Here is a 72,089-nt window from a genome sequence, read left to right on the forward strand (position 1 = left end):
AATTAACTTTCTCTAAGTATCAGGGTGCAAATGCTTCCGAGTCTTGTGCTGTATAGTACATTAAACAACTATTTACTGAAATCCAGCTATAAATATGACATTACCAATAAGGAAAGTACAATAAAGAGATTCCTGGGTCTCAAAGATTTTATCATCTAACTAGGGAATTCACAAGTACACGTGTGAATAATTTTTTATATCTATGAGTACTTTTGCATATACTATTTCACAATAATCCTATGTTATAGTTGAAAAAACTTGAGTCCAGAGATTAAATGACTGGCTGAAAGTCTACAGTGAATGGTGAATAGTGGAACTAAGACTATAGTTGGAGTCCAGGATTCTTTACACTGTGGATCCAAACCACAGGATTTTCTCTAACATTGCAGATACCCAGGCCTCTCGCATAGATGTTCCACATTCCAGGCAGGAGCTCAGGAATCTGCATTTTAAAAAAACGCCAGGTGGACTTCCCTGGTGGCACAGTGGTTAAGAATCTGCCTGCCAATGCAGGGGACATGGGTTTGAGCCCTGGTCCGGGAAGATCCCACATGCAGCAGAGCAACTAAGCCCACGAGCCACAACTACTGAGCCTGCGTGCCACAACTACTGAAGCCCGCGCACCTAGAGCCCGTGCTCCACAACAAGAGAAGCCACCACAATAAGAAGCCCGCACACTGCAACAAATAATAGCCCCCCCGCCACTGCAACTAGAGAAAGCCTGTGCGCAGCAAAGAAGACACAATGCAGTCAAAAATAAATAAATTTATAAAAAAAAAACCAAAAACGCCAGGTGATTCTGTTGCAGATCATCTGCTTTGATAAGCATTGCATTCGATTATTAAATGTTCCCACGAAATAATGTGAGAGCAATTTCAAAATAACACACCAGCATGTTTGAAATGCTAGGGTAGTGAAATATGTCAGAGTTCAGGGAGTGTGGATGCAGCTGGGGAAGGGGTGAGATCTTGTTTGCAGGCTGTTGCTGGCTGGGCACACAGAGGGAACATTTAGTTTATCTAGGGTTCCTGCAATGACTTAGACAGTGTCTGCTCATCACTACGTTCAGCTCACGCAAGAAATCCCAGGAGCATTTGTCCTGGAATTTGTCTTATTCCTTTAAAAAAATAAATAAATAAAAACTGGACTCAAAATGTCTTAAATTAGGAAAGAATTCAGCATCAAATATTTCTTTTTGTCCTTATATAGAGTTTTCTGAAAGCTCTGTCTAAAATATCATGTTCTTTCTATGTCATATTCATTGTGAACACAGGCAACAGGATTCTGCCCTTGGATGGCTTTCAGGGGAAGAGACAGAACAAAACAACAAAACACTTTATGTTTCTTTTCAACGGCACAGATTTTTATCACGTTAGGGTCAGGGTTGAGTTCAAAATGTTGCTCATTTGGGAGTGAGGAATTTCTGTTTCTTAGATGGTATGAAAAATCATAGGGTCAACGAAGTATAGAAAAACACTCACGGCTACTTTGCAATGGTTGTGAATTGAAAATTGTACAGATTGCATTATGTTTGAGTGGACATTTAAGCATGAATACTTATCTTTAATTCATCTCTAAACCCCAAAGTAGAGGCCAGTGACTCTGGCAGGCAGGCATTTGTTCAGAAGCCTGGCTTTTAACATAGCCATCCCTGTGTACCAGAGCCAGCATGGGATTTCCCCTCAGGGATATGGAAAGTGGCAGGAAGTGACCTTTCAATCAGGCCATTGTCTAAGGAAATGTTCCAACCATCTTTCCCTCAGCCTAGTTGGAGTCACATAATCAACACATTTGTGCAGGGAGGCGGGAGCCCCAGTCAGGGCCCATTCTTCTCCAAACAGCATCTCTTCATTTGTTATTCCCTCTTGCCTAGCACTTGCCCAAGCTTGGGGAAATCTCTGTGATTCAGCACTTATGTGAATGGTTATTCCTGTCCCCCAAGTCATACTTTTATTCACCGGACTGGCAGCATATATAAGACTATTACTGGCTTGGTACAAGGCAGGAATATTTTCTATATAGGGTCTATGCCATCTCTTGCTGTATTCCTTAATTTTAATAAACGTGTTTTTTCTTCTAGGAAGGGTATATGGTTTTGGAGGCTATATGTCATTCCTATACTTTTGAAATTGTTTTTAATTCAGAGCTTCATATAGAGTGGTCCCTCAGTAAAATAACAAATAAATACATTTTTCAGTGTCAGTGATTGTAAACAGTATTCCTTCTTTCCCTCTGCCCTATCCTCCAGGAGGCTTTTAGAGACTTGTCCTTAAAATGAGATCTGGCTTTACTTCTGGCATAACTGCCATGATGTAACCTTGTACAAGTGCACACAAGATGGAGAGACAAAAGTGGGTGACTAAGGCAGGGCCAGAGCTGCTGGTCAAAATTATGAAGAAGGCAAGATTATGTTTAGTATCTTCCAACACCTCTGCCCAAGGTCATTGACTCCCTCTAGGTGGCCTCTGCTTCACCAGGAAAAAGCTTTTACCATATTTACCAAAATACTCACTGATGTTAGAAATACACCTCATCCAAATTTTTCCTTAGCTATTATTTGTCAGAATTCACCTGTACTATATTTCAAATACCCTCTTACTTTGCTGTCTGCTAGGTGACAATGCTTGGTAATGGATGAATGAAATAAACAAATCTTTGCTATTGGAAGAACTAGACAAAATGATACCCTTCTCAAGAATCAAAACGCCTTAACTCTGCTCCACATCATATGTCATCAGGGAAATGCAAATTAAAACAACAATGAGAAACCACTACATGCCTATTAGAATGGCCAAAATCCAGAATACTGACCACAAATGCTGGATAAGATGTGAAACAATAGGAACTTGCATTCATTACTGGTTGGAATGCAAAATGGTAGTCACTTCGGAAGATAAGTTGTCAGTTTCTTGCATAACTAAACATACTCTTACCATATAATCCAGCAATTGGGCTCCTTCATAATTTACCCCAAAGAGTTAAAAACTTATGTCCGCACAAAAAATTGCACATGGATGTTTATAGCAGCTTTATTCATAACTGCCAAAACTTGGAAGCAACCAAGGTGTCCTTTAGTAAATGGATAAATAAATTTTTGTACACCCAGACAATGGATATTATTCAGCACTAAAAAAGAAATGAGCTATCAAGCTCATTCTAATGGAGAAAAATTAAGTGCATATTACTAAGTGAAAGAAGCCGACCTGAAAATCTATGTACTATATGACTGAAACTATATGACATTCTGGAAAAGGTGAAAGTGTGGAGACAGTGAAAAGATCAATGGTTGCCAGGGGCTAGTGGGGAGGGAATAGGCAGAGCGCAGAGGAGTTTTAGGGCAGTGAAACTACACTGTATGATACTATAATGGTGGATACACGTCATTAAACATTTGTGCAAACGCATAGAATGTGTAGCTCCAAGAGTGAACCCTAATGTGCACTGTGGACTTTGGGTGACTGTGATGTGTCAGTGTAGGTTCATCAATGGTAACAAATGTGCCACTGTGGTAGGGGAATGTTGATAATGGGGAGGCTTATGCATGTGTTGGGGTCAAGAGGTGTGGGAAATCTCTGTACCTTCTGTTCCATATTACTGTGAGCCCAAAACGGCTCTAAAACATCAAGTCTGTTAAAAAATGCCCTCACTCAGTTTAAAGGCTCTGTAGAAGTCAGGCTAAGTATATCGATTTGTTCTTAAAGTCTCTTAAATGTATTCCTTCTTTTATGTTTGCACGGTTGCTGTCCTGGTTTTGGGAGAAGTTTCCAAAGTGGTTTCCTTACCTCCTCTCTTCTCTCAGCAGCCTGTCCTATGATCTGTTGCCAAGTTAATCTCTTTAAAACCTCTCTTTTATCATGTCACTCTTTGGCTAAAATCGCCCTCCTTGACCTCGATTGTTTACATTGCCTGGATGGCAGACATAAAGCATGTAGGCTACTTCTTTCTCCTTCCTCATGGCAGACATTAATAATCAGTCATGCTTTGTTTCCCTAAGAGCCAGTGGCCTCAGAATCTCCAACACAGAGTCCTAATGAACCATTGTCAATTGCTAGGAGATAGTTCTCCAGATGAAACTTCGTTGTTACACAGGGACCAAAACAGCAGATTCAAAGTGAAAGCCCACACCCTGTGAACCCAACGTAAGCTGATCCCGCTCTGTCTTCCATTAGGTGTAGGTATGAAATGTTCCTGCTCTGCTCTGGCAGAATTCAGAACCTAACTGTCTGCTGAATGTGCTCTAGTCTGTCCAGACTCTGGAGCCTCTGTTTCTGAAACTTCCCTGCTAGTTATGTTCACCTTACTTCTTTTATTTGGTCCCAATAGGCCCATGTTTCAAGGTTCAGCTTTAATTCTCCTCACTCCCTGCATCCTTCCTAGACCTTGTCAGGCAGGAGTTGTCTTAACTCTCAAAGAACTGTCTGTGCCACTCATTTAATCAATGACTAATATAGGTTTGTGAGATGGCTCTTGTGTGGCTGTTAGTTTCTTGTAGAGTGTGTGTGCTCTCCTCCAGCTGGATTTCAGAGGGCAGGAACTATGTTTCCTACCTCTTCCTAGCTTTCACAGTGCTGGTTGACAGCATGTCATGAAAAGTAGGCATTTACTGCATGAGGCAGGTCAGTAAAAGAGAAGTTTAAAGAAGACATGTACAAATATGTACGTATATACATATATATGTGTATATATATACACACACATACATATATGCATACCTTTCCATGTTCCTCATACTACAGAATAAAATGTTCCTGCAAATAGGGTGGTACAGTAGGATAATAATTCTCAAACTGCAATTGGGGACTGATGTAACCTTCAGTTAAAACAATGTTGTATGTTTTTGTTTTGTAGTTAACATTTATTAAGAATTTATTTTCCACCCGGCACTGTGCTAAGGGTTTACACACAGGATCTCGTTTAATCTCTACAACTACCCTGTGAAGTAGAGACAATTCTACCTTCAGTTTGCAGGTGGGTAAAAAGGAGGCACAGAGAGCTTATACAATGTGCCCAAGGACACCCAGGTGGTACACAGCAGAACTGAGATTTCTACCTGGCTGTCTGCTGCTGACTTTGGGGCCTTTATTCCTCATCACCACAAGCATAGCCTTCTGCCTGGAAATGCTTTTTTTCCCCCCAAGACTGATTTGGTGACTGCTTTTAGACTTTCAGTAAGTAACATGAAACTGAAGGAAAGTGATAAATGTCAGGATGCTTCAGAAGAAGAAATGTGATTGTTTGTTTGTCATAAGCGAGCAGATCATGCTCAGTGATTGGATCGGTATTTTATCAGCAGAAATATGAAGTAATAGCAACAGACTGAAGGGGTCCAGTGTAGAAAGGAAGAGAGAGTCTTGGAGGCTCCAGTGTGGTAGATCTGAGGAAAATAAGGGGAAGCGGCTCAAAGCCTTCTAGAATATGCTATCAGAGAGAAAAAAAAAGGAAGAAAGATAGAGTATATAGCCTGTTTTGAGTGAGAACATGCTAAAGAGAGCCCACGATGAGAAAATGGGTGATGTGAAGTGACCTCAGGTAGCTTACCTAAACAGAGTGTAGTTTATACCCCATGTCTCTTACACTAATAAAACTGCTATTCCCTAAACTGTGTTTGCTAAATGGCAATGACTAAGAAGCCAGAGAGAGTTGGGGGGAAAATTGGAAGCCATGAGCACTTTCTTTGTGGGAGAGAGCCTTTCAGTTTTAATTTTTAGGTGTTTGCACTTATGAGAGAAACTTGAGATGAACCAGCAGTTGTCAGATGAGTGAGAGCTGGGTTGAACTTCCAAGTTTTGTCTCATACCATAAGCCCTCAAAAGTCCTCCTATACAGGATTGGTCCTGGAAACAGATCTTACTGGGGAGGAAAAGGTGAGGACATGCCTCTTCTTCTCTGTGCCCCGTAGTTTTAATTGAGCCTCAAGTGAATTTCCTTAGAAGTCAATGGCGGCTCCGTGTCCCAGAAGGGACAGGGGAAGTGTGTGAAACAAGATGAGAGGTGGGACCATTATTCCCAGAACTCTTCTGAGTTCTTTTTAGACCCTGGTCAAGGATAGAGCTGTTTGTTGTAATAAAATATCCAGTAGCAGGAAGTTGAAATGGAGGTTATACTAAAAAAACCCCCAAAACAACAACAAAAATGCTAATTTTAGCTCCATTCAAAACCCAGGGAAAAAAAAATCAATGTTTACAAAATTAAGTTTAATAGGCTGCCAAAATTCAGCTCATTAGTTAGCAACACTACAAAGTAGTGATGAAGATTGTGCTGGTTGGACTTATAGGGAATTAAAACTATATAATTGGGAATGCCTGTCCCCTTGTATTTAGCTTAATGATTACAGACTTTTCCACTGAAAGAGCTAGTAGGCAAGGAGTGAGTCTAAAAATCCCTACCTAAGAATTTACCCACTTCACTTGACATAGAGGGTGGTCTTGTCGGAATATATTGAGTGCTGAAGATCATGGTTTTTATAGCTTAAAAGCTTTTACAGATATTGATCCAGACACCAGAGTGTTCCTCCTTGTGTAGATAAAATACTCCCAGAAACTTGAAGGAAGTGCACCTGGAAAAGGCAGACAAACACCAAGACTTTTGTTTTTGACAAATATGGAGCTCTTTTCCTCCCACTAGGAAGTAATGCATTGAGATTAGGGCTGTGGAAGTTCTCAGGGTGGATTTGGACTGGTCTGGTGTGCTTGTGTATAAAGGTCTTGCCTTATTCCACATCTCTGTGCAGGAGGTGGGCATATGGCAGGCCGGCCTGGGGGGATAATTGGAGAACAGAATGAGAGGACAGAGCGTGTTTATAATGCTCAGCTGAGATAACACATGCAGAAATCCCTAGCTCAGTGTCTGGCAGAAAATAAGGACTAAAATGTTCATTTGGTGTTTCTATTGTTGTAGTCATATTTATTCATTTTAGTTCAACTTTTAGAGCTGTTTTCTTGCTTTACCAGGAAATCTCAGTTTACCCTTCTGACTGGTGATCAATGTATCAGAAAAATGATATTTTGTTTCATGTAGGTCTTATAACCAGCATTGGCCTGCGGGCTCTCTGGATTTTAGAGAAGAGTGGTAAACATGTATCTTTAAAAATTCCCCTTAAGGTCCTGTGATATGTAAATCTGGGTTTCCTTGAGGCTGATTCCTCCACCTTATATCTGCACAGAAGCTAGCAGTTGGCCTTCAGAAGGGCAGGTGGGAGCACACATCACAGAACCTTTACAGATGGAAGGCTTAAGATTCTGGGGAGCAAAGTGCGAGTTCTGGCAATACTCTTCCCTTTCTTTGCCGATCTTCTGTCTGCCCTTGCTTCTGAGGATGCTAAATTCAGGATGTGAAAGAAAGATTATTCCCTCCATGTACCCCCTCTGTGTGTGTTGGCACACGTGTGGGGAGCAGAGGGAGTGATGCTGGTTTCATGAAATTCCTGTGTTTTAAGCAGAGATTGGAGGATTTAAATGGGAGAAAGGGAAGGATACATAAATGGAAGAATAAATAAGAACTAGAGCTAAAAATAACTTCGGGTTGTTAATCATTATAAAGCTGATTAATTTAAAAGAAGTTAAAAGAGTAGATAAGATCCTGAGTGGCTACACCATCACAGAATATTTGCGACCACAGTTTCTAGTCACTAGATGTTACCAGAAGAGTTAATTAGCCCAAACTGTGGCTTCTGGTTGCTTTAGCTGTCTTCCACTTGAAGTTTTTCTAAAATAAGTTTTAAAGCTAATTAGAAAGCACCTGGGATTCATGGCGAAAGCCAATAGAGTTTCCCCCAGGGGATTATTTTTTTATATATCAAAATTTTTAAAAAGGAAAAATGTCAGAGGAAAAACATAATCTTTAGATTCAGAGAGAAAAAAAAATAGCATAACCATTTCAACTCAGCAGACCACAGGCCAAACAAGCTTTGGCTAGAATTGAATGCTGTATGCTTCTGTTCAGAGAAGAGGACGCTTCCCAGATGTGTCTGGGGGACTACCTGCCTCACTCTTATTTATCATCAGCTCCAACACAGGATGTGGTGTCGCTGGCTGGTAATCTGGAAATGGCCTGTTTATTTTTACAGATCTGTAGAAGAGATTCAATAGTTGTAAAGGATGGAAAGGTGTAAAGCAGCTTGGAACTCACAATAAAGGAAACCAGGAGGGAAAAAATTAGATAAAATAACTTATGATCACGGGATCTTTTCCTTGTGTCTGTTGGACAAAGGTGGCAAATGGATTTTCTAGTTTCAAAGAAAAGCCAGTTCTTCCTCCCTACTCTGTAGCCTGTGGTCTTGGAACATCCAGAGGCCATTTTTTTTTTTTTTTTTTAGTTTAAAAAACCTTAGTATTCTTTCAGATCCTAGGACTGATTCCTTTGTGAGTTTCATAAAGAAAAGAAACTCCCCCCAGAGCTGCATAGGCTCGTGGTTCTCTGTTTCTCCCAGGCTTTTCCAGATAATGTCCCTCAGATTAAAGCCCCATAACAGGCTGGAGAAAGAGGATTCTCCAATGCACGGCAGGGATAATGTCACTGCTCAGTTCCTGATTCCCCTGAAAAGTCATCCCAAGTGTAAAAACCTTCTGTTCTCTCTCCACAGAAGAGATATGCCTGGGGTGAGCTTAGGTCCTCCCTGAAACCTCCTGTCTGCTCTCAGAAAGATGCGAAAGCTGATTTCCAGCTGAATTCTCTTGAGGACTGAAACTTGCTTGCTGCAAATCAGTGCTTTCCAGTAGAGTCAGGGGCTGAGGAAATTTGGGAGAAATATTTTATCTTTTTCCCATCGTCAGGAAACAAACTAATAAGCCCCAGTGCCCAATACCCGGAGGAGTATCAGATGTGGGCATAGAACGCTGGGAATCTGGGCTTGTGAATGATAGCTGGAGTCAGAACTTGGGCTTCTTTGCTTCCAGTTTTATGATCTTCCCACCAATGAGTGCCACGTGGCCTCCCGTGTCGCCGCACGGTAGTCAGGAAGCAACACCCCGGGAGTGCGGGACAGTGCTGTACTGTGGAAAAGCTTTGCCTTGTGTGAGCACAGTCGGCTTGTATATAGTTGACCTTCCCCAGGGGGGAGTTGGGGGGAAGGCAGAGTGTATTTATCAGCTCTGTCTTTTTCTCCCCTGCCTTCCCCACCCCAGAACGACGCATGTGGTTGCTCTGCAGCTCGGCTTGGGGAATGCTTGGGTTGGGGGGACCACCCAAGCTGCGCGGCCTGTGACCACTGCAGAGTCACCGCAGCGGCAGGCAGCGGCAGTGGCGGCAGCAAGGAGAAGGGGCTGGCTTTTAAGTTCAGGGATGGGAGGACCAGGGCTATTTTGGGTTTGGCCTGAGGTAACTCACACAGTGTGTAACCCCTCCCCCAGTATTTGCATACAGGAGACCTCATACTCCACTGACTACATTAAAAAAGAAATTAAAAAATCACTAATCACAAAAAATAATCCGCAGTGTGGGTGTGCAGCAGTCCTAATTTTTTCTTGCTGCTGATGGAGGTGCTGGTGGCAGAGGGAGGGGGTTAGTAATTGATTGCATGTTTGTGAACATTAGACCTCTGTACTAACTGAAGGTGAACAGTTTATTTCCCAGACTCCCCAGGAAATGCTGGCCAGTCTTCACATGATGCAGCAATGTGAGGCTTTCCAAATTTCCAGAAGTGGCAATCCTAATTTGTCAGGAAATTTGCCTCAAAGTATAGCGGAACAACAGCCTGTGAACCTGCAGCAGTTTGAATGTAACGGACGGAATCAAGGTCCCACCATTTGCGAACTCTGTGCACTTGGCAAAGTCTTAACCTCCCAGCCTCAATTCCCTTATCTGTTAAATGGGGCTAATGCTACCTACCTCAGCATCTTGTGAGGGTTAAGTGACACACTGTGGTAAGGCTCCGTGCACGGTGCCTGGCTCACAGGACTAATCGGGAAATGCTGATTCTTATTAGTTGTTGGGTAGGTGGCTTCATTATTATATTAAGCCTTTTGTGAGAGTGGGCTCTTAATATGTGGAAGTCATTGAAAGTCCAGCCAAGCTTAAGACCAACCAAAGGGATATGGTTTGGCTCCACTATCTATGCTCTGAGCCAAGCCGTCAAAAAGGATTGAACACATTTTAGGAGAAAAAATATATTAAGTGATGAGGTGGGTGTGACTGAGACCATAAAGAATCAATGCCACAATATTATTATTGGTTTGGCTCTTCCTCATTTATAAACATTGAGCCTGGTTTGAGTGGTTCAATTTCAGCTTCATTGACAGGTTCTTCATTTTACTTTTAAAATCTTGAGCATATTAGGGAAAAGATATACATGTTTTGTGCTCTAATTTTGTCACTCTGCACTATGCTCATACATACTCTGTATATCTTTGTCCTGTATTTTATGAATCATCTCCAGGTTTTTGATCTAATAAGCATTGTGTTTTTCAAATCAAATACAGCTTGAAATTGAATTAGACGACAAATAATGAAGTGGCTTTATCACCAAGTCTCGGGAACTCAGAGCATGGAAGCTTTGCCCTGTTCTTCTTTCTTTTCTCTAGATCTGCTCCCTGAGGTTTGTGGTGGCCACAAGCAAAGCCGTCCTCTGCACTCATTTGGGTTCCTTGAGAAAGCACAATATTCTGATGAAAGAAATCCCAAAACATTCCTTAGGGAAGAAGCATTGTGATTGTGTTATTCTAGGCTGTCTTCTTTGGGTCAATAGTTAGGAAGAAGAGAAGTAACAATGATCCTGACCTTGTAGGAAACTGAGGCAGTGTCTCTGACCAATGAAGCAATCTGACAAGGTGGAGAGCAGCAAGAAAGTGAAGACCCAGTATCACACTGAGAAATTTGAAAAAAATGTGTGAATGTTTCTCTAGAATATTTATTTTTCTTCTTAATGCCTATAGTTTTTCTAATTTTCTTTAGTTTTTAGTGCTTATCTGTTGCTATCCAGAGGGTTTATACCTTATATCTGTGAATAGAGTTTTGTGGGGGCGGTCTCTTTTTATATTTGTGTTTGTTTAGTGCCTATGGTCTGTGCCTGATATTTACTGAACTCTGTAATAAATTACTGGATAAGAGAAATTTTTGATTGATTACAGATAAATGCTCTCTGGATTATTGTGAGAGTTTGTCCCGACCCCTCGGTCCTTGAATTCTAAACACACTAGAACATCTTAGGTGTTCACAATTCTATATTTTAGTCTCCTCTACTCGTGCGTCTCAACACGCTTTAAAATTATTATTTTTTAACAGGCAAAGCGCTTGTCTAACCATCCTTCTCCTTTCGTAAGATTCACACCTTTCTTCAAATCTTTTGTTTTTATTTTTAGAGGTGATTTAACGTATCATATAACTTGTAAGTATCAGGCCAAATCATCCGTCTTCTTTCAGTTTAGAAAAATGTTAGCACCAAGCTCCCTTGCCACCAAAGCATAGATTTCGTGCTGTTCCATAGTTGTTCCTACCAAGGGGAGAATATGCGCTCAATTGCCAACACTCCACCGGGACTCTTGATAAAGGGATTTTATTGTGCCCACTTCCAGCTGGATGCAGTGAAACTCCTGCCATGAGCATGGCAGTGGCTACGGCTCATGCTCCAGAGTTGCTGTGTGGTCAGCTCAGGACTTCTTTCTTAATACTTGCTGGGTCAGACTTTCTTGTGGGTTTGTGTGTGGGAGGCAAGGCAGACACCGTGTGTCAAGGAGAGGCCCTCTGCCTCTTGTGTAGGGAAATTACTGCCACGTGAAGGTAGGGCAGGAAGCCAGGGGCTGTCCCCGGAGCCTTCACCATCAGATAACTTGCCCCCTCTCCTGTGTGCAAGTACGCTTGTGCTAGAGCAAGAGAATTGTGTTTCTGGAACACATGCTTCCGACTGCGCATTATATATTCACAAGTTCAAAGTCAGGCATCTTTGGATGCGGCATTAAGTCATGTATTGTAACCAGATTGCCTGAAGGAACCCAAACAGTGAAAAGACTGCTTAACTTACCTGTGTATTAAAGGTTATCAATTTAAGTTAGGAGTGAATGTTCCACCAAATCTACTCATCCTTTCGTGGGCATACAGAATCATTTTAGTAGGAATTTTAATTAATACTACTAATTCAGTGTGAATTGCATGTTCCTGTCAAAACGGAAAAGAACCCAGTGCTACTGTTTGTGTCCTTCGAGGGATGGTAAAAGTGCAAATTCATGACAGAAATACCCCATACATGTGGTGAAGACTGACCAGATCAGAGGTCTTTGATTCCAATTTCGAAGGGCTAGCCATGTTAAATATAGGCTTAATACTTGAAAGTAGATTAAATACGGAGATAATTATACATAATAATTATAGCTGAGGGTTACATTTTACAGAATAGCTAGTTAATAAACTAAGCAGTTTAATTGGATCAAACTCGCCAACTATTTATCTGTGAAAATAATTGCCCTCCTGGTTGGAAAATCAAAACTTTTAGTTTGGGAATTTATTTCTTCAGCAAAGAAATCAGACAATTCTCACTGTCCTGTGACCAGTGCTTCCATCCTTAGGTGATTTGATTTTAAAAAGATAGAGTACTAATAATCAGACAGACTCTGCTTCACTAGAAGAATCTTGAAATTAAGAGGGAGCTGTGTAGAGGATTTCTGCTGCTAGTAGAGAATAATTTCCTCTGCCTTTGCATTATTCATTTCATGTAAATTTTGATAAAGTTCATCACTGTGATTATTATTTCATTTACCACATTTTAGGTGTTTGTAGCACAATTTCCACAGTAGGATCTTTTTTTCTTTTCCATATTAACATAAGTGTATGTATTCTTGATGGAAAAAGGAGCCTTTTAAGAAGTAGGTTATTGACACACATCACCCTAGCTCACTGCCTTCAGGACTTATTGCCATATGAGCATCCTCTCCCATGATGTCTAGAAGTGGGCTTTTTAGGCCACAATATTTATGTACCATATAATTATGCACCTGCAGCAATTAACACCTACTACATACACCAGGCAGTATACAGATGATTTTCTATTCTCACAACTACACTTTGAGATGGGAATAATAATCCTCAGTTTTATGACTGAGATTCTTAGGTTCCTTGCCTTCCTCCAATGGACACAACTAGTATAATGGAAGAGTCAAGGTTCTCAATCAGGGAATCTCTGATTGTAGAACCCATGTTCTTTTTACAGTCACATTCACTGCAGGGAATTCATCCTCCTTGAAAGAAATCCTGGGCTTAGAAAAGACCAAAGCAAGGATACGCCTAGTTGGTATGTGTTGGGCTGCACCCCACAGACCTGCAAGCCCTGTGCTTGCCCAGCCTTGAGAGCAAAGAGCCCAGAGACAGTGACAGAGACGTCAATGGTTTACTGGATAGGGTATCTTACACATCTGAAACAATGGGTCCTGGAGCAACACCCCACCGTGCACGGCAGACAGCAGGCAGGACATGACAATAACCTTCGCCACTCAAGAAAGGAGGAGACTACCATTTATAGTGGGAATTGACATCAGGTTGGCTCATCAGTTACCAGGAAACCAGCAGCTGGGACACAGCCCATCAGATTAATGACCATCACGAGGGCAGATGTTTCCCTTTAATAAACTAGCAGGTGGAAGTGTTCTGGCCTAAGCATTAGAACAAGCACTAAGTGGGGCAGGTTGTAGGTGAAGCAGGTGCTGGTCGACCAGGGGATGACAATGAACAAGAGGACAGCCATCTTGAATGGCCTGACCGTATTGCCTGACTCTCACATTATCCTCCAACTGCCCCATGAGCACCTTTGGACCTCCCACAAGTGGTTTGGTTTTGTAGATTCATACAACTTCAGCACTGGAGAGAGGCTGAAAGGTCAGTACCCAAATTTCCAAGGGGCCATCTAGCCTGTGCCTGGATGCTGGCTAAATTCTGCTGAGGCAGTGAGTCTTCCTTTTTGGGACAGGGCAACTCATAGAAACTTCTATATATTCAGCCAGACTCTATCCCATGAGGCTTCCATACGGAATAAGCCTAATGCGCCTTCTGCATAGCAGAGATATTTGAAGGGGATTTCAAATTCCCTCTATTTTTTTTCTAAGCAGTCCCAGTGTTTTTAGCTGAGCTCTATAAGATATGGTTGTATTTCCCCTATGAAGCTATATTCTCTTCCCTGAATGCTGTGCTGTCTTACAAGGTAGCATTAAGTTCTAAGCACAATACATCCAGGACTGATTCAACAGTACAGACTAGAGCGGGACTGCCACCTAGGAATTGTGAAGACTGTACGTGTAAGATTACATTTGGCAGCCACGTGAAGCCTTGTGATTTAATTCTAGCTGAGCCCCCTTCACACTCTCCCTTCACCTCAACAAATGCTGGTCTCAGTTTCCAGCAAAACTTAAGAATTCTGAAATCTTGTCACAGTTTCAGGAAAGAACCCTCAGGGAAGAGAGTCAAAGTGCACATCTTTGTTTCCAGGAAAGCAGGCAAGGAGATGGGGCAATTTTTAGCATAGCAGGTGTTTGTCCTTCTTCCGGCACTCCATACTTGTGCCTGAGTCTTAGTGGGGATAAGGTGTAGAGTGACTGGTCAGAAGTAAATGAATAGAAGTCGTATTTCCCAAATGTCTGTGAGATATTAAGAGACAGAAGGCAGTGCTTCTTCTAACAGACTCAGATTCAAATGCGAGGGTCAGTGATTTTGCTCATCTGTTAGTTCTTGCAGTACCCTGGAACATCATTCACCATGGCCAGGATGAATTTGCTGTACACAGGAGTGATCCTTCTCACCTGCCATGTCCCTAGGTGTGTGAGGATCTACAATGGAGCCGAAAGAATTACATCTTCCTGGTTCATACTCAGAAGGTGGGGAATATATTGTGTCCTTTGGAACATATGTGTGGGCATTATTCGCATGACAGTGGATTTATTATTCCTCTTGTGAAAATGTAAGATGATAAAGAATAATTTTCAAAAGTGTAAACTGAATACACAAATAGTACGTTATGCTCCATTTCAATTAGCAGAGTAGGTATAAAATTTGTATGGAAATATAATCAGATATTTATTTGTTGTATTCATTTTAGATACTCATAACAGACAGCTGTAGGGTACGTAGTATTCTCTGGGTCACATCTGAATTCGTGACCTAGTTGCAAAACCCCTCGTTCTGTGTTCATCAAGCATATCATTGTATTTAAATTTCTAGTACATTCAAAGGTAAAACAAATCGTAATTTTATTTTTAAAAGATTGGTTTAATCTTTTATAACAGGATGCATCTTTCAACATTTTGAGAATAAATGGAAGAAAAAGACTTAAAAGTAAAGTACCTTAAAACATCTGAATTTAAGAGGTAAACGTTTTCATACCTATTTTAAAAATATGTATATTATATATATAAACTTTATCTCTTCCGAGCTGCATTTAGAGATGAGATAGGAAGGCATGTAAGCACCTGTTTTGCACTGACAAATTTCAACAGGCATTTTATGTGGGGGTAAAATAATTGGGCCCATTAAAAAATTTGTATGTTTCTAGCCTGAAAAGAGCCTGCAATGTTTCCATATCTGAACTTGCCCAAAATGCCCACATTTCCCACCTCCTCAACATGAATCAAACTCATACATTCTGTGCACAGGCACCCATACACAGAAAGATCCTGAAAGAGAAAATTTTTGAAACATGTAGAACAAAGAGGAGTCTCCTTTAAATGCAAGGCTGTAATTTATTAAGTGTCTTTAGAATTCATATAAGGGGCTTCTCTCCTTTTGTTCTTCTCTTGTAGGTCTCTAAGTCCACTGATGACAGGAAAATCTTTAGTGGTTCCAGAGGCAAGCTGCTGGAAATCCTGTACATTTATTTTCTAGAAGGAAGTGAGCTGATGAGGAGAGTGATCTCTTCTGAGAGATCCTCCCTTTAAAAATCTGTAAAGGACTCCAAATTAAGCCATATCCATTTCTGGGACCCTAAAATGGCTCACAAAAGGTAATGTCAGTTGCTCAATGTTAGGTGATTTCAAAAGCCTTAATAAGGAGAGAGCAAATGTGGGGAGAAGGATAGTGAATAAATTGTGAGAACCTACCAAGTAACGAGACATCTCTTTAATTCCAAGCATCATGTGTTATTTCACTTTGTATTTCAATTAAAAAAAAAAAAAGAAAAATGTGTCTTTTTAAAAAAGATATATTTTTGCTATTAATATTCAGTACTTAATATCTGAGTACAGATCCATCCTTCATTAGGTCTAGGGTAGATCACAACCTAATTTACAAATTCAGAATCATAAGTCAGATCAACTCAATTGCTCAAGGCCATGTATATGCAAGTTAGAGTATGCACTGAAAATTTCCTGTCCTTGAACTGGTGTACTGGGCAATGCTGTTTTTCTATAAGAATTTGATCGTATCTTAGATTTAATACAGTTTTGCTTATGAGTTGAAAAATGTTTAACCTACATCCACTCATGTAATATAAAGTGTAAATTTAAGCAGTGATCTAGAAAATTCAGGGCAAAGTAGTTTAAATCATTTGGATCTTCCTAGAGGTTCTGTTTTTGTTGTTTTTTTTTTAACCTGAAAAAATAGGTAATTACTCGATAGCCTTAGCGCTAAAATATATCTGACAGGTTATTTTTATTTGTCTGGTTTTCAGAAATCATATCCATGTTTTCTACTCTCTGTAGTCTTTAGCAAAGTGAATCAAAGCCACTCTGTACCCAAAGCTAACACCAGTGTTGTCTTTTTTTTTTTTTAACATCGCAAGGCTTTACCTCAAGTGCTATGCAGTAAATTTACAGGGAAAGGAAAATTTTATTAAATTATAACTGAGAGGAGATGATTTTTTTTACATAGCAAACAAAAAATTCCTTCATGAAAGGCTATAAAACCCATATTATTTACCAGAGAGACCGTTCCTGTCTCCCAGGTAAACACTTACAGTGTGTAGACTTGTGTAAATACATATTTAGGAGTGGCTAAATATGGCGAGGTATTTTTAAAGGCATATTTACAAAGCTGAATACATATATGGGCATTTTGGTATGTGTAAGCTGTGTCTGCTGCTCTGCTGTCTATTCAGAATCCTAGCAGGACACTGGTAGATACACCTCTGATATAGGGACCGAGTGTTAGAACATTCACCTTTAATCAAAATTACTAAGGACAGGTCCTTAAATCATTTGAAAAGGGTGAAATTTTTCAACTGATGGAGTTCAAGTCTTTCTCACCAGTTTGACTCGAGGAAAATTGTTTCAGAAATACAGGCATCATTCACAAAAGTAAATCTCCTTTCTGAACATCTTTGTGTATAATCTAATCATCATTTCACGTTCAGCTCAGAATATTGGAAAATATTCAAAGATACAGTCCATTCGATGAATGGATCAACTAGAAAATTTTAGTTAAGGCAGAAAATGCCATTAAGATATTTTAAAAAATACTTTAGAAACACATGTGAATGTAAGTGGTAAAATCTTTTGCTAATTCAATGGCCGGAAGCTTCCTATGATAATGTGGTGAAACTCCGTCTAGAGGATTACGATGTCTATGTGCTGCTCGGCTTCTTGGGAATGTGTTCTCTATGAGGAAAAGAATGAGATGGGAACAGAGAGGTTGTAGACGCATGAAAGAACACTAACTGTGCCTCCACTGTCTGCTGTCCCTCAGAGTGAATAAGGATCCCATTTGTGTAAAACCCCTTTTTAGGATGGAGAAGTTGAGAGTCTAAATAACTCCAGAGCTTGGGCTGTCTTGGGGGCCTTTTGCTAAGAAGTCTAAACAATGCTTCTATTTCATTTCTAATGCAATATGCAGCTATTTCTAAATACTCTCACCATCCTGCAGTGGGATTATTGAAAATCTTATTATGGCAAACCATATGGGGGACAAAGACTATTTATTCAGGAAAATCATTTCTCCAATGAAATTTGCACTGAGCTGAGTTTTTTTTTTTTTTTTTTTTTTTTTTTTTTTTTTTTTAATGAGGATCTTGAATCAGATGCGTATGTTTGATTGATTGATTGATTGATTGATTGATTTTGGCTGTGTTGGGTCTTCGTCTCTGTGCGAGGGCTTTCTCCAGTTGTGGCAAGCGGGGGCCACTCCTCATCGCGATGCGCGGGCCTCTCACCGCCGCGGCCTCTCTCGTTGCGGAGCACAGGCTCCAGACGCGCAGGCTCAGCAGTTGTGGCTCACGGGCCCAGCCGCTCTGCGGCATGTGGGATCTTCCCAGGCCAGGGCTCGAACCCGCGTCCCCTGCATCAGCAGGCAGACTCTCAACCACTGCGCCACCTGGGAAGCCCCGAGCTGAGTTTTTTAACTTTACAAAAATATACATCACATGTACATATTTTTTCCCAAGGTACAAACACCACAGAATTTTATTAAACATTCTGGGTTCTAAAACTTTAAATATCATTTTAACGTAAAATATTATCCCAGTGCTATGAGGCCTCTGCAGTGTAGAAGCTTTTAATATAAGAGCTGACACAATTTTAGCTTTAACTCTATTCATATTACTTATACCAGAATTTTAGACATGGAAAACAAGCTTTCCCGGCTAAAGACAATCCTCATTTAAATTTTTTTTAAAAGATACGAGCAGGCACAAACACCTTTGCATTACAATTTTTATTAGTTTTATCCCATCTTTAATTTTATTCTGTGGCTAAGTATCTCATTTCCATGTAAACTTCCATTAGGAACACAAATTGCTGACACCACATCTACTGACAGAAATGCCACAACATAAATTATACCCAGAAAATGCCGCTTTGGGTGGGGGGGCATGGCAGAGGGAACTAAGCTAGATAAAAAGCCACTGTGCTTCTGCCCAGCCTGCAGTCCTGTCCCGCTGACCACTGATAAAATTTATCACAGGGACACATACGGGAAGGCAGCTTAAAGAAGAGTCGTCTGTGGTAAAACGTGTAACAGCAAAACAGCTAATGGAGCATTATTACTTTATTGGAAAGCAATATCTCTGGATGCTTCACTTTTCTAGCTTTAGCAAGAGCATGAATTGTTCCTCCATACGCAGAAGAGCTGATATGAAAAAGAGGTTGACAGAACTCTGAATGTTGGCAACAGGCACCTCCTAGACTCTTCACTTCACCACTCTCTGCCCAGGACGCGTAACTAGCAGAGGGGCGAATGAGTTCCAACGAAGTTAAAACCAATCTGAATCTTCCTTCTTAAAAAAATGATGAGCTATAATGTTAACGGTCTCCTTGTAAAGACACAGTCTTGTAAATTCGGGCTAATTATTGTTGTCATAATTCAGTTCTGGCATTAGTAGAAGGTAGAAATACCCAACTTCCACCAATAAAGGGAATCTCATTTACCAAGAAATTTAAAAACTCTGTCATTGGATAGGGCTTATGTTGTAGGGGCTGAAAGGAAAGCAGCTGGGTAAAACTTGCACAAGCACTGGACAGCCACAGTCCATTGGATAGAATGGTTACAAGTAAAAATGACCAGGTGGTGTGGTGTCTTAAGTGCCAATGAAGACAGCATTTCAAACAAACGAAGGCGCTCGGTGGATCACCTGCAGCTGGGAGAGCCAGAGGGTGACGTCATCAAGATGGCGACGAGGTGGGTCCTGCCTTGGCGTTCTGTCGCCGTAAGAGCTAACTGTCCGTGAACAGGACATCGCTGAGAGGGTCCTAGAACACGGGGGTGAGGCCGAAGAACCCGCTGCACCACAGGCACCAAGACAGACTGCGTTAGAAGGTAAGAGAAACGGCTCCGCGTCGGCGGGTTGCCCCTCCCCTGAGCCTCTGGGGCCTTCAGTGGGAACAGTGGTTAGCATACGGAGGATTTGGCTGTTCTTATCATCTTTGCTATCCATAAGCCGCGTCTTAAAACATATATAATTGGACATACATGGTGCAGCTGTGTTCTGCCCCTGCTTCACCACATCATCCAGGTCTCTGAGCTCTGTCCCTTCCTACCTGTTCCTTAAAGAAGTCAGGGATTTTGAATCGGCGGCTTCTAGTTTATGGAAGAAAAACTGCATTGCTATCTAATGGAGTCACTTTAGGCTCAATCTGATAACTGCAAAGGACCTTATAAGAGGGTAAAGTTCTCATTTCTAACGCTCAGTCTCAGAAGCCAGCCATTTCTCATCAACCTTCTTTCCTATTTGTCCGAACCAATTGTTAATGCCATATTATATAACACCTTTACGAAGCTGCTTGTGTACCTAGTCTCTACTATTCCTTAGGTTAGTATTTCATGTTTATTACCTGCAGTTTAAAGCGGTACCTTATCTTGTTTTTCCTAAATATATCTCATTCAAGCTGTTGGGGAAATTTAAATATCTAACTCACCAGGATTTAATGAATAATAATAGCTACTGTTTATATATGCTAGGCTGATTTCTATATGTTAACTTATTTAGTCCTCAAAGAACTCTATGAAAACAGTTATGATTTTCTTCATTTTATGAAAACAGAGCTTGAGGTTTAAAGAATTTGGTACAATTTAATCCAGGTCAGGTAGCTGGTAGATTTGTTCACTGGAATATAATATTTTGGGTTTTATGTGTAGATGATGGATGTTTTTCAAGATTGGAAACTTATGGACAGTATGAAACAGGCCTTTTTACTTTGTCCTTCCTGGGCATAATGAACAGCATACAGGACCACGCATGAGAGTGCATGGAGGTGTGGACTATATAGTGCCTTTTATTAACAGACATATTCAGCAAGTCCCTTAACCTCTTTGAGCCTCAATTACCTCAAATACAAATGTGAAAAATAATCCTTTAACAGTGTGGAGACAGAGGGATGGATCAGTTGGTCTTTACGGATTCCTTCTAGGTTTTAAGATGCTGCTGATACAATAACAGAAGAAAAAAAAAGTCGTATCTGTGTCAGGATGCAGAGCCAACCCACCAGAAATCTACCTGTCTGGCATTGATCTTGGTACTGTAGTCAACAATATAATGTAATTGGTTGAAAAACAGCTGTTTGATATAAATTGACAAAGCAGCCTGGCAGGGGGCAGTGGGGGAAGAAACAGGTAATGAGCCTGAAAAGAACACCCATTAAGATAGAGTCACCATCAGCTGATTCTGGAGTCAGTGTGCTCACCAAGTATCTTTAAGAGTGTTTAAAAAATGGAAGAAGAAATTGTTGATGGAAGGTTTAGCTTCTGTGAGCCAAAATGGATTGTTAATTGTCTTTAATGAGTGAAAAATGTAGACATCGGGGTACCTCGTTTCTAGTTGCGTATATCGTTCTGGGAAAAAAGAAGAGTCTTCATGCCAACTTTTATTGCAAAAACTGAAGCTAATTTGGGACTCTGAAGAAAGGTTCTGATAGATAAGATTGATGGTTTTTACTGAGAAAGCAAAAAGGAGATAGCTCCTTCACTAACATAAAAAGAGGCAGATGAGACTAGAAGGCAAGAAAGCTAGATAGCAATTACTCATTCATCAGAAACTAACATGTACACATGTTTTTCCTTCTTTTTTCCCCATTCTCATATTCATTGTGTTCTTTTACATTCCTTGGCCTGAGACCCAGAACTTCAGTCTTTCTTTTATCAGCCACAAGAGAAAGAGAATGGGAGTAGAGTGGAAACATGTGTGTTCAGTGAGGATTCCTGATTGTAGAATGAAAATGATGTAGGAGGTAATTTTTCTCTAGTCCTAGTAATAACCCAGGAAGGGCAGTACAAGTAGATTCTCTGTGTGTCCTACATAGGTGAGTGGTAGGAGTAAGAGTTCAGATAAGGCAGATGTCCACTGGATCATTATGCTTGAATATAATGGTAATTGTTTGAATCAGAGTATTTATTACAGATATCACTGGATCATATAACCACAGTGGCAATTAGGAGTATTTTACATTTAAGAGGAGATAGATTAAGACAAATAGGAAGGCGGTTAAAAGCAACAAAAAAAGTACAGAAAAATACTTAGTAGTAGCAAAATAAAAAGAAATCACAGAGGTGTTTCCCAGTTGTTACATTCACACTTTTCTAATACTTCATGGCTTTATTTCTTTCTTTAGACCAGAATCTTGTGAGTATCCCAGTTATACCACATTCTGGAAATAGAAAGAAAGCAAGCCTCCCTCTCTCCCAGCCTCCCTCCCACACTTTCAATATTCTGTGAATTTGACCCATTTATCACCTGGAAGTATGGTTTCTTATTGAGAAACTTAAAGGATCTTATGTAAGCAAACTGCAGTCAGCACAGGGAAGCCCTCACATTATCTGTCTCATTCTACCTTTAATTTGGGAAAGGTAACCTTTGAAAATCAGGTGTCCACTGCTAAAATAAGACCTGCAGCCAAGCGCAGGGCTCCAGCCCCCAATGTGTCTCTTGTCAGTGGAGGAGGGCACCATAACCTGTCTCTTAGGGGAATAGCAGACCAGGTTTAGTAGAACGTGAGGTTTGGGGGGGTGACTCTCAGGAATATCAGGGTTGTCCTAGGGACAAAGTAACCTCATTTTGACATGGCCAATGTAACATTTCAGAATATTGGAAAAGAACTTATTTTCTTCCAAAATTTTGGCCCAACTAAGTATTATTATGCCTTTCTGTGGTTAAAAACAAGTCATTGTCTTTCCCAATTTCATGTTAGTTGTGTTTAGCATCCCTTAAATTCTTCATCTTGGGAGGGGAGAAGAGAGTGTTTTTGGCTAGTCAACCTGACAATAAAGTTCATGGGACTGTCATTGGGAAATTCAATTACGGAAAATAGGCAATTGTGGCCAAAGAAAAATCTTGAGGCAACTGAAAACGTTATTGGTATTCCTTTTTGGAAATGAAACTTTCTTTTTTCAAATGAAGAGACAGAAAACAGACTACCAAATTGAAAATTGGAATTATAAGTATAATTGAATAGATGGTTTCCTAAATTTTCAAAAAATCGATGATCTGTCATAATTTTAACAATTTTACCTAAGTATCCTTTTTCGTATTTTCTTTACAACAGAGATGACTTCGTGTTTCTAAATCTGTTTAAAAATAGATTTTCTAATTATAAACATACTCTCACTCATACCATTTAGAACTTACATACACTAGAGCAGTAAATCATGTAAATAGCAAATACTTTAGAATGGTTTCTTATCCAACAGTGGTTTATAATGAGGTACTAGTAGATGATGAGTGTGGTTACACAATAGTCTCAAAGTTTTTGGAAATGAAAAGAAAATTATTGAGGAATGTCTTCTTTTCTTCCTCACAAATCAGTGGTGTTCCACCCATACTAAAAAAACTCTCCTTGTTTGACAATTTATCAACTCATTTCTCACGGTGGAGCAGATTGGCCAGTCAGTTTAACATATCCTGGCTTCATAAAGATGTTTCTGGATGGACAGTGCTCTAAACAGACAATGCATACACATGGTAGATACTTCATAAAGACATACTAAGAATTGAAAACTCAGTGTTCAAGATTCTAGTTACTTTGGTGGATCCTTTTGGAGAACTTTGTTGGAATGATTCTTGAAGTAGCTTCAGGCAGGGTTACACTTAAATTTTTGGTTTAAGGAGCAACAATAGTGCATTGTTTTCATGGTACATTGGGAAAAAAATTCTGTGTTGTTACCACTGCCGTTTGAACACACTGGATTTTTAAAAGGATTTCTCCATTTGCTACCCTTTAAGAGTTAGTCTGCTGTTTGGGTAGTATTTACCAGATATGCAGACAGTCTTCCCAGGTGAAGCTGTATGAGAAAATCACAGTGATACTGCTGGAAAGAGTTATGTGCACTCCCAAATCTTTACTTCTTCCCCTCCCACTCAAGCCCTCAACCTATTTCAGTTTCTGGCTCTACCACTTACTGGCTGTGTGACCTTAGACAAATTGTCACTTCTTTGTGCCTCCATTTTCTCATCTTGAAAAGAGCATAATAATAGTACCTACCCTATAATGTTGTTATGATGATCGAATGAGTGTGTGTATGTATGTGAAGACACACATACCTACATATATATGTATATACACATATATGTATTTGTGTATACACTAATAACGATAGTCCATCTTCTGTATCACCCAGTGGCCTGTACAAGGAGAATGGACACCTCTTAGTCTTTGTATTGCTTGACTTCTCAGCCATAGTGGGCACTGTTGAGTCTCTTTCTGAAATTCTCCCTACTCTTATTTTCATCAGGTTTTCTCTGTCATCTCTTCCACAGTTCTTTTTGACTGCTCCTCTTCCTCTTATTCCTTAAATAGTAGACTTTACCAGAGCTCAGCCTTTGGCACTTTGCTCTTCTCACTCCATCCAGTCCCCTTGGCTAATCTCATTTAGTTTCAGAATTTGAATCACTGTTGTAAAATCTATAAGCTGATGACTTCCAGATTTCTATTTATAGCCTAGACCTCACTACTGAGCATCAGACCTCTGTATCTGCTGGTCTGCTAGGCATTCCCTATCTGATGGCCCAAATGTACTCATGCTCAACACATTCGAACTTGTCCGCTTCCCTGTCCCACACCCCCCACTCCCATTAAATGGTACCACCATTTACCTAGTTTCTCATCAAACTGAGGTTTATATTTGTTTCTTCCATTCCTCTCCCTGACTCACCCACATGCAGTATGAATCCTGTATATTCTTCATCTTAAATATTTCCTTAATCTCATTTTATCCTAACTGTCCCTACTCTAATCGCCTCTTGCCTGATCTATTACAACAACCTTATAGTTGGTCTCCCCACCTCTAGTCCTGTCTTCGATTCTCTACATAGAAGATAAAAGATGGTTCTACAAAGCAAATCTAATTATGTTCTTCCCTAGCTTAAAAATATTCAGTCTTCTTGACGCAGCATATAAGGCCCTGTGTGAACTGATCTTTGCTTATCTCTCCAATTTCCCCATCTGCACAGAATCCCTGCTTTCCTACCTCTGGCATTTTGCACATGCTGTTTCCTCTGGCTAAAACACTTCCCTGATTTCCCCACCCTTCTCTGGCTCAGTTGACAATTATACTTTAGGTCTCAGCTTAGACTTCACTTCCTCTAGGAAGTCTTCCCAGGCATTGATTCCTCCAAGTCATCTCTCTTGACATTTCTCATGACCCCTTTAGTTTTTCCTTCATAAAATGTGTTATGTCGCTTTGCAATTGTCCACTTACCTCTTTGTCCTTATTAGACTTAAATTCCAACAGAGAAAAGTTCATGTCTGTATTTTTCAAGGTTAGATCCTCTGCATCTAGCTTAATGTTGATCATTTAGAATGTACAGGATAAAAATATTTTATATGAGCACATATATTTTTTTTTATTTTTATTTTTATTATTATTTTTTTTTATTTAATTAATTAATTAATTAATTTATGGCTGTGTTGGGTCTTCGTTTCCGTGCGAGGGCTTTCTCCAGCTGCGGCAAGCAGGGGCCACTCTTCATCGCGGTGCGCGGGCCTCTCACTATCGCAGCCTCTCTTGCTGCAGAGCACAAGCTCCAGACGCGCAGGCTCAGCAATTGTGGCTCACGGGCCCAGCTGCTCCGCGGCACGTGGGATCTTCCCAGACCAGGGCTCGAACCCGTGTCCCCTGCATCGGCAGGCAGACTCTCAACCACTGCGCCACCAGGGGAAGCCCTGAGCACATATATTGCTTTGGCCAAAAAGTTTGTTCGGGTTTTTCCATACCATCTTATGGAAAAACCCGAACGAACCTTTTGGCCAACCCAATATATTAGGCTATGACTTTCAAACAAGAATAACTGAGAAATGGGCCAAAGCTCATAATTTGCTTTTTTTTTTTATCCAAGGAAATACAGAATTTTCTTAAAACATCAGTACAAATAAACTGAGGGTACTCTACTAGGAGTAAGATTTTAAAGCACAGAATTATGTGGCCTTGGGGTGATCTCCCATTTAATGACATACAACATAACTTAATCCTGGTGTCATTCTCAGCACAAATATCTAGGCATTGGGAAGCAACCCAAGTCTTGTCTGGCCACAGTTATGCATGTTGTGTTTTATTCAGCAAATTTATTTTAGTAAACATAGGTCTAAAGACTTCACATCATTATAGTTTGAAAAGGAGAGTTTTTCTCAGTTCTCTGTGCCTTTTTTCATATTAATTTTTTGGTACGTTATGGCTGAACTTTTTTCAGCCTGTATTTTAAAATACCTGTTCATCCTTTTTTTCTACTGCTTCATAAGGTGAACTCATTTATATGATAAACTCCCAATTCCATAATATTTCGTTTCCATTTAGAGCAAGAGTTCTCAGATGACATAGCTTTGAACTAGTGATACCATTGTTTTGTTTGGTTGGTTTACCATTTTAGTTGGTTTAATTCTCAGTACCCCCGTTTCTAACCACTAACTAATGTAGAACAGCATCTTCACTTGAGCATTTTAAAAGATACTTAATTCAGAGACCCCTCTACCTAGCTATTTGTTTTATCTTCCCCTTCTATCAAACTAAGTTATTAAAGGAGATGGACTATTTTTAACATGGTAAATATTTTGAAGCGAACTACTTAAAAACAGTTACAGGGTAAATTCACCCCCCCCCCCCACGTACTTTTATGGATTGTTTCACCTTCAAAGCTTTCTATTTAATCTTAAAAGCATTTTTTGGTCAAATTTTTGTCCAAATTTTTAAATGGGAAATATAGAATTTGGTCATTTTTTTGGTGGATATTTTCCACAATCTCAGAAGAAATTTTAAGGTTATGGACATAAAGTATGTATATAATCCCTGATTTCTTGGTTATATATATATGTATATATATATTTTGTTTAATTTATGCATATAATATATACACACATCTACATACACAGAAATACACTCTGTATTAATATTTTTGTCTGTACTATATTTATGGTATATATACTATGCATACATTATATAATGAATATTTGTACTGTATGTATCATATAAACTATAAATACTATGTTTATATGTGCATATATATAGTATAGTCCTAAATAATTGATAAATACTTGTTGATGTTTTAATATTCTGAATTAAAGAGTGTAGTTAGTTCCTTTAGGAAAATTGGCAATAAAAATAGTGTCTGAAAAAAGAATATTAATTATCATTTGAATTATGCTTTAGGAAAAAAACCAAGCCATTATGTTCAGTAAATAAACAGAAACAGTATAATATATATTAAAATTGCCTTCAGATAAGGGAAAACATGTACCTTGAAAAGACATTGAATTGTAAGTAGTCTCCATCCTTATCTTCTTATCATGCTGCCAAAATATGCTTCTTAAGTCACACAATACTACTTGATAGTTCTTGGACATAACACATTTTTGTAGCTCAATAGCTTTGTAAATGATGGTTTTGTTACCTGGTGAGATCCTGCTTCTATCCCAAGGTTTTCCTCAAATTTCCTTTGTTCTGTGAAGTGATAACCTTTGGCTCCCATAACACTTTGCACATATCTCTATTATTACCACACTGTGTCACTTTCCTAGTTTTCTATCTTCCCCGTTAGGCCCAATGTTCTTTTAGGCATTATTGGCAGAGAACTTGGGCAAAAGTATCTGAAACTCTGACAAATACATATTGGCTGTAAGTTATGAAAAAATACATCAGTATCAATGAATATTAAAATGCCTGTAAAATAATCACAAGCAAATGTAACTCAGCTCATATGCAGCTCTATTTAATGTGAGATGTGAGTGTATTTTAATGTTTTATATGACGTCAGGTGGATCTAGAAAACTGAGTGACTAGAGCCTGATAAGGTCTGTGACCCCACTACATTTGGAGAGCAAGAATTGTGTTTTACTCACTTTTATAGTTCCAAAGGTCAATGGCAGTGACTGGGATATAGCATGTATGTAAATATGGTGATGAAATTCCTGGAAGTTATAAATAATCTGTAAGTATTACCTAGCTGAATAAAAGTCTGTATTAAATAAATATAACCCAAGAGGCAGTATATCATAGTGGTTAAGAGTATGACTTTGAAGACCTGGATTTGAGATGCACTTCTGTCTCTTATTGGAGGGGTGACTCAGGGTGTCATGTATCTCCCTAAACATTAATTCTCTCCTCCATCAAAGGGTAATAGTAGTAACTATCTCTTAGGATTGTCATGAGGATTAAATGAGATAATACATGTTGAACACTTAGAATGGCATGGCATGAGGAAAGGTTCCAATAAAATTTGACTTATTGTTATTATTATTACTGTAAACTAGGCAGAGGTAGCTTTAACGTAAATGACTACATCTATAATATTTAAATCTTGAAATAGCTTTCAGTCTTAGCCAAATTTAAGGAGAGTAGAGATAAAAGAGGTCACAGTGTACAACTTTCTCTAAATTCTCAATTCTTAGAAGCAACAGATTGTAAAAAAAAAAAATGCTGGAATAAGTCAGATTTTGAGGCTCTATGTAAATTTTAAAAAAGTGATGGTGATAAAAGCTTTCTTATTCTCAAGATAACATGCATGAAAACAATTTGTGATTCAGGATAGCAATACGGATATGTCTTTAAGCCAACTAACTCTTTGTGACACATTGTCCTTGCTTTCTAAAGTAGGCCTCATCTCACTTTTAATGTGTGAAAGGAGAGATTATTCAACACAGTGGTAGACACATTTTTGTTCTCAAGAACACTGCGATATCATTAATCTTCTGGCACGCCTGCAAAGGCGGGTTATGTGAATGCTAGTCTTTTGCAAGGCTATAAATAAAGTTTAAAGACAGAAAGAGACAGAAAGAAAAGATGTTTTCCTGAAGCCTCTATTGCCACAGTACGGACCACATTAAGGGTGCAATAACTTACCAGTAATAACACTTTTAAAATTCTCTTTATGGGTTTTCAACATCTATCTAGAAAAATCCAGCCTAAAAATAGAATCTGATCTTGTAACACAGCCTTCTCAAATTGGGTTATCCTAAACACTGTCCTCACAGAATAGTCACATATCATTATGTTAGAGCCATATTTCTGGGTATATCAATGCTTTATCATGTATATCACATGCTTAGCCCTCCTGGGGGATACTGCTACACACATTCATGTAATAGGGTGTGTGTGTATGAATGAAATGTTTCCTCATAGATGGAAATGCTTCAGTAAAAATAATGGTTTTTGCCTCTTTGGCTTTTGAAATGTAAAGTAAAACAAAGAAAAATTTCCCTCATTTTTAATGTTAGGAATTTTATTCTACTTGATAGTCTAAATAGACCCAAGTTTCATAATTATCCATGTTTAAAAGTTGAGTCACATTTGTTTTTATTTGAAAGTACTCTCAGTAATAATGTTTGCATGCTAAATGATGATAGAGCATCATGGATTATTATTACACATAATGTGAACTTAATTTTCCCATCAAATTGGAATAGGTAGCAGCATTTTTTGGTTCTAGCAAAGGCCTCTTTCTGATGGTTCTTAAAACTCCTACTGGCTTCATGAGAACATCAGGTAGAAATCAATTAACATGCCAAAGATTGTTGTTTAGAGCTGTTTTTATTCTAACCTGTAGAGCTAAAAAGAAAAAAACCTAATAAAAAACCCCAATTTGCTTGTACCCTAATTATCTCTTGCCATACACACTTGGAAGATTTTTTTTTTCATAATGTTTTGGAACTTGGGCCTTCCAAACAGTTTGTATGTGACAAACTAAAGACACACAGTAACAACCTCTTTGCTATTCAGTTTTCAAGAGATATGTGTTGCTAATTAAGAATCCACATCTCTGGCAGTTTTTCAGGTTGAGTAAACCTTTAGATTCAGGGCAGCCAGCTGACTCTGCACACTCATAACTGGGCTTCTTGTGGCTCTTTGCTCAGCCCTCTGAATTTTAGAGGCCTCATCTGGGGACTGGTGCTGGGAGTCATTTCTCTACTGGTCTTTGCATGTGGTTCCACTCTCACAGAACTCACATCTGGGGAGCTCATTACATTCTGTAACAGATTAGTATGTTCCGTGTTCCAGGAAGTTGGAATTAGTCATCCAAGAAGCATATAAGTGGAGTGTCCATGCCATTTTCTCAGAGAGCTAGAAAACAGAACTGGATCTTCTCAAGACAGAAAATAGAATCCTCAGGAACCAGCATGGCCTTTGGGGACCAAGTCTCGAACATCATGAGGGCAATGATGTTGTTAACTATCTTCATTAAGGTTTCAGAACTCATTGCAAATTTGGATTTAGGGGATGGTAATCAAATATTTTTTTATCAAAGTATAGTTGACTTACAATATTGTGTTAGTTTCAGGTGTACAGCAAAGTGATTCAGTTTTATACATATATTTTTTCAGATTATTTTCCATTGTATGTTATTATAAGATATTGAATGTACTTCCCTGTGCTATACAGTAAATCTTTGTTTCTTATCTATTTTATGTACAATAGTTTGTATCTGTTAATCCCATACTCCTAATTTATCCCTCCCTTCCCCTTTTTCCCTTTGGTAATCATAAATTTGTTTTCTTTCTTTTTTTTTTTAAATTAATTTTTTATTGGAGTGTAGTTGCTTTACAATGTTGTGTTAGTTTCTACTGTGCAGCAAAACGAATCAGCTATGCATAAACATATATTCCCTCTTTTGGATTTCCTTCCCACTTACGTCACCACAGTGCATTAAGTAGAGTTCCCTGTGCTATATAGTATGTTCTCATTAGTTGTCTATTTTATACATAGTATCAATAGTGTATATGTGTCAATTCCAATCTCCCAGTTCCTCCCACCTCTCCCTCTTTCGCCCTTGGTATCCATACATTTGTTCTCTACGTCCGTGTCTCTTTTTCTGCTTTGCAAATGAGATCATCTATACCATTTTTCTAGATTCCACATATATGCATTAATATATGATATTTGTTTTTCTCTTTCTGACTTACTTCACTTTGTATGACACTCTCTAGGTCCATCGATGTTTCTGCAAATGACCCAATTTCATTCCTTTTTATGGCTGAGAAATATTCCATTGTATGTATGTATCACTTCTCCTTTATCCATTCCTCTGTTGATGGACATTTAGGTTGCTTCCATGTCCTGGCTATTGTAAATAGTCCTGCAATGAAGCTTGGGGTGCATGTGTTTTTTGAATTACGATTTTCTCTGGGTATATGCCCGGTAGTGGGATTGGTGGGTCATATGGTAGTTCTATTTTTAGTTTTTTAAGGAACCTCCATACTGTTTTCAATAGTGGCTGTATCAATTTACATTCCCACCAACAGTGCATGAGGGTTTCCTTTTATGCACACCCTCTCCAGCATTTATTGTTTGTAGATTTTTTGGTGATTGCCATTCTGACTGGTTTGAGGTGATGCCTCATTGCAGATTTTTAAAAATAAATTTATTTATATTTTATTTTTGGCTGTGTTGGGTCTTCATTGCTGTGCACAGGCTTTCCCTAGTTGCAGCAAGTGGGGGGCTACTCTTTGTTGAGGTGCGCGGGCTTCTCACTGCGGTGGCATCTCTTGTTGTGGAACATGTGCTCTAGGCATGTGGGCTTCAGTAGTTGCGACATGCAGGCTCAGTAGTCGTGGCTTGCAGGCTCTAGAGTTCAGGCTTAGTAATTGTGGTGCACGGGCTTAGTTGCTCCGTGGCATGTGGGATCTTCCTGGACCAGGGCTCGAACCCGTGTCCCCTGCATTGGCAGGCGGATTCCTAACCACTGTGCCACCAGGGAAGTCCTCATTGTAGTTTTGATTTGTATTTCTGTAATAATTAGTGATGTTGTGCATCTTTTCATGTGTTTGTTGGCCATATGTGTGTCTTCTTTGGAGAAATGTCTATTTAGGTCTTCCTCCCATTTTTTGATTGGGTTGTTTGTTCTTTTTGTTATTGAGCTGCATGAGCTGCTTGTATATTTTGGAGGTTAATCCTTTGTCAGTTGCTTCCTTTGCAAATATTTTCTGCTATTCTGAGGGCTGCCTTTTTGTCTTCTTTATGGTTTCCTTTGCTGTGCAAAAACTTTTAAGTTTAATTAGGTCCTATTTGTTTATTTCTGTTTTTGTTTTCATTATTTTAGGTGGTGGGTCAAAAAAGATCTTGCTGCGATTTATGTCAAAGAGTGTTCTGCCTATGTTTTCCTCTAAGAGTTTTATAGTGTCTGGCCTTACATTTAGGTCTTTAATCCATTCTGAGTTTATTTTTCTGTATGGTGTTAGGGAGTGTTCTAATTTCATTCTTTTACATGTAGTGGTTCAGTTTTCGCAGCACCACTTAATGAAGACACTGTCTTTTCTCCATTGTATATTTTTGCCTCTTTTGTCGTAGATTAGGTGACCATAGGTGCATGGGTTTATCTCTGGGCTTTTTATCCTGTTCCACTGATCTATATTTCTGTTTTTGTGTCAGTACCATACTGTCTTGATTACTGTAGATTTGTAGTATAGCCTGATTTCTCCAGCTCAGTTTTTCTTTCTGAAGATTGCTTTGGCTGTTCGGGGTCTTTTGTGTTTCCTTATACAAAATGTAAAATTTTTTGTTCTAGTTCTGTGAAAAATGCCATTGGTAATTTGATAGGGATTGCATTGAATCTGTAGATTGCTTTGGGTAGTATAGTCATTTTCACAATGTTGATTCTTCCAATCCAAGAACGTGGTATATCTCTCCATCTGTTTGTGTCGTCTTTGATTTCTTGCATCAGTATCTTATAGTTTTCTGCTTACAGGTCTTTTGCCTCCTTAGGTTGGTTTATTCCTAGGTATTTTAACTTTTTGTTGCATTGGTAGATGGGATTGTTTCCTTAATTTCTTTTTCTGATCTTTCATTGTTAGTGTATAGGAATGCAAGAGATTTCTGTGTATTAATTTTGTATCCTGCAATTTTAAATTCAATGATTAGCTCTAGTAGTTTTCTGGTGTCATTTTTAGGATTTTCTAGGTATAGTATCATGTCATCTGCAAACAGTGACAGTTTTACTTCTTTTCCAATTTGGATTCCTTTTATTTCTTTTTCTTCTCTGATTGCCATGGTTAGGACTTCCAAAACTATGTTGAATCAAAGTGGCAAGAGTGGATGCCCTTGTTTTGTTCCTGATCTTAGAAGAAATATTTTCAGTTTTTCACCATTGAGAATAATGTTTGCTGTGAGTTTGTCAAATATGGCCTTTATTATGTTGAGGTAGGTTCCCTCTTTGCCCACTTTCTGGAGAGTTTTTATCATAAATGGGTGTTGAACTTTCGTGAAAGCTTTTTCTGCATCTCTTGAGGTGATCATATGGTTTTTATTCTTCAGTTTGTTAATATGGTGTTTCACATTGATTGATTTGCGTATATTGAAGAATCCTTGCATCCCTGGGATAAATCCCACTTGATCATGGTGTATGATCCTTTTAATGTGTTGTTGGATTCAGTTTGCTAGCATTTTGTTGAGGATTTTTGTGTCTGTGTTCATTAGTGATATTGGCCTGTAATTTTCTTTTTGTGATATCTTTGTTTGGTTTTGGTATCAGGGTGATGGTCACCTCATAGACTGAGTTTGGGAGTGTTCCACGTCTGCAATTTTTGGAAGAGTTTGAGAAGGATAGGTGTTAGCTCTTCTCTAAATGTTTGATAGAATTTGCCTGTGAAGCCATCTGGTCCTGAACTTCTGTTTGTTGGAAGGTTTTTAATCACAGTTTCAATTTCATTACTTGTGATTGGTCTGTTCATATTTTCATTTCTTCCTGGTTTAGTCTTGGAAGGTTGTACTTTTCTAAGAATTTGTCCATTTCTTCCAGGTTGTCCATTTTATTGGCATAGAGTTGCTTGTAGTAGTCTCTTATGATCCTTTCTATTTCTGTGGTGTCAGTTCTAATTTCTCCTTTTTCATTTCTAATTTTATTGATTTGAGCTCTCTCCCTTTTTTTCTTGATGAGTCTGGCTAAAGGTTTATCAATTTTGTTTATCTTCTCGAAGAACCAACTTTTAGTTTTATTGATCTTTGCTATTGTTTTCTTTGTTTCTGTTTCTTTTATTTCTGCTCTGATGTTTATGATTTCTTTCCTTCTATTAACTTTGGGTTTTGTTTGTTCTTCTTTGTCTAGTTGCCTTAGGTGTAAGGTTAGATTGTTCATTTGAGATTTTTCTCGTTTCTTGAGGTAGGATTGTATTGCTATAAACTTCCCTCTTAGAACTGCTTTTGCTGCATCCCATAGGTTTTGGGTTGTTGTGTTTTCATTGTCATTTGTTTCTAGATTTTTTTGATTTCCTCTTTGATTTCTTCAGTGATCTCTTGGTCATTTAGCAGTGTATTGTTTAGCCTCCATGTGTTTGTATTTTTATAGTTTTTTTTCCTGTAATTGAGTTCTAATCTCATAGTGTTGTGGGAAGCAACACTATGAGATTAGAAAAGATGCTTGATATGATTTCAATTTTTTAAATTTACCAAGGCTTGATTTGTGATCCAAGATGTGATCTATCCTGGAGAATGTTCTGTGAGCACTTGAGAAGAAAGTATATTCTTCTGCTTTCAGGTGGAATGTCCTATAAATATCAATTAAGTCTATTTGGTCTGTTGTGTCATTTAAAGCTTGTGTTTCCTTATTTATTTTCTGTCTGGATGATCTGTCCATTGGTGTAAGTGGGGTGTTAAAGTCCCCCACTATTCTTGTGTTACTGTCAATTTCCCCTTTTATAGCTGTTAGCATTTGCCTTATGTATTGAGGTGCTCCTATGTTGGGTGCATAAATATTTACAATTGTTATATCTTCTTGGATTGATCCCTTGATCGTTATGTAGTGTTCTTCCTTCTCTTTTTAATAGTCTTTATTTTAAAATCTATCTTATCTGACATGAGTATTGCTACTTCAGCTTTCTTTTGATTTCCATTTGCATGGAATATCTTTTTCCATCCCCTCACTTTCAGTCTGTACATGTCCCTAGGTCTGAAGCAGGTCTCTCGTAGACAGCATATATATGTGTCTTGTTTCTGTATCCATTCAGCTAGTCTCTGTCTTTTGGTTGGAGCATTTAATCCATTTACATTTAAGGTAATTATAGATACGTGTGTTCCTACTACCATTTTCTTAATTGTTTTGGGTTTGTTATTGTAGGTCTTTTTCTTCTCTTGCGTTTCCCATCTAGAGAAGTTCCTTTAGCATTTGTTGTAAAGCTGGTTTGGTGATTCTGAATTCTCTTAGCTTTTGCTTGTCTGTAAAGCTTTTGATTTCTCTGTCAAATCTGAATGAGATCCTCGCTGGGTAGAGTTATCTTGGTTGTAGGTTTTTCCCTTTCATCACTTTACATATGTCCTGCCACTCCCTCTGGCCTGCAGAGTTTCTGCTGAAAAATCAGCTGATAACCTTATGGGGATTCCCTTGTAGGTTGTTTGTTGATTTTCCCTTGCTGCTTTTAATATTTTTTCTTTGTATTTAATTCTTGTTAGTTTAATTAATATGTGTCTCGGTGTGTTTCTCCTTGGGTTTATCCTGTATGGAACTCTCTGAGCTTTCTGGACTTGATTGACTATTTCCTTTCCCATGTTAAGGAAGTTTTTGACTATAACTTGCTCAAATATTTTCTCAGGCCCTTTCCCTTTCTTTTCTTCTTCTGGGACCCCTATAATTTGAATGTTGGTGCATTTAATGTTGTCCCAGAGGCCTCTGAGACTGTCCTCGTTTCTTTTCATTCTTTTTTCTTTTTTCTGCTCCTCGGCAGTTATTTCCACCATTCTATCTTCCAGCGCACTTATCCTTTCTTCTGCCTCAGTTATTTTGCTATTGATTACTTCTAGTGTATTCTTCATTTCAGTTATTGTGTTGTTCATCTCTGATAGTTTGTTCTTTAGTTCTTCTAGGCCCTTGTTAAGCATTTCTTATATCTTCTTGATCCGTGCCTCCATTCTTTGTCCAAGATCTTGGATCATCTTTACTCTCATTACTCTCAATTCTTTTTCAGGTAGATTGCCTATTTCCTCTTCATTTATTTGGTCTTGTGGGATTTTATCCTACTCCTTCATCTGCAACATATTTCTCTGTCATCTAGTTTTGTCTAACCTACTGTGTTTATGGTCTCCTTTCTGCAGGCTGCAGGGTCGTAGTTCCTCTTGCTTCTGTTGTCTTCCCCCTGGTGAGTGAGGTTGATACAGGGTCTTGTGTAGGCTTCCTGGTGGGAGGGACTGGTGCCTGTGCTCTGGTGGGTGGAGCTGAATCTTTTCCCTCTGGGGCAGGAACATGTCAGGTGCTGTGTTTTGGGTGTCTGTGAGCTTAGTTCAAGTTTATGCAGCCTGTCTGCTGATGGGTGGGGCTGTGTTTCTGTCTTGATGGTTATTGGGTGTGAGGTGTCCAGCACTGGAGCCTGCAGGCAGTTGTGTGGGGCCAGGTCTTGGTGTTGATATGGATACCTCTGGGAGCGTGCATGACAGTTAATATTCCCTGGGCCTGGGAATTCTCTGGAGGTCCAGTGTCCTGGCCTTGGTGCTCCCACCCCGGAGGCCCAGCCAGACCCCTGGCTGGGGAACCAAGAGCCTGCAAGCTGCACAGTGCAGCCAGAGAAAAAAGAAAGAAAAAAAAAAAGAGAAAAGAAAACAAACAGACAAAATCCAAGACAAATAGCAAAAACAACAGCAAACAAACAGCAGCAACAGCACAGCACACACACACAGAAAAAAGGAAAAAAATCAAGGAAACAAGAAAAAAACCAAGAGAATAAACAAAAGAATTTTAAAATGAGAACAGTCAATAAGGACTAAACTAACAAAGAAAAAAAGAAAAATAAAACAAAAACAAAGGGAAACAAACAACAAAAAAGAGAAGAAAACATAAAATATACACATAAAAACAATAAAAAAAAGAAAAAACATAAAAACCAAAGAACAAAAACAAGAAAAAAACCCACAAAACAACAAAAAGCAAGTAAAAATAGAAAAATAAAAATATATATATTCAAAAATAAAAATAAATGAAAATTAAAAAGAAAAGATAAAAAAACAGAGCAACAACACCAACAACTGAACAAAACAAAGCAAACAAAAAAAGAATAATAGTAATAAGAACATTTTCCGCAGCCTCTTCTGTCAGTGTCCTTGCTCCCCCAGTGAGCCAGAGCCAATTCCCACCTCCCCAGGAGGCCTTCCAATACCTCTTGGTAGGTCTCTGGACCTGCTGTGGGCTCTGTGGGGCCAGCTCAGACTCTGACCTGGCCCGATTTCCATGTGTACTTGCCCCCAAAGTCCACTGCTGCAAAGGCTAGACTGGTCTCAACTGTGGAGACACTTTTCTATTCAGGTATTCCACAGACGCAGGATTTTCCAAGCCGATCTCAAGGATTTAATTCGTGGCTTGTGCAGCTGCACAGAAAGATTTCCATTCCTCTTCCTTAGTTGCAGGGCCCCTGGGACTCAGCTTTGGTTTTGACCCCACTTCTGCGTGTGTGCCACCCTCAGGCATCTGCTCCTTGCCCAGGCGAGAGGAGCAAAAGCAGTGGCTGCTTGGGGCACACTTACTCACTCAGGCTGGGGAGGGGTATGGCGGGCACAGTTGGGGTGTGTGTGAGTTGCCAGTGGCAGCAGGGACCAGCAGGCAGTTGCAACAGACTGTGGTGTGCTCACTTAGGTGGGAGTCCCTCTCATTGCCTGCAGAGGCAGGAGCTGATGTGTGGGGCTGGTGGTGGTCCCGCACCCCATGCACCTCTCAACAATGGGGCCTTGCTTTCTGGGTACGCTTCCTCTAGGTGTATTCCTGGTCATGCATCCCCTCGCTCCTGTCCCCTCTGCTGTATCCGCGCAGCCAACAGTGCTCTTCTCCCTGGATTCATTCTCCCAGCCCCACTCTTTAGTACTCAGCCCCCACCAGCATCTGTGGGCTCTCGTTCCCAGGCAGGGGCACCCAGGGCTGATTCACAGGGAGGCTTTGGGATGGGCAGAGGAGACCCTGGCCCAAGGGGCAGATGGGCCCGCTCAGATGGGAGCCCCTCCCAGTGCCCAAAGAAGCTGGTGGATGGGGAAAGGGGTTGTAATGGCGGCTCCACCCTTTGTGCACCACTCAGCAATGATGCCTTGCTTCTATGGTGTCCCGGGCTTTTTCTGCAGACTTTCTCGGTTGTGGAACTCCTTACTCCTGTCCCTTCTGGCTGTCTTTTCACAGCCAACAGCTGTCCCCTCCCTGGGTCCATGCTCCAAACCCCACTTTCCAGCACCCAGGCCCCCTTTGCAACAGGTGACTCACAACTCAGGCTGGAATGCACAGAGCTATGGTGTAGACCCTGCATGCAGTACTTACTTTGTCCTGCCTCCCACAGACTTTTGATCCCCCAAAGGTCCTTTTTCTGTCCCAGATGATTTCCCCACCATGAGGGAGTTTTTCTGAGTGTGGGGACCTCCTCTCACCTTCAGCTTCCCACCAGGGTTGCTGGTCCCTTTTTTGATTCCTCTTTTCTTTTTTTTCTTCTTTCTTTCATCCTACCCAGGTGTGAGGGGATCTTCTTGTGCTTTTAGGTGTCCGAAGTCTTCCGCTAATGTTCAGCAGCTGCTCTATGAGAATTGTTCCATCTGTAGATGTATTCTTGGTGTACTTGTGAGGAGTGACAAATTCTGCATCCTCCTATTCCGCCATCTTGACTACTCTGCCCCATGAATTTGTTTTCTATGTCTGTGAGTCTGTTTCTCTCTTGTATATAGGTTCATTTGTATTATTTTTTAGATTTCACATATAAGTGATATCATATGATATCTGTCTGACTTACTTCACTCAGTATGATATTCTCTAGGTCCATCCATGTTGCTGCAAATGGCATTATTCATTCTTTTCTATGGCTGAGTAATATTCCATTTTGTGTGTGTGTGTGTGTGTGTGTGTGTGTATACCACATAATCTTAAAGCAGTTGTCTGTTGATGGACACTTGGGTTGTTTTCATGTATTGGCTATTGTAAATAGTGCTGCTGTGAACACTGGGATGCATGTATTTTTTCGAATTAGAGTTTTCATCTTTTCCAGATATATGTCCAGCGGTGGAATTGCTGGATCATATGGTAGATACTTTATTGTGGTTTTGATTTGCATTTCTTTAATAATTAGTGAAGTAGAGTGTCTTTTCATGTGCCTGTTGGACATCTGTATGTCTTCTTTGGAGAAATGTCTATTTAGGTCTTCTGCCTATTTTTTGATTGCATTGTTTGTATTTTTGAGTTATCTGAGCTGTTTGTATATTTTGGAAATAAACCCCTTGTCAGTTGCATTGTTTGCAAATATTTTCTCCCATTCTGTAGGTTGTCTTTTCATTTTGGTTATGGTTTCTTTTGCTGTGTAAAAGCTCTTAAGTTTGATTAGGTCGCATTTGTTTATTTGTAATCAAATATTTTTAATGAAGTTTCAAAGCTCATTGCAAATATGGATTTAGGGAACAAACCCCTAATTTGCAGAAGAAACTAAAAGGGAAAATAAATTGGGTAGTTATTAACATTTGTGAAGTTCTTATTTGATTGTGGTTAAATACATAATTACCTCATTTATTGCTTAAGATATTTTCATGAAGTATATATTACTTTCCCTATTGGACAGTAAAGGAAGCACACTACTGAGACAGTTTAGGTAACTTGTTTATGACCTCATGATTAGTAAGTGGTAGAGATGGGATTGAATCCAAGTTGGTCACATTCTTAAGCTCGCATTCTTACTGAACCAGGATCAACAGGATTGACCAAGGATCAAATGGTGAATGAAGCAAAATTTTATTTGTAGGGTTCTTTCCTTCCTTTTCTGTAAACTTCCTCTCCCTTTAGGTGGTCCCTATTCCTATCTACTGTCCCATTCTCACAGGTCTTATTTTGCCCATATCCTTGTCCATTCCCAAATTAATGTTAACTGAAAATGATGCCAGATAATTATAATTCTCTGATAGTCTTAAAGCCCAATATGCCAAAATTCCTTCAGGATCAAAAAGAATGTACTTCTCACATCATGACAGTTGGAGAACATTGGGGCACATATATGGCTAAAGACTTGTCTTCTCAGTAAAGGGCTGGGAGCCTGGGGACACTCAGTGTTTCCCCCTTAAATATTTTTATACATGTAAAATAAGTAAAAAATGAACCCCAAGAGCAGATCTGAAGGCAAAAGAAGTCACAAACTATAGCCTAAGGGGAGAAATGTGGTCAGGGTGGGGCAAATCACTCCTTTGTTTGGTGACATCAGGGTGTTCTGTGAAGTTGTGAACTGATTACATAAATTTTAGATTCTTCCCATCTCCACTTTATACCATTCCACTGGAAGGTCTTGAGTACCAAGACAAGGCCTGAGAACACTTACCCAGGATTATATTTCTTCTCACTACCTTTGAGCTGCATCCTGCTCAAGAGGCTGGCACCTGCTGCCCACAGTAGGGTAGTTGCAGGTTGGCTTGAGATGACATCTTCCCTGCTGGTGATGATACAGAACTCTTTTAAAGCTAATATTTGCTGACATAGAGTGTTAGGAAATCTTCATGTAAACTTGCTGAGCTTTCACACGTGTAGAGGAAAAAATATGTCAAGAAATAATAAAACAATTTTTGAAAACAATTCCTAAGACAGAGCAGAAAAAGTTATTATCCAGAAACTCACTACTCTAACATGCCAATTGTTACACTTTATAAACTTTCGACCATTTTTCCTGTGAATATTTCACATAATTAGAGTCATAACTCATATTTTTAAATTTTGCTTTCTTTTCCCTAATTTATGACATGGTCATTTTCTTATGCTACTAAGCATTCTTCATTAGTTAGGCTGATTTTTTTGCAGGGAGGTTAGGGCTGCCTCTTCATTTTTGAATGGCATAGATAACGTTCCATGGTACGTCTAAGTGTGTGAATTACCTTCTTGGAGACATTGGATAAATTCCAATATAGTTCGGTCACAGATTTTAAATATTACTCAGTTATATAGATGCTGCATTGTAGCTCTCAGGGGATTGTTAACATCGCCACATTTTTAAATGCATCACAGTTTTGCCATTTAATTATACTTAAACATCGGTTTATCAACACTAGTGTTAGAAAGAAGAAAACATACGTAAAACATCCAAGTAAATAATCATTGGGTTTAGATTTTTTTGAAGGTTGCTTAGATTCTTGTTCTACATATTTTCTGAGACTTTTTTTTTTTATGCTAAAGAATGTCTTTGGGCTATTTGCAGCTGTTGTGGCCTGGCCTTACCCCATTAGAGGCGATCTGTGGGAAGAGAAGGAGACAAATTGTGACACTGTCCCTTATCAAAGGACCACACAGTTGTTCGCCACTTTGACTCCATGATGGATAGTTATCTTGAGGTTTGACGGACGTAAGGCTAAAAGTTTAGAGGAAAACAGTGCAGAAGCCTAGTAGCTTCTTGCTATTGACACTTACTTGATAACGTGGGGTTAATCAATCTTCTCTATTGTTTTTAGCTTCAATTTTGTTTTCTGTTCAGGCTTCATTTTTCCCACCTCATCAGATTGACGTGCCAAAAAAAATTCTTGAGGGAGAAAAGAAAATAAGTAACTCTTTTCCATACTATTGATCTCATCAAACGAACTTCTATTGCTCTGAGTGCATGTACTGGGAACAAACACATACCTATTTTCTGTGCATAACATGTGCATATATATATATATATATCTATATATCTATATCTATAAATTTTTTTTAAGTTTTAATCTAATGAATGGTTGGAGAAAGAAAATAGATTTTTATGATCAAAAGTTGAATAATAATTTTTATCTTGTAGAATGACATTATCCTCAAAGTATTTTGTTTGTTTTCTGAGAAGCAGCAACTTATTGATTATTAATCATTTCACTTTCCATGTTTCCTCAATATTTGCCTTAGTTTAGTGATGTGCAACTATTACATACTCCACTGAAATAATTGTTTATTGCAGTATCTAAATAGGGTACGTTTTTATCTCATTGCAAAAGACTGATGAATTGTTGTAAGACCAGCTGGTTCTGTTGTGCCTGAAACAGAGATGAATAGAGGGGGAAAGTCCTTGTGCTTTGCATGAAATTTTATCACTCCAATTAGTGCATGGGATGGCAGAATCAAAATTCTTACAAACAAAATTTTTTTTTAATATTTAAAAATTTGTTAGCTTTATTGAGAGGTAACTTACATGCAATAAAATTTACCAATTTTAAGGCTGCAATTCGGTGAGTTTTGACAAGTATATACTGTTGTATTACCACTACTGTAATCATGATATAAAACATTTTTATTCCTACTCAGAAGTTCCATTGTGGCCCTTTGTGGTCATTACCGCCACCCTCCCCTTACATCCCCTGGTCCCTGGTAATCACTGGAAAATACAGATCATTTCATAAGTTTAAATGTCCTCAGTGTGCACAGGCCACACTAATCTTTTCTATGTTGTCCTCATTGCAGTATGTGTGCTGCCAAAGTGAGCCCTTACACAGATTTCAGAGGTAAGGTATGACGATGTATTAGTTTGTAAACGTTTTACAGGATTCATTTACTAAACTTTTTAAGATATTATTTCTAATAGTGGATTAGAAATAAACTGTCAGCCCCTTGGAGAAGAAAAGTCAGCAATCCCCAGTTTTGTGCCATGCACAGCATAACACAATACTTGAGATTCTGTCCTGGTTTCATGTCCAACTCGTAACTGTTTTTGAAGCACTGAGATGTTAATTGATAATTAGCTTTCTTTAGTCATTTTGTGTTTTGTTATCTTAGGAATACTTTTGTTGCTGAGCTTTTGGAACAAGAAGTTGACTAATTCTCTGCCTTAGTTAACCACTTTGTTATACGAAAGCAATAAAGTTCTAAGGCTCAAAGAATTGTTGAGGTACAGTTTTTAAGTGTGGAAGAGAAAAGCAAAGCAATTTAATATACTCTTTGGTTTGGCAAATGACTGAAAAGGAGGAAACGATAAGTGTGTGAAAACTTCTATATATACCCTTGGCTGACAATTCTTTTCCATTATATGTGAAGAGACATTAAGTGTAAGAACATTGTTCATTGTGTACGCATACAAAGCATTCTTATTGTTGGGCAGTATCAGTACACATACACTGTGTGGGTAATTTTAGCCATAATAGATAACCCATTTCAGTTATTAGATTGAGGTGTTTTTCTTTTTTTAACTAAAAATGGGTAAGCATAAATGAAGCTAGAATACATGTATGTGCCCAAAGAAGTTGGAGATGAATGAGAATCTGTTATAAATATTATGTTGTGCTCATGTCTTAAAGTCTAATATCATTTAGTTATTCACAGTCATTTGTATTTGGTTGTTTTAAAGAGGTTTTCTACTAAGATAATATTTTAATATTAATATATCAATATTAAAATATTAATAAGACATGGATATTTTATGGTATGGACTTCACAACAAATCTAAAAATGCATCACTTGCAAGACTCAAGTTATTTAGTTAAAGATGTGAAGGAGCTGCGGGGTAGAAGCAATGATTTTTGGAGAAAATATGTTTTTTAACTTCTATAGATTTTAAATTTTATCTCTGCTTCTTTACCTCTCTCTATTTATAACTTACATCTTCCAAAGAACCCCTAGAAATCTACATTCTCTCCTTGGCAAGCACAAATAGAAGATGTCAGTTAAACAAGAGTGAAAATCTTTCCTGGAGTTATTTGGGAAGGGAATGAAATTTAATTTGCGTTACTTTTTATTTACCTATTTTAAAAAAGGTTGCTCCCTGAACCTTAAATCTCTAAACTCATGGTTCCTAGTGATTTGAGACTAAGAAGAAGCTCAAAGAGTGTTTGAGAACTCCAGAGAAAGCCTATTCCTATTATTTTCCCATTAAAATACACGAGCCCCAAGGGACATGGTTTTATGCAGATAAATGTTGGATAAATATCTGAACTTCTGGGCATATTTGAACCCACGTTATGAATCATGCACAGTTCTGTCAACCCTGTTAGCAACCAAAGTATTTAGCTTTTCATCCATATGCCTGTCTCTTCCAGAGTTTCTTTGTCTTTGCTTTAAGCTCATCTAAGCTCAGTGGCACACATTGTAATCAAGCTCAGTGTTGTAAGGGATGAAAAATCTTGAAAGGTGAACGTAACTGCTAATGTTTCATGCAACACTTGGCCTTCGTAGTAGCATTCAGCCATCCAGATCAGCAGGATGGGTGTGAACTGCATCTGTTCTGTCGCAGTGTCTTTCCTAAACCCAAGGGGTGTGCCTGTGGTTCACTGATACCACTTGGCTGGCATGGTTGTTTCGTAACCTAAAGCCCTTTCTTATTTCCCTCTTTGCTCCTGAAACCTTTGCTCCTGTGTATCTTCTTTCCTTTTACCCTGACTTTCTAACAGCTGAACTGCATAAATGCCAAGTAGCGACATGAATTCCTAAACAGAAGCTGCCATAAAACATTGCGGCTTCAACCAAGAAACACACATGTAGAGGCACATGACTGACAGGACTCAAAAGGCAGGTTTTAGTAAATGACAAGTGTGAAGTGCTTATTGTTGCTCCAGTCGATGGAAGCTCATATTTACACAAAAAAATCATTCACATTTCAGAACAATTCAGTGTAACTGGCAGCTTGGGAAAGAAAAGACTTAAAATCTCTTAAAGATGAAGAAGACAGGAGGAGTACAGAATCCAAAGCATTCTTTCACTTTGGAATATGTTGGCATCTTTTGATTGGGTTTTAAAACTGGGATTTTGGAGTAGCAGCAGGAAAAGTTGAAATTATAAATTATTTTTGTTAGGAACAAGAGAGAATAAGAGAATGAAAAGAAAGCTGTTCGTCTTTTATTTATTCTAAGCATAATTCCACTCAGTGTTAATTAAAGTCTAAAGAAGCACATTATCCTTTTGTATGTACTCATTGTCATTACTACAGAAAGATCTATGGTTATCTAGAAATATAGGAAGGAAATATCGTGTGATATCAATCCATTGTGTGTGATCAGTGTTATGATAATTGCTAATAAGATGTCATAAATACATAATTTGAATATTGCTTTTATCAGTTAAAATGATGTTATAAGGTGTTGTCCTAAGAAAGGACATGACATTATTCTGTATATGCCTTATAATAAATTAAGAGTAGAAATATTCTGGCTTCTACTGTATTTCTTTCCACCACTTAAATAACAAAAAACTTAATAAAGATTGATAAGAATTGCAGAAAGTACAAATTTCAGACCTTTCACTTTATAGTTGTAAAAATAGGCTCAAAGAGAATAAAGACCCATTCCTTTCGTCTGACAACTTGGTTAGTTATTTATCAAATTCCTTTCTTCTTTCTTTCTTGTAGTTGGTATGGCTTTGTGACTAAGTTCTACTCAGTAAAATGTGGGCAGGTGTGATGTGCTTTACTCCAAGACTAGGCCCATCAAAAACTCCCTGCTTGATTCTCCAGGCTCTTTACCTGTTTGCTGTCTCAAAGTGAAGGATTCCGAGGCCCTGTGATGTGGTGTAGTTTTAATAGAGGGAAGTCTAGAGCTCTGAATCATTGTGGGAAAGGCAGCTGCCCCACAGCTGTATAGAACTGTTATGTGAGTGAGCAATGAACTTATTTCTTAGGCCATTGAAATTTTGAAGTATATCCATTATATTAATTAGTGTTACTTTAATACTTGCAACGCTACCAACAGCCTAATTGTCAACCTGTCTTGGAACGGCATGTTCCATTCTTCATCCTTTCTGTTACCACCACATCTTCAAGTGTTCCTTCCTTTTTGGTCTCACTATCATGACTCTGTACTGGACTTGCATCATTTGAACTTTGATTGTATCAAGAGCCTCTCTTAACTGGTCTCTGAGTCCTTAGTTTGACCCTCTTCTAATTCTCACCATGTACTGACAGAAGAACAATCCTGTTCTGAAAACCTCTGTTGGCTCTTAATTGTCTAAAGCTGTGGTAAAGAATTGGCAGCCTTGGGATGCATATGACCTGTAGACAGATTTTGCTTGGCTGATGCGATGTGCTTTTTTTTCCCTTAAACTGTATTGTTAGTATTTAAAAACTGAGAGAATAAAAAACCCCCACATTCCTGTCTTCTCTTGGCAAATAAATGATCCGGCAGTGTTGGGTCCCCATTTTCACATGGAAGCCATCAGCTGGAGCAAGTTATGCACTTTACAGTTTGCCCTCATCCCCACCTGTATTAGTAAAGATTATCCAAAGAAACAGAACCAGTAGGATATGTGTGTGTGTGTGTGTGTATATATATATATATATATATATATATATATATATATATATATAAAACATATATATATATATATATATATATATATATCCTATTGGTTATGTATATATACAGAGATTTATTATAAGGAATTGGCTCATGCAATTACAAAGACTGACAAGTCCCAAGATCTGCAGTTGGCACAGTGGAAACTCAGGAGAGCTGACGGTGTAGATCCATTCCCAAAACCAACAGGTTTGAGACCCAGGAAGAACCAGCGTTTCAGTTTGAATCTGAAGGCAGGAAAAAACCCATGTCCCAGTTCTAAGGCAGTCAAGCAGCAGGAGTTCCCTCTTACTCAGACTTTTTGTTCTATTCAGGTCCTCATCACCCACATTAGGAAGAACAGTCTACTCAGTCTATGGATTCAGATGTTAATCTCGTCAAGAAACAGCCTCACAGACACACCCAGAATGGTGTTTGACCAAATATTTGGCTACCCTGTGGCTCAGTCAAGTTGACACACAGAACTGACCATCACCTCGTGCCATGGTCCCTAGTGACTTATCCTGCCTGCTTTGCTTACTTCTGTTACCTGTTGCACCACGGGGCATTTGGGTGTGAGAATGGAAAGTAAATTTCATAAAGACAGGGATTTTTTTCACTGTTGTATCCCTAGCACTTAGAACAAAACATAGTAGGCACTTTATGTGTATTTATTGACTAAATCAATAAATTAATGTGACTGTTGTTCTATAATTTAATGTTTAAGTTCTTCAACCAAGCACCCCAAGTTCTCTACCATGGAGCCTCAATGGACTTCTCCAACCTGATCTTCCAGTAGAGGAAGAATAATCAAATCAGGCCATAGAATATTCTGGGAAAGGCCATGCTCTCTCTGCCTTTGTCATTTGGTTCTGTTGTTTACCATGAAGGTTCTAGTTGTCTTGGCCATTGTCTAATTCATATCTTTCCTGCTAAGTTCAGCCCATTCTTTTTTCATCTTCAGTGAAAACTTTTTGACCATTCAGACCAGAGTGAGTTCTCCCTTCTCTGAAATCTCATGATACTTTCTATCTGGATCACTCTTACTGCATTTCAGTCATATACTCTTTTATATTGCTATTTAACTTCCAAATGAGTATTCAAGTTCCACCAAGAAAGAGTGACAATTATTTGTAATCCCTTGTATAAGGCAATGTCCTGAAGGAAAGAGGGAGGCATACTAATTAAGCCATAGCCATCAAGATAATAAGCGAATTTAGGAAGAATGTAATCCATTTACCATATTAATTTCATTGGGATAGTATTTACCACTCCATGTACTCTACACCAGGTAGTATGCTAAGAGTTTTGTGTACATTATCTCATTTAATTTCAAAGCAATCTCTGAAGAAGTTATTATCATTAGCCCCACTTTGCTGTTGAGAAAACAGAGGCTTAGAGAGGTTAAATGATTTGCCTAGGGTCCCAAAGCTAGGATATCACTGAGTTAAAATTCAAACTTCATAGCCAAGATCTTACTTAAACGTCATGAATATTTTTCAGCCAAAAATGAATGAAATCTTGCCATTTGTGACAATGTGGATGGACCTAGAGGGCATTGTGCTAAGTGAATTAAGTCAGATAGAGAAAAATCCTACATGATCTAACTTATATGTGGAATCAAATCAAAACAAAACAAGAAAACAGAGCTCGTAGATATAGAGAGCAGATTGGTGGGGGCCAGAGGTGAGGAGTGAGGGGATAGGGAGTGAGTGAAATGGGTGGAGGCAGTCAAAAGATACAACTTCTCAGTTACAAAATAAATAAGTCCTGGGGATGTAAATGTATAGCATGGTGATGATAGTAACAATATATAGTAATACCATACTGCATATTTGGAAGTTGCTAAGAGAGTAAGTCTTAAAAGTTCTCATCACAAGGAAAAAAAATTTTGTAACCATGTACGATTGTGGATATTCACTAGATTTATTGTGATGATCATTTTGCAATATATATAAATATCAAATTATTATATTGTACACCTGAAACTAATATAATGTTATATGTTAGTTATACCTCAATAAAAACCAAAAAAATGAAACATCATGATAAACTATCTTCCCAGATTTATGTATAGTTTATAAGAATGGCAGTAGATAAGTAAGTCAAAATTTAAGTGACAGCAATAAAAACAGCAAAGCAAGAAAAAGTAAACTATTTGCAAAGTGAAGAGTCAGTGTTGTTAAATGAGTGGAATTGAGTGAAAGTTAGGAAATTACTCAATACAAAAATAGCACACAGTACAGGAGATATTAAAAAAATACAGCATACAATCATCAGTACAGAAATTGGGACACAAAAGAAAAGATAGCTGAGACTGGGGGAAAGCTCCTAATTACAGGGAATCAGCTATTACTGTCTTGGATAATTATGTATTATAGATGCAGTTTCTGTTGCATTGGTTCCCAAAGATTCTTCAGTCACTTTTATGGATTTAAAAAGCCAAACACATTGAGGCATAATACCATGCTATGAGATACTACAGTACTCAGTATCTGGTACCTGGTAGTTACTCAAAAAATATTTGTGGAAAGAAGGAAGGAAAGAAAGAAGAAAAGCAAGCAAGCAAACAAGCAAGCAAGCCAGTGTGACTTCACAGAAAAACGAAGGTGGTAATATCAGTTTTTTTTTCATATAAATTTCCTCAAATATAAAAGGAAAAGTATGAGAAGAGCCTGAGTTTAAATTCATTGAGGTCCTATTACTGACAGTGTGAACATTAAAGAATCTAAATGTTGGCTGCTTGATATTTGGTAATATCTGGCTGGCTGGATGTGACTGATATTTTGCTCTTTCACAAATGTATTTTATGCACCCCGCTCCAAAATCCATACTTGACCTAATGTGGACACGTGCGGGAAGGAATTTTATTATGTTGGCTGGCAGATGAGAGCTAAAAAGTGCAGAGAGCTATGGTATATTTTAAAAGGGCACTTTTTTTTTTTTCACCAGGAATGTTGTCTTTCTTTAGTCCCGGGGGAGGAGTAATGTCTCTAGCTAATTACAGTGTCTTTTTAAAACCTTTCTTGGCAAATATCCCTCCCCCTTAGCATCTGTCCCACAAAATGATGCACTTAAGAGATCGAAGAGTTAAATATCATAGTCCTGTCTTTCCTGAATAATACAGTGTAGTGGGATGCTCAGTGATAAGGTCAGAGATTGGGGTGGATGGAAATCTGGCCTCTGAGCTGTAAGAAACCAGGACTTGACTAGTTTTAGTGACTAAAGTTATATCACTATCTCACTAGAGAGAAAAACCAACTAAAGTTCTCAGTTCAAGACCATATTATACTCTATATTATTCAAAACCATGATGACGAAAGTCAAACTCTCTGTTTATCATGTATGTGTATATATACCTATATACATGTATGTGTATACATATATATGTATGTATATTATAAAAATCTGTTTTGTTTCTGATTCAGATAATGGAAAATTATAGTCTTGATTTTCTAGAAACAAACCAGGGTGAAAGTGGGTGGGCATTTTATCTCCTTCCTAAGACACTGGCTATATAGTAATAGCTTTTCTTAATTAATAGTTCCTTCAATATGCTGAATGATATTGAATTAATTAAATCAATTATTCTCTCTCTCTCTCTCTCTTTTTCTGTAGTTTTAATTGTGTGGTCTGTGGATCCCTGGGAATCCCATTTACCCTTTCAGCCAGATTGCAAAGTCTAAGCTATTTCCACAATAATAGTAAGATGTTATTGCCTTTTTCATAGTCTTGACATTTGCACTGATAAAATGATGGGAAAAACTGTTGAAATCTTAGCAGCAAGGCAGTAGCCTCCACCGTTGAGTATATATGTTTCTAATATTTTGTGTGACAAAATGGGAAGTGCACATAACGCACTTCTGCTACATCCTGAAGTATCATAATTGTCTTGAGGAAACGTACTTGTGCTATTGTTTGAATTGCAGGTTAATGGAAGACCACTGTTACTTGAAAGAATGACTGACAAACACAATATAATTATTTAGACTTGGGTATTTTGCATATATTTTCTCATAAATAAATGACTGTTGATTCAAGGATAGCATTTGTTGCCAATAATCAAATTTGAAATTTCAAGTGAAAATTAGAATATTTGAAAATTTGCAGTTGCCACCATGAACTTGAAAGCTTCCCAATATATAAAGACTTTTCTGATGTCATCCGCAGTGGTATTAAATGTTAGGTAGTTCTTTAGATATCGTAGCTTCTTCTTTATCGTTTTCTTTTTTTAAAAATTAATTAATTAGTTTATTTTTCGGCTATGTTGGGTCTTCGTTGCTGGGCCTGGGCTTTCTCTGGTTGTGGTGAGCAAGGGCTACTCTTTGTTGCCGTGTGCGGGCTTCTCATTGTGGTGGCTTCTCTTTGTTGCAGAGCACAGGCTCTAGGCACGTGGGCTGCAGTAGTTGTGGCATGCGGACTCAGTATTTGTGGCTCATGGGTTCTAGAGCGCAGGCTCAGTAGTCATGGCACACAGACTTAGTTGCTCTGCGGCATGTGGGATCTTCCTGGACCAGGGCTCGAACTTGTGTCCCCTGCATTGGCAGGCGGATTCTTAACCACTGCGCCACCAGGGAAGTCCCTTTATCTTTTTCAGTACTATCATCTTCAGAGGCCAGGTCTCCCTGGAAGATCACTTAGAATAACAGAACCTTTGCTGCCAGATAGCTCTTCTAATCCTCTGTCATTCAGAAGATGGTGCTGTCTGTGTAGTCATGACATGATTTTTTGATCTTGTGTTATGAAATGTGTCAATATTTGGAAGATCTACATAATTCAGCAAACCAAGATTTTCCATGTGACCAATGTACGATGTTACAAAATCATTCATAGTTAAAAGATCTATTCAAATTGCATCGTAGACCAATTGATTTTAATGAGACAGGGTACAAAAAAATCATTGATACTGCTTATGGTTCCACATTGCAGCTAACCTTTAAGAAATTACCACTTGTTGAGTTTGGGTATAGTATCAAAGAATATTCCCAACTATCTAAAAATATTATTAAAACACTCCTCTTTCTAACTACATATCTATAGTTAGAAACAGACATACCTGAATGAGGCTAGGTTTTCTTCCTATCATTCAACCAAAACAGCACGTCACAAAAGATTGCATACAGAATAAGATTTGAAACGCCAACTGTTGTTTATTAAGCCAGACAAATTTCTTCTCCCTGTTAGGTTCTAGGTAGCATTATGGTTCTACTTCTCAGCCCACACTAAGGTTTGATTTGACCTCTAACCAACAGATGTGTCAATATTACTATTACATGATATAAACCACCATATTTATTAGGAAACGACCTTTAATCCTTACCTGCCCTTTCTCATAAAACATCATCCTGCTGATTTTGCAAATAATATTTTAGATATATTGTCAAGATAGCAATAATAATTACTGCTAGGCCAATTATATTCATTCCTCTGCTAAAGTTTAAAGTTTAAAACTAAGTTTTGAAGTTTAGGAAGCTGAAGTACTCTCAAACAAACATAAATAGAGAAGATGAATGTTGGAAAGATTCCTTAGGGTTATCTGGACTAATTTAGCTTATGGTGTCCCTAGCAAGTAGTCAACTTGATTATTCTTGATTATCTCCAGCAATGGGGAATTACCTCCTCATTCCATTTTGGGATATAAATGGAATCATACAATCTGTGATATTCTGTGTCTGGCATTTTTTCCTCAATGTGATGTCTGCAAGATTTAGTTGTGTTGTTGTGGTTATCAGTAATTGGTTTGTTTTTATTGCTGAGTAGTATTCCATTGTATAAACATATTACAGTGTGGTTATCCATTTTTATCTTAGACATTTGAGTTGTTTCTAGTTTTGGCTACACTTTTCTACAAGTATTTTTGTTGACATATGTTCTCATTCCTCTTAGATAAATACCTAGAAGTGTAGATGCTGGGCCAAAGGGTAGGTGTCTAACTTTGTGAGAAACTGTCAAACAATTTTCCAAGGTGGTAGTACAATTTTACCTACCCACTGGCAGTGTATAGGTGTTTCTCCACCTTCACACCAACACTTGTTATGGTCATTTATTAATTTTAGCCATTCTAAGGGTATGTGTAGTTGTGATTTTAACTTACATTTCCCTGATGATACACTTTTTCATGTGTATATTGGTCATTTATACATCTTTCTTTGTAAAGTATTTGTTCAAGCCTTTTGCTTATGGTGGTAAACTTGGGTTGTTTGTCTTTTAATAAGTTGTAGGTAGCTCTTTGTATATTCTGGATGCAAATTATTTGTCAGATACGTATTTTTTGGGAATATTTTCTCCCTTTATCCCAATTGTGGTTGCTTATTCATTTTCTTAATGACCTCTTTTGATAAGATGTTTTTAATTTTGATAAAGTCTAATTTATAAATTTCTCTGTCTTTTATTGTTGCTTTTTGTGTCCTCTCTAAGAAATATTTTCCTGCCATTCAGATCACAAAGGTACTGTCATATGTTTTCTTTTAAAAACTTTATAATTTTAGCTTTCTCATTTAAATCTATGATTCATTTCAAAATAATTTTATGCATGGTGTGAGGTAGGTGTCAAAGTTCATTTTTTTTTTCCATATGGATGGAAGTTCTAGCATAATTTGCTAGTTCTAGCATAATTTGTTAAAAAGACTTTCCTTGCCCCCATTGGGTTGCTTTGTGTGGTAGCTTTGTTGATATTTAAAATATTTAACCTTTGCTACTACAGGAGAGTATAACTGATAATCTTTCAAAAAAGTCAGAATGATTCTAAAATGGCAACTCTGAAGGGGAAACTCTCATTTTGATCTTTTTAAAAATTATTAGTTTTACCCTCTTGTAGTAACAAAGGTTAAATATTTGGAAAAGCAAAAGAAGTTGTTGTCCCCAACAACTGGCTCAAAAAATACTTTTAAGAAATAGTGGTTCTCAAGAAGAATGTGTGTACACTTGCGAGTATACGCATGCATATGTGCACACAAACTATTTGGCTGTTTTTTTCTCTCCATTTCAAGTAAAAAATGTCAATGTAATGCCGGTGAAATTTGCATATGACAAAGGTGGAAGAGACAGCTCATATGTTAGGTGTTAAGCAAACACCTCAAAGAATCCTGAGCTTTGTGCTGATAACAGTCAAAGTGAATGGGATCCGGCATATAAATTGTTGACAACTGTTACATTATGTCTATGTGGGACTTCCATGCTGAACAGTCATTAAAAGTTAAAATTAATTACGTTGGTCCAATGTGCTATCAAGTCTATATCTTTTATTTCTGAGTCTTAATTTTGGTTCAATTAATAACTGCTAAATATTTAAAACAACATTTTTCTACTGCATTTTGTAGCACTGGAGGTGGATTAGATTAAAATAGAGACCTTTTTAAAAATACCAGTTTCCTTGTCTTAAAAATACTCAGCCTGCATGAGTAACCACAGTAAATATCTAGTATTTGGAGCATATCTTTCTGAACAAAGACAAGACAACTTGTAAGAAAGGTAAAGAGAAGAGTGTCTCAGTGGTGCTTTACATTGGATTGTGAAAACACGGGGAAGGGGAAAAAGAGAAAAACTAGGGCACTGATAGAGGTCACAGTACAAATTTGCCTTCCATGTGGTGGTGGGGTGATCAGTTTGCTAGAATAATGGCCTAGGTGAGGAAGAGTCATGCTGTTTCCCAGCAGTTTCCTGCAGCCTTCGTCATGTTACCGGCCATATAATCTACGCCAGAGCTTATATGAAACTTTGAACTTTGTTTTTCTGGATGGATCATAGCACCGAAATCCTGACAAAGATAAAAATAATGTGGTCCTAAGTCCATCTTATGTATTAGCAACCATGAAAAGAAAGCTTTAGAACCCAGGCATGCTTCTCTCCTCTGAGTGATTTGATGATCTCTTTGGCAGTTGTGAATGTGACTTAAATATCACGATGTATACAGAAAATTCATCTAGTTATATCCAAGGGACATCAGAAAAATTTATATTAACTTAATGGAGACCTATAGAATAAGTTAATGGATCCCCTTTACTGAAAAATTTAATTGAATTGTAACAACTAATCGCACTGATAATTTATTAATTAATTTTCAAATTAATATTCACCATACCAGTTGAGTCTTTTGGCCTCTCTAGTTCAGGTTTTTTTTTAAGCTTGCTCTTTCTCAGGAGGAAAGAATACAATTGAAACAAGATGAGTTCATGTTTAACGGCATACCTACTAGAGTGCAGAGGGTAGTGCTTTACAGAAAGCATTTGCACTTTTTTCTTCAAAAAATTGATTTTTCAGTTATCCTATATATTAATAAAATCAAGAAAATACTACAATAAAATGGCACCAATGGAAATACTTTTTTTCCCCCCAGAAACCTTACATATCAAAACTGAAAAAGTGTTCCTTTGGTAAAAAGAACATCAAATAACGAGATGCGGTAATATGTATTTTCCTTTTTCATATGGTAGGACTTTCATTGATTCAGACTCTTATAGCACTATGAATTTGAGGTAGCAAAACATTTGTGGTGGCATTTAAGACTCATATTAACAATATCTACAAAGATTGTTCTCCATATGCTTTATGCTCATTCTGTGTATCACATGCCTAATTATATGGTGATTTATAATGGTGCAGTTCTTTAAAGTGATTTTTCAGCCGTATTTTTCAGCCAAGCTAGCCTTTAATTTGTAGAGTCCCTCTCCTCCATATATCAATAGCTCCTGCACAAAACACCATTTCTCATTAAAGGTTCCCATTCCCTTTGGCAGTCAGGATAAAATCTCTAATCAAGCTTGAGGAAAGAGACAGAGTTCAAAGATGTCATTGGGTCCCCAGGCTGGTCTTGTGTGGCTTGCTAAAAGTTCCCTGGCTTAACATTTGGTCTCTGAAGAGAACTGTCAGGGTCGAATACTCCAATCAGCAGTCAAATAAAGAACATTAAATGAGCAAAAAAAGAGAGTGAGTTTTATAAAAGAGAACATAAACTTCAGTACTTGTTTCAGAGTCTTACAATTTTAGCAACTGCTCCCCATGAACTTTCTGTTATGTTCATCAGGATATGCTAACCTCGGAATCCCATTGCTTTTGGAAACATCCAGTATTTACGCCTAGTGACCTCTTCTTTTCATGATATTTTATTCTTCATCATCCTCCCCTCTTCATCTTCCTCCTTCTGCTTTCTTTTCCTATAAATTGTACAAAGTTTATACAAGTATGTGTAGGGTTAAGTGATCTTAATTGGCATATTCCTACAGGATTAATGCTTTCAGAGGCTATCTTTCAGAAAATTCATATGTTTTTTGAGACTGTACAATGACAAACTCTTTCCTAAGAACTCAGGAGGACAATATACAACAGGCTTTTATTTTGTTTTGGGACAAAATTCAATAAAGATGTATATTGCAGATGTCAAATTCAATATTTTGCTCCTGATAACTATGTAGGACTCCTAGGAGCCTGTCTCGTAGGAGGAAAGAATAACAGGCTTAAGTCCCATGATGCAAATGTGAGAAAAGAATTTTGCCCATAATTTTAGCTTAACATTTGGGGAAGGAAGTTTCAATTTAATCTTAGAAAGTGGATTCTGTCTGCTGTCTTTTCACAAAACAGCAGTACCACTGTGAATTAACATTTGACTTCAGAATGTCCACAGTGAAGTTTCTTGTTTTTGATATGCTCAAATAAAAAACAAAAGAAATACTTTGCATTTTAGCACGTTTGAGTTTTACACTCCTGAATGACAGCTAATGCCCTTTTACAGATAACGTGTGGCCACAGTTCATGAGTGTATAATTCATTATAATGTTCACCATCAACACATACTTTGTCAGAGTGGTCTTGGCTGCATAAATTGGCCAGATTACACGTTTCTCAAAAGGTAAAATATTAAGGCTATCCTTGTCCACATGTTTCTTTGCTTTAGTAAATGGCCCAGAATTATTCATCCCAGAATGACATCAGGAAGCATTTGACCCTTGCTGTCATGATTTCTGACGTCAGAATCTTCAATGAAAGTATTCCTTTGTAAATCAGTAGTCCATCTATTACCCATAGTATTTGGATGAGTCAAATGGCTTGTTTATGACATGTTTAATGTTTTGCGAATCCTGCCTCCTGATTCACTTAAAGTACTTTATAATTATATTCCTTGAAAACAGATGCTTTTAATATTCAGCTTGAGTGTTTTATAAGCTATACAAATATTTTGTTTGTGGTATTTTCTGGTGCTCACAGCCAAAATATGCTAGTCAACTTTTCAGAAGATCATTTAATTATGCAGGAACCTGGGGCGATTCAGCTTCTGAAGATTTTCCCCCAAAATGGGATCTGTCAACTTCATATATGTTCTACTACAAAGGACCAGGTCCCAGCATTTTAATTCTTTGACTACATCGTGAAAATATTTTGTCAGATCCTGACCAGCAATTTCATAAAGTGGTAATATGGCTCTTTTCCTTGTAGCTCTTGTCCTGGTTCCCCCTTCCTTCTGTTGTTGGGCTGAAGAGTTTTCCTCAAGCCTTCCGAGGAAGAAGCCCCAATTAAAACCACTCATTCTTGCACCACTAAAACCCCACACAATGATTTGAAAAAATACCCCTAATTTGAAGCTGTTAATACAACTGTAATTTTGTTTCTTGAACATTGCTTGTTGTGGGGTACTGCCAATCTATGAAAACAAACCAGTAATAGCACAATTTGAGAACCACCCAGGGTCAATTGTCCTCTTTTCTTTTTTCTAAATAACCTATTAAAAGACCCCTAGCAGCTACAACAATAACTAAAGAAACTGGCAGTGCCAATTATGCCTGGGTAGTAGTAGTGGTAGCACAGCACCAGTCCCAGAAATACTCCAAACCAATAGTCTAACAATTTTCCATGCCCAGGCTACTCAGTATGAGAAATAGGTTGGCTGTTCTTTTGAGGAAGAAGTGTAAGGTTTTCATATCTATGATTTTTTAGGATGTGAAACCTTAAAGACCATGTCTGTATAATACAGTAAGCCTTATAGTTTTGTGCTGAAATTGAACTGAGTGAGTTTTAAAACATACTGGAGTGGCATGCATACATTTAGCTGTCATTTGTGAGTTGCCGCAATTTATAATAAGTATTGTTGATTTGAAAACAGTAATGCTGCTAGTTTTGAAACAATAAGATTCAACTTTTTTCCTCTTCTTCCTGGATCAAAGTCTCTATATGCTGATCTCTTACTGTTTATTTTGCCTAGGTGCCATGTTTTAGTCTTTAAGTGTACATTCTGTAGTATGTCTTTCTCTAGTCCTTCATGTGAAAATCTGATCTATGTTGTAAATTTCTTGAGGAAAGAAACAATGACTGCCATGTGTTGCTTGGATACCCTTTAATACTTGATATATTACAACACACATAGTAGACACCAGTTAAATGAATTAATTAAATTATTCCATATTTCTAAGGCTTTACATATTTTTTTAAATTCAAGTATAGTTGATTTATAATGTTATATTAGTTTCAAATGTACAACATAGTGATTTGATATTTTTACAGCTTATAATCCATTTAAAGTTATTATAAAATATGAGTTATATTCCTTGTGCTATACATTGCATTCTTGTATCTTATTTATTTTATACCTAGTAGTTGTACCCCTTAATCCACTTCCCCTTTCTCCTCCACCTACCCCTCTCCCAACTGGTATAAGGTTTTACATATTAATGTCTGTGCACATAATTTTAGAATTTAGCTATTCTTGATATTAGAATTCTTACAGATTCTAATATTACCATCTGTCTTTTTAGTGCATTATTACAGAAAAATGTATTGTCTGGAATGGTTGTGCTATGCATTATACTGTTTAATCAAACATTCTGACTAATAAATATTTATTCTGAATATTATTCATGGATTAATAATTTTCAAGAAATTTTCCTGCTATGACATGTATTTTTTTTCTTTTATTTTTTAGCATCTTTATTGGAGTATAATTGCTTTACAATGGTGTGTTAGTTTCTGCTGTATAACAAAGTGAATCAGCTATATGTATACATATATCCTCATATCTCCTCCCTCTTGCATCTCCCTCCCACTCTCTCTATCCCACCCCTCTAGGTGGTCACAAAGCACCAAGCTGATCTCTCTGTGCTATGCGGCTGCTTCCCACTAGCTATCTATTTTACATTTGGTAGTGTATATATGTCCATGCCACTCTCTCACTTCGTCACAGCTTACCCTTCCCCCTCCCTGTGTCCTCAAGTCCATTCTCTACGTCTGCGTCTTTATTCCTGTCCTACCTCTAGGTTCTTCAGAACCATTTTTTCTTTTCTTTTTTTTTGGATTCCATATATACGGTATTTGTTTTTCTTTTTCTGACTTACTTCACTCTGTATGACAGACTCTAGGTCCATCCACCTCACTACAAATAACTCAATTTCTTTTTTTTTTATGGCTGAGTAATATTCCATTGTATGTATGTGCCCCATCTTCTTTATCCATTCATCTGTCGATGGACACTTAGGTTGCTTCCATGTATGACATGTATTTTAATGCTAAACCTAAATTAAACTAAGTAAAACCTTAGTGGTTCAAGAGATACGTCTTAGGTCTAGGTCTACCAAACTAGAAAAAGCAAGAAATATCTGCTGATGGAAAGTTCTGGTTTGTAGAATAACAGATAAATAAGCTTCTAATTGTATGACTTTATTAAAAAAGCTAAGATATCTAGAAGAGAAAACGTCTAAAGGAATATGGTCATATTTGTGTTTATAGATGCATTTATTCTGGAAAATATTCTCAAGGCCAAGAATCTCAAACTGATCATCATTTAAAATATTGTTCTAGAGTAAACAAGTAGCCAAAACAAAATCTAGGAGTTGCCGCATCCTATTGTGGAAGATAAATCTTCATATATATATTTTTTAGTTTCTCCTCATATCACCCTCTATTTTACACAGCACATCACTCACCTATAATCTCTGCTTCATGCTTAATTTAAGAAGAGAAGGCAAGGGGTGGAAAAATATCTAGTAACTTAGTTCCCAGGGACAGTCAGTAAGTCACTTTCTCCTCAAGTCTAGAAAGAGCCTTCCTCTGAATGTAGACATTCCCATTGAACCTGACCTCCTGTAAAATAGTTCACCCTCTGGGAAAAGAGGCTCCTGGGTCCCCTGCACATTCACTCTCCATCCACATTCAAACTGTCCTGAGTCTCCTGACTGACAAGGGAGAAGCAAACTGACTTGAGAAGTTGTCCAAAAGGGCTAAAAATTATCTTAAATATCTTTTCCTGACCCTCCACCTTACTCCTATGGGAACCCTTTGTGAATGAAATTATCCCTGGAATTACTATCTCTGAAAGTGGATATAGCACGAGGGGTATTACAATGCAGACACACACAGATTATTATCTATAACATTGGCAGGCTAAGTCAAGGTTTTCTTCCTTTAAAGCATAGAGGGGGATGGATGTGTAATCTCATTCTGTCAAAAAGGCTGAAAAGTTTCATGCATCACTGTGTTTCAAAATAAATTACGTGCATAGTAGTGCTACATTAAACCAACTTCCAGCACTGAAATGTTTCTTCACCGAGTTATGATGCTTTTTTATCTCTTGAAATAAGAAACATATTTAACTTGGTTTCTATGATCATCCTGAAAATAATGCTCTCTTGTTTTGGAATAAAGTAGAAACATACATTTTAAATCAAGAAGTATGCTTTTCATTGAGAGAGGGGGAAGCCGGCACCTCGTGCTGACTTTAAAGCGGTTTTGTAGAGTTGTGGAGGGCGGACATGGCCCACTTCATCCACAGCTCAGCATGCTCACTACTGACAATCAGGGCTGGTTCAGACGAATATTATGGAGTGAGGTTTCACTCACTTCTGTCAAGCCTCCTCTCCCATCTCAGGATGAAAAAGAGAAGTGGCATTTCTTTTAAGCTTGGATGCCATATTCAGACTTATCCCACAGGCTTTATTTTTGACTTTTACCTCCTTCACTGCTAGTGGGAAATTGCCAAGAGTGTGTTGACTCTCTTTCCTACCCCATCAAATTTTCTTTTTTAGCTAAATATGTACAAAAAGTTTTGTTGAAATGTGTCACACCTCAGCTCGGTATTCCCTGATACTACACAAAGTGAGTTGCAATACATTTTGCACTGAAAATCTGAAATTAGTGTATGCACCCATTTCTGTAGTTAAATACCATGGAAGTCATAAGGGAATTTACAGTATGCTTTAAAGGAGGTGGGGGACACCTCCTCCCAGTCTAATAAAATTTGGTAGCTCAGGGTTACTTCCTAATAGGTGCTATTTCCTCTATTTTAATAAAGGTATTTTAACACCTGAATTCTATGCCAGATACCATTGTCATTTTTTCCACTGACTGGCTCAACTAAATGCTGGTGGGGGCCAGACGCTCTTCAAACACTGCTGCTGAATGCCAAACACAACTAACATGCATATGGAAGAAGCCAGGGAAAGCAGCACCCCCCTAATTATAGCCAGAGGCGCGCAGTCCAGAAAGCTCACAGGAACTTCTGGGGTGGATGGGGGTCAGGAAGCTCCTCGACCACGGATCCCTGAATTGGCAGCTCTCCGTTCCCACCCCATCAACACACAGTCATTTTTTGCCTGCCAAATCCTCGTCCAACCCCAATTCAAATCTATTTATACTCGCCTTTCCTATTTCTGGGCTCAGATGCTAGCCCATACGGTGTGTTGACCGGCACTAAATGTTACTGTGAGGGACCAGCGTTTGCCAGCTTCCTTGGTTGCTGACAGCAGGGAGACAAAGTTCTGAATATCCGAAGGGACCTTAATCTTCCTAGCATAATCCACGCCTCAAAGTGGTGGCAGTGAGGTTCAACTTAAAAGCACCAAGTCTCCTAAAATGGAAGAATTTAACAGGTTAAGATGCCAGCTGGACTTCTTCAGCAACAATGATAAATCCCCAGCAGTGGTTCTCAAACTGTAGCGTGTGCAGGTATCACCTGGGGAACGTGTCAGAGATGCGGGTTTGGGGCCCTGTGTGCAAGGATTCTGATTTAGTTGGAGATGGAAGGGCCCAGGAATGTGTTTTCAGTAAACACCGCAGGTGATTGTGATGCAAATATTCGGAGGCCCCTACCTCTTTGAGAAGCAATATCAGGTCTACACTATTCTTCCCAAAACACTAGGCCTTGTTTCAAGAGTAAGGGATTAGCAATCTGATTTGAACACTTCAGTGTTGGAGTGCTGCTTTAATTCAGATTTATTTAAAGCTTTGGAACACTGAACTTTGTTGTAGAAGCTTTATTTAAAATTCTGAGGTAGAATAACCTTCTTTTCTGAGTTCAATTTTAACAAGGAATGCTATTTGAAGATTGTGGTCCTCGGTTTGTGAGGTCTGAGCATAAAAAGAAAATAAAACCCTACAAGTTGGACCTTCTTATGTAAAACTAGACCTCATTCTTTTTAAGAGGTGTGACCTTGGATCATTAAAATTTTTCTGAAGAGAAGAAATCTGGGATAGATAGCTTTCCTGATAAAATGTGCAGTAGAAATTGTAAGCAGCTTATATAGTGCTCTATCCTTTATGCTGTTTTAAGGGAGTACTTAAATGAAAAGGAATGTTTTAAAGTTAACTCAGCTGAATTCTATGTAGAACAGAGTAAGCAGTCCCCAAGGTGCATAGCTTTTGATGTGTTCTCTTACTTCACTATTTATGGATAATTTAAGAAAACATTGCCACCTTCCTTTTTTGGGAGAGTGGGGTAGGTGGGCTGGGCGATTCTGTGCTGTGCAGTCATGGGACAAAAGACACAGCACATTTAAATAAATATAAAGCAAGTTTTATTCATACAGCAGTACCAAGGAAAGTGAGTTCAAGTTGTCAATTTGTGGGTTTGGGTGTTCAGAGTAGAAAAACACAAAAATAAACACTTAAAAAAAGGAGGTAAATGTTGATTGGATTGAGAGGAAGATGTGTGAGGGTGCAAGCAGGGCAGTAAGTAATGAGATACTAAAGAAAATCCTGTGTTTGGATTAATAGTTAAACCTGATGGTTGCTTTAGGAGCTTTTGTGATTGTGGAAGACTGAGTAGGATTAAGTAAAATTATTTCTTTCAGAGAAAATAAGTGTCGCTATTAGTGGAGATATAAACTTACATGATGTGAATTTTCTTTTTCAGATATATGCAAAATGTTAGCTCTTAAGCAATTGTGTATTACAGGAAAAAGGGTTTTCAGAATAAACAATACTCAAGTGTCTATACCAATCCTTAACTCTGTGCAATTCCCCCATCTTATTCTTTACAGACTCACTGAGTTTACAAAACAATGGAAAGTACCAGTCTATCAATACATGTATTACCTTGTGTGATGGAATTTGGTCAGAGACCAAGGGGCATTTGGGTAAAGAAAGCTGTTGGATGAAACAATAATACACTTATTAGCCATAAAAATATTGTGTCTTTTCTTAGTATGGTTATATCGACTGGAGTTATTAAACTGAGGACTTCTTAATATATTTATTGACAGAAATGCCACCTACTCTCCACCCCGGGGTGTGGAAAGAAATGAAAATAAATGACCTCCAGACTTCTTAGTCGTTTCTAAGAAATATTTTTGGATGATATACTATATTATATGTGATAAAATCTTCTCGTACTTGACTGTATAAGAAGGCAATACCAAAGGCAATATACGTATAGCCGTTAACAGGGTTTGTCCACCAGTTTACAGGTGTCAGTTAACTTTCCATTTTACGAAGGGAGTTTATGAAGTCGGCAGTTCCTGGTCATCGCTGTGATGTTGTGTGTGGCACCTCGTGTGCCGTGTGCTTGCAGTAATGAGCTCATTCTGCAACTTACTCTGACAGAACTCTGTTATGGGCTATCACAGATATATCAAATATTTAAAGACACCCATTTCTTCCTCCATTTAGTGTGTATTATAAGATAGTTGGATACTCTACTAAAAGCATATCTCTCTGCTTTCATAAAGAGTTCTGGAAAAAAAGCAAAAGACATTTAAAGCATCAAAGAGGCTGATGAATAGGGATGCCAGGATATTCAAATACATTTAGAGACAGTATTGTCAAGCTTGTTTTCTGAGCCATGATACTAAAGATAGTAGAAGCCAGCAAAGAAAAGAACTCTGTAGAAATGCAAATCTCTTCAATGTTGAATCTATTAATCCATTGCACACTTTCTTCCGAATCATACTTACTCAGATGTACAGGCAACAAAAAGTATTTAGAATATTTGCATAATTTCAAACACCCAGTTCATAAATTATTTATTGGTTGTGGTCAAATGAATGTTAGCTATTTCATAATTATCTTTTGTGTAAAAGGTTGCATGGTTTACAGAAATATTTCAATGGCAATTGAATATCTGTAGCTTGCTTAAACAGTGCAAAAAATAAATGGTACTTAATTATGTAGCACTGATGTACATTTTTCTCATGTTCAAAAACTCTAAGAAAAATTACACTTAATTTGTAGATTTATTTTAAATGAACATTGTATATTTACAGTAAAAAAAAAAAAAAATCATGTGTTACACTCTAGGATTAGGCCAAAGCATTAACAAATAACATGACAGTGTGTTTTATAAACCAAATAATCAGGCAGCTGTATGTCCTGGGACTTAAGAGTTATAATGTCATAAAACCTTAGAACAAGAAATGGCTTCAGGAATCACTAGTTCAACATTTTACTTTGACAGTTGAGAAAATCATGGAAAATAGAATTTCATTGCTTTACCCAAGATTGAAGAGACAGGATCCTAACTATGGTGGCTGAGTTCCTAATGCAAAGCATTTTCCCTTCTACCACATCAGCTCTACCATTTGAACAATCGTATTCCTTTTCTTAATAATGATTACATTCTTAGGAAAATCTTGAAGGCTAAACAGCCATATTTGAATCTACTAGGTAAATGGCTAAGACCAACATGCTGGAGGAAAAGGTTAGGTGGTAAGGTTTACAGAAAGGTAATGTAAAGTTAGGTTGTATCCCTAGAAGTACGGTTCAGAAAAAGACGACATTTCAAAACCCAAATACAAATTTAAATGAGTCCTTTAAGGGATATAATTTTCATTATATGACTAGTGGGCAGGTACTTTTTCTTTGCATGAGGGATTTTGGAATCTTATAAATATTACTTAAAGATAAGGTATACTTCATGCTGAGAGGAAGGATGGCAATTTCTTATTTAACAAGCTTTGTGTGTGTTAAGTGTCATGCTAGGTATGTGTATTAGTTGACTAGGGTTCCCATAACAAAATACCACAGACTAGCTTATACAAAAGAAGTTTTTTTTTTTTTTTTTTCTGCAGTTCTAGATCTTGAGGCAAGAAATTCCACATCAGATACGAGAAAATTCCGTTTCTGGTAAGACCTCTCTTCCTGACTTGCAGACAGCCACCTTCTCATACCTTAAATTTTAATCCCTAGACAGCTTACTTGTCTTAGTATAGACCTAGCCCTGGTCTGGGGCCAAAGCTGGGAAGTCAGTAGCTAACCTGTAAAATGTTCTTCTCGTGGCAAAAGTCAGAAGCTGTTATAGGGATGAATAGAAATACAGGAGGCCCCTTAAAGCCTATGCTAGAACTAGCACTGTCATCTCTACACACATTAAGTTGGTCCAGCAAGACCATGGTAGGCATAGAAATATAAAGATGCAAGACACAGGGCCAAGTTGAAGACTGATGAGGTGGGAAAGCATAGTTCTCTCATGGAGATGGTGCTTCAGTTATCCAGTGGTGTATAACAAACCATGGTGACTTATTGCTTACAATCCTGTGTTGACTGGGCTCAGTTGGGTAGTTTTGCTGCTCCATGCTGTATAGCTGCAATCATGTATATGGCTACATTCAGCTGTCAGCTCACTAGGACTAAATCATCTAAGATGGTCTCTCATCTTAACAGAACCTCTCACTACATGGTTCTCATATTCATGGTTCTCATAGTTTAGCCTGAACTTCTTCCAAGAGGAAGTGTTCTAAGGTCACAAGCAGCAAAGGATAAGTGCCTATCAAATTTCTGCTTGCACCACACTTGGTAATGTCCCATTGGCCAAAGTAGGTCACATGGCCAAGATGAGGGTCAGTATGGTAGAGGATTTTACAGGTGCATGGAGAAACGGAGAAAAAATGCAGTTGTGGTTTATAGGGGGCCACCAATGTAATGGTGTACCACAGATTGCCCTCTGGCCCCTAATGATTCACATCCCTTCCACTTGTAAAACTCAATAACTTCTAAGACTCCTAAATCCTAATCCCATTTTGGCGTCAAACTCAGGCTTGAACTTCTGAATTTTATCATTTAAATCAGGTACAGGTATAATGAGGTATCTTGCTATGGTTCCTCATATGTAGCTCCTTGGATATTATTCCTCAGGCATGGCTTCTTGGGTAGCAAAGACTTGTAAACTAAGACAGGCTATCTGTTCCACACACACCCAATATTCAATGGTGAAACAGGGGCAGGATAAACACAGTAGAGGCTCCTATTTAAAAGGGGGAGGAATTGAAAGCACATAATAATTACTGTCCATTTTGTAATCCTTCTGGGCACATGCCCTCAATTCCGCTTGTTCTGGCTTCAGGGATTTTTCCTTGACTAGGGTCCAATTATGCTTCTTGGGACGGGGTCTTCAATCCATGGCTCATATCTGCACACTCTTGACTCTTAGCTTTTCCCATTCAGCTCTTGGCTTTGCTCTATGACTCATCTTTCTTTTTCCAAGAAATGGCATATGTTTGCAGCTGAGTAAATTTCCCAGCCTGTTTCCTGCCTGCAAAGGTGAGGGCCCAGGGACATCTTTTAATTTTGAACTGTTTTTGCCTCAAGTTGATTCAACTCCTTTAAAAAAAAAGTATGGGTTTTCTATATATCAAACTATAATTTACTCCATTTAGGAAAAAAACCACATTCATAAATCTCTTTAAGACCAATTCCTCTCTACTTGAGGCTGCCTGCTGTAGAACAATGCCCTGAGAATTCTTAGAAGTCATTATTATCTAGCTGATAGGGTCTATAAAGCATTTCCTTAAATCTTTTAAGGTCTTAACAAAGGGTATTACACGTTCATCTTTTATTTGATCTTGACCCCGAAGTCATGTTTTGTGGTAGCACTCTGGATTTTATCTTTGCCTTGAGATCATTTCTTACTTGAGAATTTTTTGCTATCTGGAGAGACTGAAACTAAGAAGGAGTTTCATTTTCCCACCCATCAAGTTTTGGGTTGGAAATATCCTTTCTAAATTCTGCTTGGAAATTGACCAATTCTATCTATAGTTCATCTCTCTCTTGCACTACTTTATCAGGAGAGTCAACTGACAAGTTCAACATTCTACGAAGAAATAGCCTCAAGTTCCTTCAGTACATTTTTTGTTTTCAAAGTTATCACAGGCAACAATTTCATTTACCTTTCCACCAATAAAAGGTACCCCTTTATCCAGCCTTCAATGGCAATTTCCTTAGTGCTTTTCAAGCTTTCACTAACAGTCTCTTTGCCATCCTTCAGGCCTCTGCTCACTTCCTATCCCCAAGGTCAATGCTATATATTTTAGGTGTTTGTTATGTAGAATTCTGTGTCTGGCACCAATTTCTGTGTCTGGCACCAATTTCTGTGTCAGCTATGTATTGATACAAAACAAACTACCTGAATTTAGTAGCTTAAACAACTATGGTTTATTATTTCTCATGATTTTATGGATAGTTCTACTTCACATGGTATAACTGAATTACTTAAATGTCTGTTTTAAGAGGAGACTTCAGTTAGTGCCAGAAAATCTAAGATAGCTTCTTTTCCTCCAGGGTTTTGCATTTAGTAGTTTTGTCTGAGTTTCTTTGTGGCATGGTGTATGGTGTCTGCCTTTCATGGGATAGAATTCTAAAAGAATATGCCCCAATGTGCAAATGTTTATCAAGCTTTTGCTTGAATCATGGTTGGTAATGTCCCATTGGCCAAAGCAAGTTGCAGAGCCATTACACAGGAGTATTGAACATCTGAAAATATGATTCATTAGAGGCTACTGATATAACAGTCTACCATAGGTGTGGAGAGAGAAGGGAGTAATTGCCAATCAATAATCTCATCTGTCACAATTTACAAGCTGTCTTGGATTTTTTCCTAATTTCTCTCTGCTGTGTACATTTTGACCATTTTACTGCCTATTATCATTTTCATTTGGGCTACTTTATCAAAGAAGACCAAATAGTTTCTAATAATTAAGACCACCAGTCTATGCTCAGGGGCAAGAAGCCTTAGCTAATCCCTTCCTCTCCAACATAAATGTAGTCAAGGGTATCATTGCTTAATCACTTTTTGATCGAAGACTGAATTTAAAATTTTAACAACAGCAAAGCTTGTAAAAAAGTGTTTTTGAAAAATAACTTAATTCTTATCGCAGTGGCTACTGTTTTGTCTCCCTTGTCACATCCCTCAGCTACCCGTGATTGAAGTTGCATTCGCACTGTGTGGTTCCTTGTGACTTCTCTCAGAATGGTGACATCCGCCTCAAGCACATGGTGTGCATCTTTCAGCTTTTATCCTCTGGGCTTTCACTGAGCTGTGGCCTGAAGTGAGCACTGCTGAGAAGTATGGGGTCTTTAAGGGTGGGGTGTGTGTTGCCCTTGGGGACAACCCTTAAACAATGGGAAGTAAGAGCTGTCAGTTCCTCTTCTTCGGGTAGATAGTGTTGGAAGGCATTCTGTATGCTTCCCAGAGGTCCCAGAAAAATTGAGTCATGACAGACGCAAACTCAACAATAAGCTCTTATATTTGCATTTTTTACTTCCCTGCCGCTCCCCACTCCCTCACTTCTGCTTATTGGGCTGACCTTCCAATTAAGCTACATGCTCTCACATCCTTGTCTGAGGCTCTGCTTTCAGTGGAACCAAATTAAGATACGTATTTTCTCCAAATACATAAAAAGATTCAAATTAGGTGTTTTTTAGGTTTAATTTTTAAAACAATGCTATCCTTAATTCTGTTGCTATCATTTTTATCATCACCAACAAATCTTTATCATTCATAGTAAAAGTGAATAAAATATATGAACATATTTAAGGGTCACATGTAAAGAATTTCATAAAAGTCTACAAATATAAGACTTGCGGGTTTAGCAAAGTTACCTTTTATTTGGAAGAGAAATGAAGGAACAATATTGGGACATGAGATTGAAGCTGATGTCTGATTCTGACTGGGAGAGATGAGGAAAAGGGAAACAATTATATAGAGACCATTTTCCCAGTTAATTGCTTTGTCTTCAGATTATGCATAGTCTCCTAGTATTTTAGGAAAAAATTAGGGCAATTCTAAAAGGATACCTAGATACTCAGTATTTAAAGCTCACTAATCACAATACACTCATTTAAAAAACTGAACTCCTAGAAGTGTGATGGTAAAATATATGTTATAGAATTCTCTCCCCTTACGTTGTGGCTAAATTTTTTCACCTAATTCTCACCTAGATAAATTACCAGATATACATCAAGATTTGGGCCTCTTTATAGTCTTTGCTTCTCCTGAGGTGAAAATAGCTCTGGAGTTGAAATCCTTTCTCTACTGTGGCCTATTGTTCATCTAGGATATGTGATCATATATGAATATAATATTATAAACTAACAAAGATTCATTGTGATCTGTCTTCAGTGTTAGAACCTGTGAATGAAAAGTACTGAGGTATAAATGGTTAATTTTGACTGATGTACTTCAAAATCAACCTTTGTGCTATAATGGAAGAATGTATGAGGTCTCAAGAATATTTTGTCAATAGATTTAATATTACATTTCTTTTGAACACCCCAACTGCTTTCTCATGGTAAATAGCTACTTGAACAAATATAGTTTCTGTTCCCCTTAAGGTATGAGTCATATCAAAATTTAATCAAGTAAGTGAAAGGTAAAAATGTCATTACACTTCTAAAACTTGCTGTCAGTATTTCACACCTGTATGGAAAGCAGATAGATGTCTAAGCAGCAGCTTGATAACATTCCAAACTGCAACCCGTAATTAACTCACCTTTTGAATTATGAGCTAGGCTCCATTTTGACCCATGCAGCCTATTGGCAGGGAGCCTGACAACAAAATGCATGTTTAAAATACCAAGTAGGGAGAGAAATGCTATATTATTTGGCACAAATACTGCCATCCACCTGTGCAGAGGGAATACGCTTTTCCACTTCGCTCATTATAGATAATCTATTAGTTGTATGCTCTTGGCATCATCCCAATAAATTATATAGTAATCTCTTAGCCCAAGGAATAATAGTAAAGCTATATTGCAGTGGACTCAGTATAGTAAGTTAATTAAATTAGATTTAAAAATCAACAATATTTAAATGCTCTCAAGAGTCTGAGTCTGAAATTTGTATAGAAGAGTCGTATAGTTTGTATCATGAGGTTAAAACTGACTTGGACACATTTCTGACTTGGAACAGAGAAAGCTCATGCCATGTAAGACTTGAATAATGCAAGTATTTGAGAATTTAGTCTGTCTCTTTGTAAATGAATGAGGAGGCTTCGCTATAAATACAGAGTGAGAAAGTGGTGGTCATTAAAGTTTTATGAGGCTGATTATTTTAAACAGCTTGGAATGATAAAATCACTCACTTGAGGCTGTGAACATCATGTAAGTCATCATATAGTAATAGTTTTTTTTTTTTCCCCAAAAGCGACTAGAATTTATTTTTCTTTTTCTACCAGTACTTACTCTTATATTAATCAATCCATTAAAGGAAGTCTAACAGCATTTGTTGTATTGAGCAAATGTTTTCCATGAATATTGGAGATTCAGTCATTATATATCAAATACTCTAGTAGCAAAATGTTGTACTAATATAAATGAACGTGGTCAGAATGACACACTAGAGAACACCAGCAAGGTGTTTCTTTGATAAATTTTTCTGAGAGAAGGGAATGATGAAACATGATACATTTTGTAAGAAATGATACAAACTAAAATTATATTTCTCTTCCCTTTTCCCCACCCCTCTTTCATTTTGTTGTCTTTATAACAATAATAACTATTTCTCTTATTATTTCTGTCTCCTGGCTTCAGAAAAAGAAGAGAAAGTCCCTTTTTAGTTACATAATCAAACGAAAAATTAATGAATTGAGGGGAGGAGGGCAGGAGGATCACCAGAAAATATTGTACTGTGAGATGTGATTTCAAAATTTCCTTTTAATGAAAACCTTTTTCCCCTAGCTCAGTCATAAGCTTATATAGATACTTGTGGCATCTGCTCTAGGATAATCCCTTCAGAAGTCTCTCTCCCTGATCAGTCAAATCTACAGATACGTGGTTTTAATCCACTGCTTTGGACTGGGGCTGCCTGGCTTGGCCCTTGAATCTCTTTGGGTTCTTCCAGTTGCTCTATCATTTTCTCTCCATGGACCCAACACATTTCATGTAGCCTGTATTTCACTATTTCTTTTTCCAGAGCACTAGCAGATATCTGCCATTTCACACTGAAAAGATTGTCACAAATTCAAAAATGTCTGGTACGAACATGTCAGTTGAAGAACATGATTTATTTAACGATGTTTAAGAACATAGCATCTATTTTTATGGGCAAAAAAAGATTTTACTACCGGGTCCGTGTATTAATCTGGAATTTAAAAGCATTATACTTCATTGAGTTTTCCTCTTTTTCAGAAGAGAATTGACTGACTTTTCCCAAAGAACCACATTGAGTTCTAAATCTTGTGCCTTTAAATGGCCTTATACCCATGTTATGGCTTCTGAACCAAAGAATTTCTCTTTTCTGCTAACCTCTTGAGGTCACAGTGGTGGTTTGAAGTCTAAGCAGCAATTCTGTTCAAAGAGTCACTCACAGCAGGGTGTGTGCAGTAAGGATATTCGTGATTCCAGTCTCCTCATATATTCTACTTTACTTTTTAGAAAATTTGGTTCTGAGGCTACTACAAAGCAACACCCTTAAAACACGTCATTTTCTATATCTCCCTGAACCAAAAGCCTTATATAATGACATTGGAGATATATTACTAGAATTTTCATTGCACAAATGCCATTTTAAAAATACCCAGCAGAGTCCTTGATCCCTCATATGCTTTTTGCTCAAGAGTGCTCTCCATTCACCCTTGAGGAAGGTTTCAAGGGTTACCCTCTGGAGCAAGCCAGAAGATGTTGTGCCCTTCAAGCCAGGGATCATCCCTTCTACTTGGGCCTTCTTCTGAGTGATGGGTGGGAATATATATTTTGCTGAGTGGCATTAAGAGCATGGACTCTGGGTCCTGACTGCATGGAGTTGAATCCTGACTCTGCCACTTACTCGCTATATGAATTCGGGCAGATTCCTTAAGTTGTTTGTCCCTCAGTTTCTTCTTCTGTAATGACATCACAGGTGTGTTGTGAGAATTAAATGAGTTAGTGTATATAAAGATCAGTGTTGGGCGCATCATAAGTGCTATGTATGTATAACTATTATTATTATCATCATCCAAATGTGTGTTTGCCTTTATTAGGATTTCCCAGATACTGGACGACAGATTTACTGCCATATCTGATTGGGTTCTTAGAAAGCTATGACAGGAATATATACAATTGGAAAGGGAGAGGAAGAATTACTTTGTTGAAGTTGCATTTACTGCTGAGGTACCAGGTCATCAAAAAAATTTACATAAGCCATAGATTTAAAAAACTTAAAAAGTTTAAAATTTGTTATTTTAACAAACATGTATTGTGTTCATTGTGTACAAGACAACTGTTGTAGGAGAGGCATACTAAGGTGACATAGATAGAAATTGTCAAGGAACTGGCAGAAAAGTAGGAGGGTATGATGTATAAAAGCAACAATAATATAAGGGGGGAATTATTGAATAGTTCAGAAAGGGTTCTGTTTTACCTTGAACTTGCAAAGGAGAGAGAAGGAGGGAGGGAGGTTTTCTTCCTACTGAGGTGTGGGATTTCTTGGAGGAAATAGCATTCAAGATAGTCCATGAGGGCTGAGTATGACTTAGACATATAGAGAATTGAAAAAAATAATTTTGGTCACTGAGAAGAGTTCTAGGATAATGGCTGGAAACCTGAACTTTGTACTTGAAACATTAGTTAAGTTTTGCTGGAGCCAAGAATCTATGATGAGAAATAAGTTTGAAGCAGTAAACTGGAATTAGATCATGGAAAACCTGAATGTTAGGCTAAACAAAATAATGTTATTTTGTTTTGTTTTGTTTTGTCACCAACATAAAGGTATTGATTTT

The sequence above is a fragment of the Balaenoptera acutorostrata genome, chromosome 2 (assembly GCF_949987535.1).
Source record: "Balaenoptera acutorostrata chromosome 2, mBalAcu1.1, whole genome shotgun sequence".
NCBI classification, from domain to species: domain Eukaryota; kingdom Metazoa; phylum Chordata; class Mammalia; order Artiodactyla; family Balaenopteridae; genus Balaenoptera; species Balaenoptera acutorostrata.